Source organism: Saccostrea echinata, unplaced genomic scaffold (genome assembly GCF_033153115.1).
Source record: "Saccostrea echinata isolate AGI-Se365-2 ecotype Australia unplaced genomic scaffold, CSIRO_AGI_Sech_v1 ptg000005l, whole genome shotgun sequence".
Lineage (NCBI taxonomy): Eukaryota > Metazoa > Mollusca > Bivalvia > Ostreida > Ostreidae > Saccostrea > Saccostrea echinata.
In genome coordinates, this window is record NW_026889754.1 from 12,169,288 (window position 1) to 12,241,376 (window position 72,089).

Consider the following 72,089-nt stretch of genomic DNA (forward strand, 5'->3'; position numbering starts at 1 on the left):
CCTACAAAAGCTGGATAACGGCTAGACTCAAAATTGCTAATAGTGTCCAATACTGGCCGAAATGGCACATCACCTGAACCAGATACAGGAGTAGAGGTAGTTGGCCTTAAGTTATGGCCTCCCAGTGTGCCTGAGGTTCTCGGTTGATATGTTTGGTCTGGTCGTGGCAGTCTGGGGCTGTCCCCTCGACTGCACGTCAGTCCCGACATGAGATTTTGACTATGTATTGGCGCCTGCCTGGGGCTGTCCCCTCGGCACATTGAGCGCTCTAGAAGCTGTGTGCAAATCTCGGTCATTTCGGAGAACAGTCGTACCTGGTCTCGCATCATTTCAGATTGCTTTTCCATTGCTTCATCTTGCCTTCGTAATAAGGCATTGGTCTTTCTCTGACATGAATTGAGAGAACCCCTAATTCTGATTCAACCCTCTCTAGCACAGCAATGGTCCTTTCTTCCACTAATGGCGTTTATGAGTTTTGGTCTTCTTGCAATTCTTCCATACCAGTCTTCAGTGTTATTGTATCCTCCTGAATTGACTCGTTTTTTAGCTCACCGGAGCCAAAGGCTCAAGTGAGCTTTTCTGATCAAAATTTGTCCGTTGTCTGTCGTTGTCGTTGGCGTCGTCGTTGTTGTAAACTTTTCACATTTTCATCTTCTTCTCCAGAACTACTGGGCCAATTTCAACCAAACTTGCCACAAAGTATCCTTGGGTAAAGGGGATTCAAGTTTGTTCAAATGAAGGGCTACGCCTTCTTCCAAGGGGAGATAAATAAGAATTCGTGAAAAATTAATGGCATCATTAAAAAATCTTCTTCTCAAGAACCACTGTGCTTGAAAATATGAAACTTATGTGGAAGCATCCTCAGGTAGCGTAGATTCAAGTTTGTTCAAATCATGACCCCTGGGGGTCGGGTGGGGCCACAATGGGCGATCAAAGTTTTACATAGGAATATATAGAAAAATCTTTAAAAATCTTCTTCTCAAGAACAGCAAAGCCATGATTGGTCATATTTATATGGTAGCATCCTCAGATAGTATAGATTCAAGTTTGTTCAAATCATGACCCCCGGGGGTCGGGTGGGGCCACAATGGGCGATCAAAGTTTAACATAGGAATATATAGGAATAATCTTTAAAAATCTTCTTCTCAAGAACAGCAAAGCCATGATTAGTCATATTTATATGGTAGCATCCTCAGATAGTGTAAATTCAAGTTTGTTCAAATCATGACCCCCGGGGGTCGGGTGGGGCCACAATGGGCGATCAAAGTTTTACATAGGAATATATAGGAAAAATCTTTTAAAATCTTCTTCTCAAGAACAGCAAAGCCATGATTGGTCATATTTACATGGAAGCATCCTCAGGTAGTGTAGATTCAAGTTTGTTCAAATCATGACCCCCGGGGGTCGGGTGGGGCCACAATGGGCGATCAAAGTTTTACATAGGAATACATAGGTTAAATCTTTAAAAATCTTCTTCTCAAGAACAGCAAAGCCATGATTGGACATATTTATATGGTAGCATCCTCAGATAGTGTAGATTCAAGTTTGTTCAAATCATGACCCCCGGGGGTCGGGTGGGGCCACAATGGGCGATCAAAGATTTACATAGGAATATATAGGAACAATCTTTTAAAATCTTCTTCTCAAGAACAGCAAAGCCATGATTGGTCATATTTACATGGAAGCATCCTCAGGTAGTGTAGATTCAAGTTTGTTCAAATCATGACCCCCGGGGGTCGGGTGGGGCCACAATGGGCGATCAAAGTTTAACATAGGAATATAAAGGAAAAATCTTTAAAAAATCTTCTTCTCAAGAACAGCAAAGCCATGATTGGTCATAATTATATGGTAGCATCCTCAGATAGTGTAAATTCAAGTTTGTTCAAATCATGACCCCCGTGGGTCGGGTGGGGCCACAATGGGCGATCAAAGTTTTACATAGGAATATAAAAGAAAAATCTTTAAAAAATCTTCTCAAGAACAGCAAAGCCATGATTGGTCATATTTATATGGTAGCATCCTCAGATAGTGTAGATTCAAGTTTGTTCAAATCATGACCCCCGTGGGTCGGGTGGGGCCACAATGGGCGATCAAAGTTTTACATAGGAATACATAGGTTAAATCTTTAAAAATCATCTACTCAAGAACAGCAAAGCCATGATTGGTCATATTTAAATGGAAGCATCCTCAGATAATGTAGATTCAAATTTGTTCAATTCATGACCGCCCCCCCCCCCCCCCCGAACCACTTTTTTATTTAAATTTTTCAACCTTTCAAGACTGAACTGATTTCTGCTTTTTCCTAGCCATAGTGCTCGATGTGGCCCCCGGGCCTCTTGTTGACATTTCTACAAGTTGAGCAACTCCTGTGGGTCGACAGAAATTGTTAACACGTCAGGGTCACTCCAACACTCTTTGACAATGTCTAATTCTAGTCGTCGTATCCACTTTCTTGATAATAAATGATCTGGATGTATACCGTCCTTCAAAAGATGGAAATTAATAGATTGTCTACCTTTGCACCTGACCTTCACAATATCCAAGTGAAATTGCAGGGTATTTCTGCCTAATGTGTCATTCAGTTCACAGATACTGCGATTGAGGAGCGTTACTTCCTCTTTGATAAGATTATCAGTACTCTGGAAAGATTCGGGTCGCCTATGACCAAGATGGGAGTTGTACACCTGGGCCGAGTACACGGGTATGGTAACAAACTTTAATGATCCTTGTTTCAAAGTTACAAACTTAATCAGTCTTTGAAATTGTTCTAATATGTGAGCAGTTGCTGAACCTACTTTATTGTAACGCAGCTCTATGTGTTTATGCCTGTGTTGTCCAACTTTCTGTGTAATGTCACACACTCCTAATAGTACATAAACAACAAGTGGTCTGGTTTCCTGGAATAATTTTTCTAGTTCCGGAATTGCCTTGTCTATGGCTCTTGCAGTTGTTGCCCCTGGATATGTAAGGAACTGTAGTGGAATTCCTGAAGAATTTCTGTTCCTTCTTAATGTGTCTCCAAGGCTGTCTGAAATGAGTACTGGTAGCTTTTCACAGGAAGTTGAAGGCACCTTAAGTGGATTTTTCTCCAAAAAATTTATTATGTTTTTTGAGCTCATCCAAATGAAGATTATTTATTTATAACACAAAATCTTAAGGTGTAATATATATGTGACTCTAGAATACTGTAATATCAATTTTTTTTTATTCTAACAAGTGAAAAAAAAAAATGAACAGAATGCGGATTCACACAATTCTGATATTTAATAACAATTTATAAATCAGATTGGCCTCACCCAGTACGATACATCCGTGTCCAACAGAGAACGGGTTCACACTTCTCTGTAACGCACGCACGTGGTCTGGCTCAGCACGGAGAAAACAGCGTTTTCTCCTATCAATAAAAGGATACACAAAAATTATGATATTAAATAACAACTTCTGACACCAATGTGGTGCTTTCGCAATGGTGTGGGTCATAGTTGGCACCAAAAACCCGGGAGAGAACAAGAAACACGTCTGTCTACTTCAGAGTTTAATTTTGGAACAAAATTATTGACACACCGAACCCGACGGTAAATACGCAATTACACTACAATACTTCTGTTAAAATATATAGTGAAAGAAAGAAAACATTTACTAATTGTCTAAGAACTTTCACACAATTAACCTCAATGTATAGTTTGTTCCATCCCGTCCCTCATAAAAATTTTCATTCAATTTTTGCTGCCTATTTTGATTTCTTGCTATATAATTGTTGGCAACTTCTCCAACTCGACGAGTTTCACAATAGTTTAAAATACACTTGCGCACTGGCTGAGCGTGGAATGATTTTTTGTCAATAAAACTCACAACGGGAACTATTTCTTGTCCATGCAAGTCCTTCGGAAAAAGTTCCTCTTGTGTGCGTTATGAAATATTTATCCCTCTCATAGGCAGTGTATAAGTGAATAATACAGAACTTGTAGGGTCTTCAAAGTCATCCTCAAAACTGTCTGAGCTCATGTAGTTAATTTTATCTGGCTTCTGCTTTAAGGCCACACCAATTTGTAAAATAGTTCTTCGGATTTTCAAAAATTATATATATATATATATATATATATATATATATATATATATATATATATATATATATATATATCTTTATATTATTTTTCATTTTGGGGTAAAAAAAATTATGAGGCGAGCGAATACAAGTAATATAATTTTTTTAATGAATAAAACATGTTTTCAAAGAGCGGACGCTTAAAAAATAAAGACTTAATATTATTAGATATCATTTATACCATATGAGCTTATGGTTTTTAACTTTTTTTGATATTGTTTTCAATGAATAAAAAGTTTTCAGGTTTCAAAGACTATTTTCATAACAAGTAATGTTTTGCTACATTAAATAAGGTCTTTTTGAAGAATTCCCTCTCCAATTTGTTGCCCATTCTATCAAATCATTTAATAAATTCTGTGGTCTTGTTTGCCTGTAATTTTTCCAGGGAGAGAATAATTTATGGAAGCATTCATAAAACCTGAAAACGCATCAACTTTCTTTTTGTCATGTTTTATGAGGTACGTGTTACATTTAGTTTCATTTCTACAAACGTTATTTTCAGTTCGGGACATGTCCAGTCTTGAAATCTCAATTACATCGCTCTTAGATTTTTTTTTAATTTTGTTAGAGCCAACATCATCAATATTCACCAAACCTTTCGTGGACATTTCGATGGTCTCTTTATAGTAACATCGAACAGCGCTTCAAAAGTTTCCTCGACTTCTAGTTCGATGGCAGTATAAGGGAAAAAATCACATCCACTGTTTTTATCTATATATACAGACTTTAAGAGTAAACTTCACACATCGTTACACAGTATGAGTTACAAAGTACAAACTTTCTCAATTCCGCGCTTCTGTCATTCCTCAACCACGTGTTCCAAAGTCTTTTGTGCGTATGGTGTAAAAAGTCGAAAAAAAATGTACTCAGATATTTTCGGATGCACGGGCAGACATATTATATTGATAATATTATAATTTGGATCTGTTACAAATAAAAGCGGCGAATCCGACGAACTATATTGCAAATTGGTATGGCCTAAATGAAAAATATAATCAGCATAGTATAGTTTTCTGAAGTAAGCAAAATGAATTTATTTACAATAACATCATTAACAAATTCTAAAATATTTCAACACAACAGGAATGCCCCAGTGAATAGAACTTTCCTACATGTATTGCAACATGGAGAGAAATGTGTTGTTTCTTCTGTCTAATTACAAAAAATATGAAAAAAAAGAATTTTTTTTATCCACATTTGTACTCTTGTTGTCTGTTATAAAATCAGATGTGCTGATAATTCATCATTCACTGAACAGCTAAATAAATTATCAATGTTTTCAAATTCATTCTCTTTAACTGTAGCAATTTTATTCAAAATATCATACATGTAGCTGGTATGATTTAAAAAAAATCACAGAGGTTAGGCTGTTTTTGAAACAAGAGGCCCAAGGGCCTTAACGGTCACCTGAGTAAAATGTAACGATCATCCATAGATTATAACAAACTAAGCTGATAAATAAAGCTATGTTGCCCAAAACCAAGAGAAACTGGATAATCAGGGATCAGCAAAATATTAATTTAGTACTCGATAACAAATCTTAAAAGTTGATCGATTTATTTGCCTGTCACCCAATTTGTGACTTTCCTCATGCGGACTAAACAAAACAATGGTTCTAGAGCACTATCAGTTAACTCATTTCCCATTGCATTGCCTCTCTTGCTCTTCAAAGATTATTTATTGTACAAGGATATGGTATTTACATTATTTATAGTGATTAACTATGATAGGTGAATAGCAAAGGTGGATAACTTCTTTCAGTAAAAATTAATAAATTGACCAATGGGTACAGAATTTCAAAATCTGATAAAAACACCCCTGCTTACTACAACTTTACATACTCTATGTGCCTCCTAGATGCCCAGGAGCAGAGAAGAATTTCAAGGAAATAATCCATTTTCACTATAGATTCAATATAACCCCACCCTAATACCAAAGCCCCTGACCCAGGGGCCAATATAAACACAATTTTGAAAGAGTTGCCCTTGCTCATCATAACTTTATAACTTTATACTTGGTTTATATGCTAAATACACAGGGACAGAAAAGTAGATTTCAAAGAAATAATGCATTTTCACTATATAATCAATAGAGCCCCACCCTGCATGGTAACACCAGAACCCCTGACCCTGGGGCCACAAATTTCACAATTTTGGAAGAGACGCCCTTGCTTATCATATCTATATATTTGTTTTATCTACTTAATACCTAGGGGCAGAGATGAAGAAATAATGCACTTTCTCTGTGTAATCAATGGAGCCCCCCCCCCCCCCCAGAAACCCTCACCCGGGGGCCAGAAATTGCACAATTTTGGATGAGGCACCCTTGATCATCATAACCATGCACGTAATTTAACTTCTTTATATACAGGGGAAGAGATGCTTTTTAAAGAATTTATGCATTTTCACTTTATGAATAATACAGCCCCGTCCTAACATCAGAACCCCTGATCCAGGGGCCATGAAATTCACAATTTTGGAATGATATATATGGAGATAACGAACAGTATTCAAGCTCAGAATCCATTTTACAATACAAAACAGGAGCCAAGCAAACACGGACCTCCAAAACATCAGAGGTGGGATCAGGTGCCATGGAGGAGTGAGCATCCCCTGCCGACCGGTCACACCCGCCGTGTTCTCTTTGTCATGATCGGGAAATAATGGAAAAATCCGTCGACAATTCAGTGTGTAAATAATGGACTAACAATTAGTATGAAAAACGTCATTTAGCATTTGACTCAATGATAAATTGTATTTGCTGACAAGGTCATTGTATCGTCCATAGAACTTACGAAATGATGACTTTAAACGAGACTGTTGATATTCTTGTTTCATCAACTTGTTTGTCAATAATTTACCTCGTTTTAGAAATTGTACATACGTAGAGCATGCTCTTGCGTATCGAATCAACTGAGAGATATAAACCCCGTATGCACATGATGAAGGTATATTGCTGCCTAAGGGAAGTTGACGATTGAAAAGTTAAATTCATCACGTTTATTATAAAGTTTGGTTGTTAGATTACCATTAAGATCTTTTTCAAGTAAAATATCCAAATATGAAACAGGTGTGTCAGACTCTGTGGCATCTTTTATCTCAAGCTCACCGGAATATATCGTATCGACATAAGAATGGAAATAACCATTGTTAAGTGACAATACGTCGTCGATATATCTAAATGTCGAGTTGAAGGCCACAGCAAGTGTTTTCTTCTTTTCACGTATAAGATTTTGGACAAATTTTGCTTCATATGAATACAAAAAAAAGGTCTGCTAATAATGGAAGAGGCACCCCTGATCATCATAACCATGCAGCTAGTTTTTCTTCTATATATACAGGGGGAGATAAGAAGATTTTTAAAGAATTTATGTATTTTCACGATATGAATAATAGAGCCCCGCCCTAACATCAGAACCCAGGGACTATGAAATTCACAATTCTGGAAGAGGCACCCTTGATCATCAGAACCATTCACCTACTTTATCTTCTTTATATACAGGGGGAGAGAACACGATTTAAAAAGAATTAATGCATTTTCACTATATAATCATTAGAGCCCCACCCTAAAACCAGAACCATCTGAAACAGGGGCCATAAAATCCACAATTTTGGAAGAGGCAACCTTCCTGATCATAACTATGCATTTAGTTTGCTGGCATAATACCTAGGAGCAGAGGAGAAGATTTTCAAAAAATTAATGCATTTTCACTATATAATCAATAGAGCCCCACCCTAACACCAGATTCCATGGCCAAGGGGCCATGAAATTCACAATTTCGGAAGAGACAACCTTCCTTATCATAAATATGCATTAAGTTTGTTTGCATAATACCCATGAGCAGAGAAGAAGATTTTTAAAGAAATAATGCATTATCACTATATATTCAACAGAGCCCCACCCTAGCACCAGAACCCCTGACCCTGGGGCCATGAATTTCACAATTTTGGCAGAGGGGCTCGATGCTTATTACAATCATGCCAACAGTTTGACTGCTTGATGTCCAGGAGTAAAGAAGATTTTTAAGGATTGCATTAATTTTGGTGGTATTGGCCCCACCCCTCAGGCCCCAGGGGGGCAGGGACCATGAGATTCACAATTTTTGTTCCCCTTCAACCGTAGGTGCTATGTGCCAAAATCGATTGAAATTGGTTGAGCGGTAACAGGAAGAAGCTAAAAATGTTCAAATGTTAACACACATCGCACGACGACGGACAAAAACAGATAGCAATAGCAATCTCCTTTGCAGAGTTGTCGTTCGTTCCTCTCTCAGACACCTCTGCAATGGGCTCGTGTCAAAATTTTTGACATAAAGTAGAAAACATGATATTCCAAGGATTATTTCAAATTTTACTAATAGTTCTCTATCTATTTAGGAAATATCTACCTTAAAAGACAAACATTAGCGCAGGGAATTATTTATAATGAATTAAAACAAACGCACTATTTCTTGTGCTTAACACCGTGATATATGCGAGCCAACGACAGAGGTGAATGGATGAGCCGATGGTAGAGAGTGATAGCAATAGGTCACCTGAGTAAACTCAGGTGACCTAAAAGAGTAATCTGATAAGATGGATGAACATTAAAATGAAATTTAAATAACTTTTCAAATTCAAGGTCATTCATATTAAGGATTTCAATGTATAACAAGGCATTTCCGGTGAAAATGGCGGCATTTGCCGATGCAGGCGTTACTGTAAGTGCCGATGTTAAAGATTAAGTCTTAAGAGTTATCGATCATTATCGAGTTATCGATGATTGTAAACAAGCATGGTGTTCGTTAACACAAACAAGCATGGTGTTCGTTAACACGACTTTATAGACGCTGGAATAATATATGTCATCAGAGCAGAGGAAAATAACAGAACAGAGGATAGATCAAATGTTAAATTGATAGGAAAACATGATACGATGGTTTTCTTAGACTAAATGCTGTGAAAATATTTATTTTTTAAATACATACATGAGATTTCCAAAATTTAAAAATAGCACGCATCTTCCTAATTGTAAAAAATATGAAGTGAGTTTTTTTCGTTAAACTACGTAATTTATTAACATTCATTTTGTTCTCTTGTGATTTCTTGTCGTTTTCATTCAATATAGTAAAGAACAATGTTAAAATTTGCATCTTCAATTCGCTGTAAACTAGATTACAGGTCGGTACTTAATTTCGTTTGCATGAAAAAAAAAGTTTAAAGCAATTCCCTGCAATTCAAAATTTCCCAGGTTTTCTCTGATATACAATTAAAAATTATTTTCTGTGCGAAACCATGGGCAAAACAGATGTTTCTTGTTGTTTGTTTGTTGTTTAACGCGGGCGACTTGTTTCTTGTTGTATAACTATCCTAATATAAGGTTTAGATTCTAAAGTGAAAAAAAATATATCTGGTTTTAAATTTAAGATTCATAACCATAACAGAGAGAAAATAAAAAAAAAGAATAAAAGCTTTAGGATTAAATTAGTTCTACTATTATTTTTATAACAGGAACATTAATCGACCAATCAAACCTCATAGTGAGGAACTTTACTTGGGCTAATTTTTCTCCCATTTTGTCTCTTTTCACCTCAGCTAGTGAATCCAGAAACTTTTCACAACTTTTGTACTGCTTTCTGAAGAGTTTTAACAATTCTATAAATGCTTTCCTTGCCGGTTTTTATGGGTGGTATAAAAGTACTTTTTTTTAGAACGTCGCGGATTCGAATCACAATGTGGGACGTGGGAACCGGTCCTTCAGATGATACCGTATACACCGAGGTCCCATGGCGCTGTAGATGCTGGCATAAAAAAAGGATCCCTCACTGCTCAACTAACAGCAAGGTCATACGTTTGTGCACAGATGAGTCCTTAGCAGAGAGTTTTTGTTAGCAAGGTGTACATTAGGTCACTTGCTCCCCGTATTAGTGTTAGCCTGGTTACACAACCTCCATTATATCTATCGCAAATCTTTAAACAAATAATGAACCCAGGCGCGGATCCAGGAATATTTTCGGGGGGGGGGGGGTCTACCCCAGCCAAAAAAAAAAATCCGACCAGAACCAGACATTTCTTGACAGCTAGGCAAAACAAACCCCTAAATTCCTATCGCAAACGTGAAAAACCTTTTTCGGGGGGGGGGGGGGGTACTTCTTCGTACCTACGACTTTTCAGGCAAACTAAACACACAGATCCACGTTTACAAAGGGAGTCCAAGGTCACTCTTAGTGATTTATTATATAAAATTAATAACTTTGCAAATTCCAGGGGGTCCGGACAATAAAAACAATACAAATACATGTAAGTGGAAAAAGACGGTGCCCCTGGAAATTCCAGAGGTGGGATCAGGTTGACCAGGAGGAGTGAGCATTCTCTGTTGACTGGTCATCTCCTGCGTAAGTCCTATGTATTGGGCAACAAGACAATGTTGATGTCGACCTATTGTTTATACCTTTCAGAGTGCGCTCAATTTCCTTTCCAACATTTTGTTGTTCGTCATACTGTACAAATATGTTGTTCATTCTCTTCACTAACTGCATTCAGGTTTTCTTTCCAAATTTCATCTATGGCAGGGACCAGATATGTTCTTTGAATCCTTGTGAAGGATGACTGGCTTGGGAAATTAAGTTTCATGAACTTTGCCTTCATTGGGAATCATTGCAACCTTACTGAAGTTGTTCCCTGATGACTGTATGGCAGCAGACATAATAAGGTCACCACTATGGAGCGTCAAGGATCGCAATCCCCCTAGGACGCAAAAGATTCTTTTCTATGGTTTTCGAAAAAGAGCAAGCTCACTGGGGGCCGCTAGAAAAACTAAAACTTTTCAAAGCCGATCATATAGATTGTACCACTGAAATATGGTTGAAATATTGCCGACTTGGAATTAACTAATCAATCATTTTTTCCCGTAATTTGAAAATTATTACCTTGATTTAGTTGGAAAACAAGGTTGTCGGTATCTTGCTCTTCTTTCTCTTGACACATTTATTGTCTATAACCACGTGGGTTGGGAAAAGACTTTCTAGATTCCTAAGAAAGCCCGTCAGGACTTTGCCGATGAAAAAATAGCTATGCATGCAGCTTCTGCTAAAAAAAAAAATTATTGCATTTAATAATTTGTATTAAACTCTCTTTAGTGCAAATTATTTATTGGACTAAGGTAAATTTTAAGACCAATTTACTCAAGAACAGTAATTTCATAATTAATTCTATCGTGTTTCTACTTACAGTTAAAGCCTAATCATTTTATCTAAAACTCGTTTTACATACCATCTCTACAATTTATGGGAGTTATCTCCCTTTCGTAGAAATCTTTAAATGTTTGGTAGAAATAACATTTGCTAATGCAGGCCTCAAGTTGGGTCAAAAATTCTCCGTGCTACTTTTCAACTTTATGCAATGTTTTATGCAGTACCAGCAAAGAAAACAATCTTTTAGTTTGCACGAATGTGATAAAAGACTTTTGTTCATCTTGCTGGATTACATGCATTAAAAAATACCAGGGAAGAATGTGCAGTTCTTTGATTGTCCAGAGGCCTTTCTTTTTCGGTGGCATATTCACAATAGATCCCCAGTCTTTAGATTTAAAAATGTGTCAAAACATAGAGAAATCACTGGCACCAGATAGATTAGAAAAGGAGGGGGCATACAAAAAGTAGACTCAGGGGACTATACAGACATTCGTGTATATGATCCAGCAAAATTTCCTCTTTTAAAAGTGGATGAAAGGGTAATACTGACCGATTTCATGAAGAAAGCGGATGGGGAAGCATTTCTGCTTGCTTTAGCATCATATAACTTTAAACAAGAATTCTGAAAATAAAGTCCATTTCTATCAGAAAAAGCATTCATATAAATTTTCATTCTTGGCATCAGAACACACATTTCATAACATGAAATGCCTTTCAATACATAAAAACGTCAGTTTATCTTTCATTTCTTCGTAACTTGCCATTGTTGCTTGTAGAAGCCTGGTCATCACACAAGTGCCAAATGTATTTGCAACAAATGCCAGCATTAAAACCGTTCCACTTGAAAAGAAGGAGGCTGCATATAAAAAGACAGATTGCATATCTATCCCCACAGCTGCAACATCTCCATTGAAAACAACTGTCTCCGTTTAAGGCAAAGTTGTCTTAGTAAGTAATGGTAATATTTACTACAGCTATGTTCTTCTACAAAGGAAGTTCTTGTACTAGTTTCCTTAAAAATTTCTTGTATAATTAACATACGGTTTAAATGTGTTATTAATTTAGGCAGCAAAATCTACCACACAGGGGTTGAGATTATAATTAAGAGGAGAGAAAGTGACATTCAAAAGATTGATTGTTAAGGACACTTCTGGAGATATGGTGCCTTGTGGAGAGATTTTGCTGATAGTCCCGTTGAAGAAGGGAGCTATGTAATTTTAACAACACTGACATTTGACTAGAAAACCCAGCTTCAAAAACCAGTCCATCAAAGTCTGCTGTAGAGGTACTTTTCAAATATAATGCAATTTATTATTTTCTGTAAGTTAATACCAATAATTTCATGCATGACAATTAATAACATTCCTTATTGCAGCCTATAAAACTTTACCAGAGAAGAGGCGAAATTGTGTTATAAAATCGGACGTAGAAGAGTCCATGTTGAGGGAGCTAATGAAAGGTTTAAAAATTATGAACTCTGTAACCATATTCCATCATATAACAGGCATTTGACAACAAATAAATTTCAATTGTGCTGCTTTTATTTAATCTTCAGAATCCTCTTCTCGACGTGGATTTCCGTTAAGACCAGCTAAAAGGGAAAAATAATATTGCAATTAAAATGAAAAACACTGCGTTTATTCGATTCAACCCAATCTTCTTGTAAAACGCAGTAATATTGCGTATAAAAGCACATATATTTATAATACGAATTTGTACGGAAGCCGGTACGTACCAGTGACACAAATAAAATAAGGGATTCAATGACATCTTATTGAAAGACAATTTAAAAACTGAAGTCAATGTTTAATGCAAGGATACTCTGATATATACTATAAATGATTTACACATATTTTACCTAGTGGTTTTCTCGTGCTCCTCTATTTCTACATCGTTAAGAATAAGAACCTCTCTCTGAGGGCGGTTCACTGGACAGTTATGATTTTGACAATCATAAAAAACTAAAATAAAAAAAAATGACCTTACAGCCCGTGCATTGGAATAACGTCTCCTTACAATATTTTGCCATTGCTGGATGTATCTGAAGCAGACGATTATGATATACGACAATGGGACCACTTATTATACCCCCCCCCGCAAACGAAGTTTAGGGGGGTATTTTGGAATCACCCTGCCCTCTGTAGACGAGATTTTTTCCGGACCGTTTCTCGGAAAGTATTGCAAGGATTTGTCTAAAAATTTGTACACTCGGTATTCATCATATGAAGGGTATTTTCATTATGATTGGATGATTTTTCTGCATTTTACATGTTTTTTTTCTTCATTTTTATTATGTGGTTTGTCTGGACCTGTTCTCAAAGGCTATTACATAGATGTGTATGAAAATTTGTACACTTATTATTTACCTTATGAAGATGTGCAACTTGTATTTTCAACATTATTTGGTAATATTTCTGCATTTTACAGGTGATTTTTTTTTCATTTTTATTGACTTAGTCATTTTGAGTTTGTCTAAGGTTTGAGACAGAATCTGGAACATCTATACAAAATGTGAACTACAGCTAAAAACTACTCATTAAAAATAAAAAAAAAAACATCAAGTAGTAAAAAGAGTTTTTACATTTCACAGAAGATAGAGTAAATCCATTTGTCCCTTGGGAGTAATGAGTGGACATGCATCCAGTTAAAATTAATGAGTTTGGTGTTGGAAGTTGTTAGGGCATCACTGATCAGGCATGTGTTATCTATATCTCCTGGGAATTTGGCAAAGAATGAAAGATCTCTAATTCTCTTAATTGTAATTTATTGTCTGTTAAAGCACTTAGTTACTGGATGACTAGCCCTTTATTTTTAAAATGAATTTGATATAAAGTTATCAAGACTAATTTGATTTTGTATAATATGATTTTTTTCAACAATCAATTTGCAGTGTCATGTCTCACAAAGATGACAGATAGTTGCAATTTATTTTTTCAATGTAATAAAAACAATGTAATTACAATGTATTAGTACTGATATTTTATTATGTTGCACTTTAGTTTCATTAATTAAAAAAAAAATTAATGAGCAATTATATTTTCACTCTACATGTTTGTAAGAAAATTGTGAACACCTCTTAGATCCATAAAATATTCGTGATTTGGCACTTTGTCTGAAAGGCCCAGCGGGGGGTATTTGTCCCTTTTGGACATGCCCTAACAAAATCAAAGTACTGAAAGACGGGCTTTAATATGTTCGGGTGTATTGTCTAATCCTAAAATAATACATATTTGAAAATCTTTCTTTCTGACCATTGATATTTAACAGGTAGAGTTTGTATGATTATGATTAACAATAACCCATCTTGATCTGATGATCCGCACCTGTCAACGAGACGTGATACGGCTCTTCGGATCAAGTTACTGTTATAATGATAAATTTATTATATACCCCCTTACAACTATAGCAAGATATAGTTTTGAAAACTTCTGAGATCAATTATTTAATATTTTTCCATGTAACAAAGCATTCTGTCAAGGGACTTTTTGATGCGCAAGAAAAATAACGTCATGTTTCTGTGTACTACGTCATCAATTTCAGAGGGGGGTGATATGGATTCAGAAAACCACAGTGTGGTGATCCGGAAAGTCGGATCACACCGTCACGTGATTGTACAAAATCTACAGTAAAATTGAGTGATACACTGCTTGGTATATAATAATACTGTTTATACATGCATCACGGACGTAAATAAATATGGGTCAGACTAATTATGCTAAAATATCAGTAAACGAACAAAAAATGTCATACATTTTTTTTTAAATTCTACCAATAACATATGGCTAGTGAGGGGATATATAAGTCATTTGTTTTATTTAATGTCACTAATTTAAACAATAAAGGTCACTAATTTTAACTTTTAAGAAAACAATTAATTTTTTACAAAAAATATTTGTCTGTCAATTGCCAAACTTTTTTTTTTTAAAAGAATGTTGAACCAGATGTTTGCTGATTTTTCTTCAGATAGATTTGAATTAGAATTTAATTTAAAAAATAAGTTCATATTGGTTTAATAATTTATGTAATTCATAGTTAAAGAAATACACATATTTTTAGAGATATTCTTAAAGTTTCAAACAAACAGTACTTTTATCGCCGACTAGATACACCAGACACACCATGTACAATTGTCAGGCGAATTAATTCAGGCATTACGCAAAGTAATTAATTCTTCAAACTCCAATTTAGTTATCTATTTATTTGCTGAAAGAAAAAACAGAATATTACCACTCACATAACATCGACGAAAACGATATGAAATTCTTTAACAATTCAATATAGGCAACCTGTCGAAAAGCCTGCGCATATTGAAAATAGCAATATTACAATATGCATTCAGTAGCGTATGTGCACAAATTGTTATATCACGATTACCCTAATAAAGTAAATATCTAATTCCTCTTTGAATTTAATTCTCAAACAAAAATATTGATCAATTAACATTTCCGTAGATTGAGATGTTAAAAATATTTGTTTAAGTATGGTCTTTCAATGTCACTATTTTGTTTATCGGAAGCGTCTGCTTTGACGCTGTTAGGCTTTTTGTTTACTTTTCTGAACATGTGCTATTTATAGTAAGGCAGTCGATCACGATGCCTACAGCCAGGACTTTGCTTTCAGCAAAGCCCGGCTAAAAATACTATAGTAAACTATAGTTTACTATAGTTAACTACAGTAAATCAAAGTTCCAAAGTTTTCACTATAGTAAATCAAAGTTCCAAAGTTTTCACTATAGTAAATCAAAGTTCCAAAGTTTTTACTTTAGTAAATCAAAGTTCCAAAGTTTTTACTTTAGGAAATCAAAGTTCCAAAGTTTTCATTATAGTAAATCAAAGTTCCAAAGTTTTTACTATAGTAAATCAAAGTTCCAAAGTTTTCACTATAGTAAATCAAAGTTCCAAAGTTTTCACTATAGTAAATCAAAGTTCCAAAGTTTTTACTTTAGTAAATCAAAGTTCCAAAGTTTTTACTTTAGGAAATCAAAGTTCCAAAGTTTTCATTATAGTAAATCTTTACTATAGCAAATCAAAGTTGCAAAGTTTTCACTATAGTAAGTCAAAGTTCCAAAGTTTTCACAAAGTAAATCTTTACTATAGCAAATCAAAGTTGCAAAGTTTTCACTATAGTAAATCAAAGTTCCAAAGTTTTTACTATAGTAAATCAAAGTTCCAAAGTTTTTACTATAGTTAATTAAAGTTTCAAAGTTTTCCCTATATTTAATCATTTTTTCAAAGTTTTTTCATTAGTTTAACAACTTATGTATTTTTATTATTTTTCTTTATTATTATTATTTAGCCGTTTTGGGTGAGGGGTTATTTATGGGGTTGGTTGGGGCTGGTTTTTGTTGTACATCTTTATTAAAATATACAAAGTAGTTAATTCAAATGCAATATTTACATTCATAAATTTAAAAAAAAAAATACATGTTGACTGAAGTTGATAAAGCAGATATTTTAATTCTAAATGACACAATTTTTTTTTATTATATAATATTTTTTCTCCATAAATAAGACTTACGTTTCATCTGCATAACATTAAAATTAAATACAATTGAAATAAATATTGCTTATTTATCGACACAAGCGACAACTTTTACATTAAAATTCATATCTTGTACATTATTCTTTTAGGGGAGGGATCGGGTTTTCAAACTGTTCTCTAAAGCTTTCATGAATCTTAAACTTGAAATATCACAAGATGTAAAGAATGGGAATCAAAAACATAATTCCACGGGATTTATCGTACTTAATCAAAGTTTCAACTAAAGTAAATCAAAGTTCCAAAGTTTTTACTATAGTAAATCAAAGTTCCAGAGTTTTCACTATAGTAAATCAAAGTTCCAGAGTTTTTTTCTATAGTAAATCAAAGTTCCAAAGTTTTCACTATAGTAAATCAAAGTTCCAAAGTTTTCACTTTAGTAAATCATACTTCCAAAGTTTTAACTATAGTAAATCAAAGTTCCAAAGTTTTTACTATAGTAAATCAAAGTTCCAAAGTTTTCACCATAGTTAATCAAAGTTCCAAAGTTTTTACGATAGTAAATCAAAGTTCCAAAGTTTTCACTATAGTAAATCAAAGTTCCAAAGTTTTAACTAAAGTAAATCAAAGTTCCAAAGTTTTCACAATAGTAAATCAAAGTTCCAAAGTTTTCACTATAGTAAATCAAAGTTTCAAAGTTTTTACTATAGTAAATCAAAGTTCCAAAGTTTTCACCATAGTAAGTCAAAGTTCCAAAGTTTTCATTATAGTAAATCAAGTTCCAAAGTTTTCACTATAGTAAATCAAAGTGCCAAAGTTTTCACTACAGTAAGTCAAAGTTCCAAAGTTTTCACTATAGTAAGTCAAAGTTCCAAAGTTTTTACTTTGGTACTATAGTTAACTGTAGTAAACTATAGTTAACTATAGTTTACTGTAGTATTTTTTTGTTTGTTAGGGCAGTTGTATTTTGTTACTCTGTATTTATTTTCAAACTTATAGAGACAAAAAAGTCCCGATTGTCGTAGTCTTTTTCTATCTCGTACTTGCAACCTTTTCCTGTCATCTTTGATGTTAGTCAATTTTCGGTTTGTCGTAATGGTAAAAAGGCATCTAAAATTTAAATCTCCTTCGATCGTGCATCCCGGGAGTAAGGGCGTAGCGATTAATCTTTAAAAAAATCAACAATTTTAGAATCATTATTGATTTTCAGCGTAAACGTCCGCCATATTGGATATAAACGAGCGCTCGCGTCCGTTCAGCAGACAGGTTCTCCTCGGGAGCGATAGTACCCGCGAGCGCTCGCTATGCTGAACACACCCCAGAAGAACCTCGAAAAACTCCTTCGCAGGGTGATGTGTACATACTATTGTTAGTGATGAATCTAATCTAAATATCACTTATTATTAAAGTATATGATAGAAGAATATTTTTACTTTTCGACACACTTTGTCAAGCTACTTCTTCACGGTTAATTCACTCATTATGAAATGAATAGGAATATTACACTTTCCAAAGAGCGTCTTTATTTATATATTATGTATGCAAAAAAGAAAAAAAAATCAACAACAGCAACACACACCTGTTACTGTCTGATGCTTCTGATGTTTTGTCATTGTCAATTAAATCCAAGAACTCAGGATATAGACCTAAACTTAATTTCTTATACACACATAAACTTTCTTTCAAAGTTATACATGTGATTTTAATATATGTCAAGCTTTTTTCTGATCATAAACATTCATATTTTCTTATACCGATATCTGTATCCATATTCAATTCAATGACGTCAGTAGTTGGAAAATTTAGTACGAAAGGAAAGTATAAAATTCTTTGAAATTCTTATTGGAAGTACACACCTCTTAAGATCTTAGTTGGTTGTCAATGCAATTTATCAAATTAATGAACCTCAAAATATGTATATACTATATACCGTCAACGTCAGAAACTAAGACTGGTATCGACAATGTTCTCGGGTTCTTAGAGGACGATATTTTCTTGACGAAAGAAGGGCAGAACAGAAAATTAATAAGTGTTTGAGTATTCATTTTTTTTATTTGACAGGCCCGTAGGAAGCAATTTCACTTTGAGGGGACACAACCATACATTTTCAGTTAGGAGTGGGCACTATCTAGACAAGCAAAAAAAGGTCACCCGACGTTATTATTGAGGGGGCACAAACACGTGAAAGTACTGTAAGAAATTTACTTGATAAATACAACACGGAGCTCAAATCTCCAAAACGTAAACTTGATTTTTCAGACGGCGAGAACTGTGAAATTTCTGAATTGAATCCGTGCAAGCGGGGTAAAAAAAGTTTTACTCGGTAACGAACTGGATTCCGACGTGCAAACTTGCATTCGTTCATTAAGGAAATCGGGGGCTGTTATTAACACAGCAATCTGCATTGCCGTTGCGGAGGGCATTGTCCGTGCCCATGACGAGCAGCTACTATCTTGTAATGGCGGACCGATTACGTTGAAAAAAAGCTGGGCCCAGTCAGTGTTGTTTAGGATGAATATGGTTAAGCGAAGGGGCAGTTGCACGGCAAAAATTCAGTTCACAGATGACAAATTTTCTGAAATTAAAGACGAGTTTTTACAAAGAATAAACAGTGTGGTGAAAAAACATGACATTCCTCCCGAGTTAATATACAACTGGGACCATACCGGTATCAATTATGTACCTGTCAGCTCATGGACAATGGAGGTGGAGGGCACCCAGCGAGTCCCCATAATTGGTCTTGATGACAAAAGACAAGTCACCGTTGTTTTCGCAGGTAATGTAGATAATTATCAATCTTATTTTGCTTGTAGTATCAAGGAAAAAAACAGAACAAAATTAACTGTACTGATATCTTCTAATTCATTTTTTAATCATTTTAGTCACATTGAGTGGGGATTTTCTAGCTCCACAAGTCATATACCAGGGGAAAACTTCTGCTTGTCATCCTGAGTATGATTTTCCACTGGCTTGGAACATAACTCACAGTCCTAATCATTGGGCCAATACAGACACACAGATGGAATACACATCGCGAGTTCTAGTACCTCACATGGATAAAACCAAGAAAAAGCTTGGGCCACCTAACACTCAAAAGTCACTGTGTATTTTCGATGTTTTCCGAGCGCAGATGTCGAGAGAGTTCGTGGATGATTTGAAAACAAAGAATATTGAAATTGTGTATATACCACCAAGCACGACGGACAAGTTACAGCCCATGGATCTTTCCATTCAAAAAGTCGTGAAAGACAAAATGAAACAGCGCTTTCAGCGATGGTATGCATCCTGTATTTCAAAGCAACTTGACAAAGGTGTCGACATAGAAACACTGAAACCTGTTGACCTCCGTCTATCTATTCTAAAACCGCTTGGTGCTAAATGGCTGGTAGAAACTTACAAAGACATAAGAAGCCAACCAGAGATGGTAATTAAGGGGTTCGAAAAAGCAGGCATTGCTGAAGTGTGCAGAAAATCTTAATTCAAAAGCTGCTCTCTAACAGATTGTGAATGTGATTTAACACTGTGATTGTGTTATAGTTTTAATGTGTTTAATGTATTTTAATGGAAATATTTTAATGAAATTTTTCTGAAATGTATTTTAATATTTTTAACCATTTTTAAAAAACTGTAATGTGTTTTATGTATTTTAATATGAATATTTTTATGACATGTAATATTTTAAATTGCTTTGGTTTGTTCAATAAAAACTAAAAATAGACTTTATTGTTTAAATGTCTAGTAATAAAATTCAATAAAAATAGACTTTATTGTCAAAGTGAAATCGCCAAAAATAAATATACCTATTTCAGGATCAAATCGCAAAAATTTGCACCCGCATTAAAAACCAGTTATACGGTAGTACACAGCAAACTGTGCCACGTACATGTCACGTACGTTAAACGTATGTGATACGTACTTGACTTCACGTACGTATCACATGAAAAAATCACCACGTATGTTAAACGTACGTTTTCACACATATGAATATCATGCGTGACACGTACGTTTAACATACGTATTGACTACCATACGTTACACACGTGTTGCACACATACGTTATTCATATGGTTCACGTATGAATAACGTACATGCAACGTGTGTGTAACGTATGTTTTTAGAAACATGCGTTTAACATGTTTGTTAAATGCACCGCTCATATGATAAATGTATAAGTACCATACATGTGCCAAACCATGGTTAAACATATGTTTTGACCACCGAACATTCTTTTTCACATATATATTGTAAACATACGTGAAACAAAAATGATGTGCAATTAAAATATTCATTTCATGCATTTGACATAATTTTCTTCAGGGGCTTATTTTCTTTTCATCTGTTGAATGATCCACATTTTGAAGGCACATATCTGGATATCCTTCACCTCAAATTTCCTGATCCTAATTGCTCTTTAGGCAATCACAACAAAAGACATATTCAAATTTAAGCCAAATTTAATGTTGAGATGTTGAGATGTTAACATCAATTCATTCTTCTGCAATTCCCTTTCATCTGTAAAGAAAAAGAAAATATTAAATGAATTTGCATATGGAAAAACACATAGTTTTTTTTTCAGAACATTATTATTTTCTACATATAACTCCTGGTTGATTCCCTTTAGAACTTAAACTAAACTAGAACTGTCCAATATGGACAAATACCCTCCAATGGGTTTTTCAGAGAAGATGCCAAGTCACTAATACTAGTATTTTAGGATCTAAAAGATGTTCAAAAATTGTTAATACATTTAGAGAGAAAATTTCCCGGTAATTGCTTATTATATTTTTTTAATGAATGAAACTTTGGGATAGCCTAGTAAAACAGCAATACTAATAATAATATTGTTTTTTATTACATTGAAAAATTAATAACAATTTTTCAAGTATTTCTCTGTTGGAAAGTGTGGATGCATCATTTATCCATTTTTTCTACAGTATGTGACTATAGGTCAGGATCACGACACACCCTCAGGTCATAAACAATCTTTGTGTGAAGTGGATACTCCCAACATCCAAAATTATTCTCCATAGGAAAGATACGGATCGAACACGAATTATGAACTTTTTCTGTCAGTGACCTTGAATTTGTCCAAATGACCTTGGGTCAAGGTCATGACACACCTTCAGGTCATAAGCAATCTTTGTTTAAACACGAATTATGATTTTTTTTCTGTCAGAGACCTTGAACTTGCCCAAATGACCTTAGGTCAAGGTGATGACACAACCGCGGCCATAAGAAATATTAATATAACATATGGTTTTGTTGTTCTTGAGCAGAAATTTTTAAAAAATTTTCCCTACATGTGCCTTTGTAAAAACTTGATCCCCAATTGTGGCCTCTCCCTACCCCAGGGTTCATGATTTGAACAAAATTGAATCTACACTACCTGATGATGCTTTCATATAAACATGACTAATCATGGCTTTTCTGTTCTTGAGAAGATTTTTTTCCTATATATTCTTATGTAAAACTTTGATCTCCCATTATGGTCCAATCCTATCCCCAGAGGATCACGATTTAAACAAACTTGAATCTACACAGCCTGAGGATGCTTCCATTTCAAAATGACTATTCATGGCTTTGCTATTCCTGAGAAGAAGAATTTTAAAGTTTTTTTTTAAAATATTGATCCCCCACTGTGGCCCCTCCCTACCCCTGGGGGGTCATGATTTGAACAAACTTGAATCTTCACTACTTGATGATGCTTCCTTATCAATATGACTAAACAAGGCTTTGCTGTTCTTGAGAAGAAGATATTTTAAGATTTTTTCTTATATATTCCTATGTAAAACTTTGATCCCCCATTGTGGCCCCAACCTACCCCCGGGGCTCATGATTTAATCAAATTTGAATTTACACGTTGACATACAAGGTTTCCTATAAGTTTCAACTTTTTTGGCCCAGTGGTTCTTGAGAAGAAGATTTTAAAACATCCCACTAAATTTTCACTATTTCTTATCTCCCTTTTATTGAGTGTGTGGCCTTTATTTGAACAAACTTGAATCCCCTTCACCCAAGGATGGTTTGTGGCAAGTTTGGTTGAAATAGGCCAGTGGTTCTGGAGAAGAAGTCAAAAATGTGAAAGTTTACAGACAGACAGACAGACTACAGACAAAATGTTATCAGCAAAATCTCACTTGAGCTTTCAGCTCAGGTGAGCTAAAAACAGATAGCAATAGGTCATGATTGACTCAGTTTATCTAATTAGTTAAACATTTTTTTGTGATTACATTTAAGTCAGCTCAGGTGCAAAATATTGCTTATCACTGATATAAATACAACAGTAAAATTTTAGACATAACCCTATGTCTGACAATTAAATTCTATATAATAATAGAACTTACCCTCAGCATAAATCTTTCATAGCTTGGCATGGACCTATATGTTTTTGTGTCTGTTCGAAGTGTATATATACTTTTTGTCCTTGGGTAAAAAAAGAAAATATATGTTAAAGAAAAATTGCATTTCAGACTTGTACAGCAAAACAAACAATATGAAAAATTACTTATTTTACTGATAACATTTAACATTTTCTCCTCTTGTGATAGAAATGTAATGCACATCATTACATGATATTATATGTATTAAATTGCAAGTATAAAAGCAATGGGATCAGAAAATCTGATTTCTTTTTTAAGAGTATTACCATAATGCTGATTAAACTTTCAGAATCTGTTTTTGAAGTCCAGACTTGGCATTTAGGTGTTTACATAGGAGATGAGCTTCAGCCACCATCCTGGAGTGTACATTTAAAATCACATAAAAAAATCACAATCTCAAAATACATTATTTATATTCATAAGGACTGTATGAAAAAGACATCTGAAAAATAAGTGTTACACCCTTATTGCCCTAAAAGATAATTTATATTTCCTCCACATGTTTTGTAAAGAAATACATTGGGTGGATGGAACTTTTTCCATCAAGGGTTTTATTGCATCTTATTGGTAGGCTAAAAAAATCTTGCAATAAATATTTTTTATAACAGTATGTTTTATACCTCACCTTAATTTTGATATAATGTGCCAGTGTTGATTCACACCTGGGCTGGGGTGCTGACCAAGACAGTTGACTGCGTCAATATTTTCTTACTTATTTGGTAAACTAAGTTTACATTATGTTATACACTAAAATAAAAGAAACACACCCGTTAGTTTACATGCAACACAGTCTGAAATATAAAGTAAATAAATAACTGTTGATGTTATGTATATTCCTCACCGTTATTCCTAGCCTTACTCCAGACACTGTCTTGCAGACGTCAGACTTCTTACCAGTGACGTCACCCGTTAACGTAAAAAATAATCGAGGTGAAAATTCCGGAACGTACATTTTGTTATACGGACGCTACCAACTGTATAATTATGTAATATCTATCTAGGTGAATTCCATTTGAGTTCTGTTGTGAAATTATCGTGATTTTCTTTTTTTTTTTCAAATTCAGCTTTTGCTCCTGAATTCGGAATGATTATATCTACCGATGATCGAGTCCAATTTTATGTGCCTCTACCGATATCCGATATACACATTACGAGATTGGTGAACTTGTATGTAGACTATGTTACTGCTCTGAGAGTAAATTATTCACCAATGCCAAATGATTACTCCATGTCAGACATGCAAGTGGACGTAAGGTAAACAATGTGAAATAAATTGGAACATTAAAGACGCAAAACACGCACAAGTCAACAATGCACACACCTGCAGAGCTCCAGATAATTTCTTACCTCAAAGTGTATTTACTCCCTGATTTTCAAATCAATGCAGATCATGATTAAAGATTATTTTGTTAATATATAATGTTTTGATTTTGAGCTTGTTATCGAAATATAAGTGTTTAAGAAGAGGAAAGGAAAAAAAACTACAAAGGACAGTTCCGGCATTCATTTGAATAAATTTTAAAAATACCCATTAGACTTTTTGCTAAAACTGAGAAATGTTTTTTTTCTGAGAAGGAAGATCATACAGTAGGTAAAGTAACCATAGGCACATAAAACTTTTCCTTTATTTAAGATGATATCGTAACAAGAGTAAACCGAGAGAAAAAAAAATCTTCATTAATATGGCAAGTTGAGAGAAATCAGATGAACCCATCATAAAAAACGTTGTGTACAAACCGTCCTACTAACCAGAAAACTCTAGAGAATCTAAGGGAACTCTTGATCGGTAAATTCAAATACATGTTATGCGTAATGTCCCTCTACAGCAATTTATTTATTTAATTGGTCTTGAAATTAAGTAGAGCTCGTTTTTTCGATATGGTTTTAATATGGTCTTCATTGGGGGTTTTCCCCTTACACATCATGTCCTCTTTGATAACATTGCAGTACAAACATTTTTTCTCCAGCTAAGACTTTTTCCCTCCAACTATCGTTTGTTTTCTAGGTAACATTGTTTTCTTTACTTATGTATTACACTTGTTATACATGTTAATAACATCTTGCATAGACGACACAAGCTTTTGTGTGCTTAAAAGTAATGTAACTATGCCTAGTGCATAGTCTTTCTATTTAAAGATTTTAATCTAAATCTTTGATTCTTTCTCCAAAAATGGAAATCGACGTCGCCATTACTTGAATATTCCTGATTAATATAACGCTTTTACATCAGTATTTCGTTTTGAGAAAAATCAAACACTGAGTTAACCTCAATTCATATCGTTAGCTAAGTCGTACTTTTATTATTCAAACCGTCGCACGCAGTACTTTTGTGGTGTAATGCTTATCTACGATTGCTAATGCGTAACTGTACGCCCAGTTTTAATTTTCAATGCGTATTTTGTAAAATTCAATGCGTATTTCTGCAAATACGCACCTTATCTGGAGCTCTGCACCTGTGAGCTTTCAGAGGTGATTGGATTTTAATCATCATCATAGATCATCATATGATATTATTTTTTTGAAAAAAAAATAGTTAAATCTTTAAAATATATTGCAGTATAATGATTAAAATCCACGCAACTTATGATCTAGGGTCCCGTTTTAAGAGGGATTTTATACTTGGCCCAAGTTGGTCGCAATACTCTGTTTCATGAATTACAGGTTATTGATCAGGTCCGGCACAATCTCTTGATTAAGCTATATAGCTTGATTTAGCTATATAGCTTTATTAAGCTATTCGGAAGAGCTTGATTTAGCTATTTTATCCCACTTTTTTCTCAAATAGTTATTTTCCAAGTATGTACAAAAAGTCGCACCTAGGTGCAGTGATGATATTCAACCTTGAACTCTTATGAAAATAATGCATGTAAAATCACTCATCAAACTGCGTCTCCTTAAGAGACTTTGTACTCAAAGTTCTAAAAGTTTTGGGGGCTATATAAAGCAATTGATACAGTTACCTCTTCAATGAAATTATAAAGGAGGCCAATTATGGTCAACAAGATAATTGATTGGTAATAATTCAGTACAATGAGAAGCAATCATACTTATCCATGCCTCAACTCACACAAGGTAGTGTGCAGTTACCTTAACAATGGAAATTCATCTTTTGCTTAAGAGTATTCAAATGCTGCAATGTTAGAACTATCTCTGATTTGGGTTGTTGATTTGATAACCCATATTACATATATGAATAGTCAAATACTTGCGACTTTTTGTCTATTTTGTACAAATAACATTTTTGTGAAAACCTGCATATAAATAGCTTTATCAAGCTATTTTGAATAGCTTAAGAAAGCTAGATAGCTATTTTAAGCTTTATGTTGATTGTTTAAGATTATATTGATTAGTTCTCCAAATTCACTCTGAACTATTAAGTAAAAAAAAAAAGTATTTGGTCTGAGGTGTACTTTTGTACAAAAAGTTCCTGTTACAGTATTTGAAAATGTCACCAATTTAAGAATAAAATATAGTCCCAGCAACAATAAAACTTTTAGGGATTTTTTTCACTTATTAACAAAACTTAAATAATAATTGTAGTTATTAATTAAACGACATTGAAATAAACAAAAATATAAAGGATTGAATTCAATTATAGTTGACCTACATTTATCGTACATGTATGTAAAAGTACCATTAATATAGAAAATATACAGCCTTTTCAAACACAGCCAGCTTTTCACACACATGTAAAACAATTTTTATTAACCTACATGTAACATAGCTGATAACACTCATACTTGTCATTAACGTACATGTAATGTGTGGTTTTTAATGCATGTAGACCATGCATATATTAACGTATGTGTAACGTGTGGTTGATAATAAATGTAAACCCTATGTGTGAAATATGTGTAATGTGTGGTTTATAATACACATGTAAACCGTACGTTTATTAACGTATGTGTAACGTATGGTTGACAATACATATGTAAACCACGTGTTCATTAACGTATGTGTAACGTGTGGTTGACAATACACATGTAAACCATGCGTTTATAAACGTACGTGTAACGTGTGGTAGCACATACCATATGTAACACGTACGTGAAACGTACGTAACACGTACGTGTATTCCAACCGTACGTTTCACGTACGTTATGTGAAACGTATGATGTCACACGCATGTTATCCATACGTTATACCACGTACGTGTAACGTGCGGTTGGAATATACGTATGTGTTACGTATGTTTCACATATGTGTAACATATGGTATGTGCTACCATACGTTACACATACGTGGCACAATTAGCTGTGTAGCCATATTTTCTATAGTATACTATAAATCGGCAAAATTATTGGGGAGGCCCCCCCCCCCCCGGTTCCTACGGCAATGTTTGAGTCAAAATTATGGTAAACAAAAAACAATGACTTTTTAAAAAAGAAACGAAATTCGCGTTTTGTGCTTTTGTAAACACAAGTAACATAAACAAAATATTACATAAAAATTATAAATATTTATTAATTTTATTTTGATAGTCTACAGTTGTAATTTATGACAGAACTCGTTATTTTGCCAACCTCGTTATAATGCCAAAAATTGCCTTGGACAAAAGTTGGCAATATACGGAGGTAGCACTGTGCTCGTCCCCACGATCATTTAAAATAAACGCAAATCACGAAAATTGTTTCCCACGAGTTAAATGATTCGACAGCATTGGTTTAGGGCCATCTAATTATAGTGTATTGGTTTGGACGTGGATATCGGCCTGGATAGCTCAGTCGGTAGAGCACCTGACTAGTGATGCAGAGGTCCCGGGTTCGATTCCCAGTCCAGCCACACATTTTCTCATTTCCTGTTACAGATCTGGTGCCGTTGACCATCTCTGGAATTGCAGGTGAAAGTCCTGCCAGGGGCTAATAAGAACTTGAATGTGCAGTGCAGTAGTGATGTAGTGCAGGCATTTTTATAAATTTCACGGGTCAAAACAATGCTTATGATGTTTCTTTGTTTCAGATAGATACAACAACTGCTAGCTGAAACCTTACTAGTACCTTCCCAAGTAACTGCAAGCCCTATCAGACTAAAATTGCATAAATGTTGCATCTAGGGATGCACACAACTAGATTATTAGCTTCGTGTGGGACTTTGCCTTACTTAAAGACAACATTCGTTGAAGTGAGCTCAATAATCTCTGATTACTTATGTTTACTAGCTTAGGGACTCCTCCGTGCAGAAAAACCACTAGCCCGACGCTAAAAAAATAATAGCCCCTGGCGTCGGGTAATGCCAATTAAACATCCCTGCAAAAATTGAGGAATTAACGTCCTCTAATAATGTAAAAAGATAAACCAGTTTTTATTTTTAAAAAATAATATTTTGAAGAAAAAAAACAATTAGCGACTATCGATTTTAAAGGTTTCTATTGATTGACGCTGACGTGCTGCCTTAAGCGACGATTTTTGCGACTATCGTAACAATACTAGACTAAGTCCCTTTATTATATAAAGATAAGACTGAGTGATACGCACGGGTGAAATCTAACAATACATATTTTATAGGTATCATCGCACCTCTACTTTGTGGCAGAATTAAATGCAAGATATAGACGTTTATTTATCAATTAAGCTTAAAAAATACCAAAACCTATGTGTTAGTGATTGATCCCTATACCCGCGTAATTACGAAGACGGTCAACATCTCCGCTATATTAATTACTGCTTTTATGTTTGCAAGGACACAGAAAGAGTTACCAAATCTAGTCAAAGGTACCTGTAATATATCAACTAAATTGAGATATCAGTAATATTTCAATTTATCCTTATCAATTTTTGAAGAATTATTCACTCTTATGTTGAATTCGTAATATATTAATAGAAGCTCTTCACCAGTATATGTTGAGTCTCTATATGAGTGAAAAATTCTCGAATGGAACGTAAAACAACATACAATCAATCAATCAATCAAAAATTGCATAAATTTGTCGTGTTTTCTTTTTTCGCTTTATTTTTAAAATTATTAAATGAAAGTTTCAATGCTTGTGAGATTGTAGATAATTGTAGAATTTTAAGTAATGTAAACATTTTTTTGGAAATTAAATATTACTGAAGATTATCATGCTTCAGATTTAGTTTCTTATTTTTAAATTATTGCTTAAATATTTCACAGCTCACGAAGCATACAGAGATTTGAATGTCCTTATATGCAAGAAGTTTTGAACTTTTTGAATTATACTGTGTATTTAAAAATGTACTGTGCCATTCATTACGTGTTGCATTGTCAAGTTTGGGGAAGCGTGGGGTATGTGAGCTTGCTCACTTTTTCTTTTATTGAAAGATAATTTATAATTTATTTTTCACATATATGTTAAGGTATGTGAAAAGGAAAAAAAGCTTCCCACATGATTCCAACTCTCTCCAAACCCCACGGTTAGGCGTAAGACTGAACGCGTTCTTCTCTTTAAATTATATCTATCTTCATAATTAAACTTGAATGAACTGTTATCTTTCTGTGATTATCTTTCTCCTCTGCGTGGCGCAAAAGATTTTCCGTCCTCGCGATCAAGGAGACGAACTCCGACTTCCACCGGAGGAAATTCAAGAACAATTCACCAACTCCGTAGATCTAGCAGAATTAGAAGAAGACCAAACCGCCTGTCATTTTAAGATGTACATGTATAAAAGCGTTTATAAGACAAACAGAAGCTCTAGATTTTTTAAATGTGGTGTATGTGAATTTTTAATCTGCGAAATTCACAGTGTACCATTTGAAAGAAAAAAAAAAGAAGTCTTAAAAAATAAGTATAAATGTTTTCTTTTTTCCTTTCTCGATGCTAATTACTAACAGACATACCCTCTTGAGTTCGCACCATAGGGGAAATGTCACGCAAACATTTGTATTTTTATGAAGTAATAAATCCGTCGAGGAATTGTTCTTTTCATTGTTTACACCATGAATCAAACTGGAGGGGGAAAAGAAACCAAATATTGTTGTCAGTCTTGAAGCATATTAAGACCTTACGCATAACAGATACTAATGAGCAAAGTGGTGGCAAGTTTTAAAATAGACTTAAAATAAAGTTCTCATATCCATAGAGACAAGTTCTGTAAAAATTAAGAACTTTGTATATAATCTCAGGAGTTTATCAAATAAGACATTCATTGTCTTGAATTTACCTACTATGGCTGTTACACTCTATAAAAGCGAACATGGAGAGGGAAGAGTGGCGCGAGTTCTCAGAGGCGAAAATGAATTTCAAGTACGGTAGACCTAAGAATTTTCTGCGATGACGACGAACCAAATGAAAAAGGACAATGTCCATCTCTGAGCAGATGGAAAAATCTGCTAAATGATATTGGAGAGATTGAAGAAGTGATCGAAAAAATGAAGGATCAGAAGAAAATCAGCTTCCATTTCCATTTAGGAGGAATGTCTATGTAAGCATAGGCAGCCCATACTCCTGCGTAAACATCAGAAAGTTCAAGAATGGTACTATTCCAACTCTTGATGGACTTTCAGTAAATCCCTGCAATGGGAACACCTAGTGACAATCCTTGATGAGGTAAACTTTCGCATTCCCACAGGAAACAGTCATTCCTTGTCAATTATCTGAGGACCACCAAAACCAGCTAGGGATGCTAAGGTGCAAGGAATGCAACCCATACTAGTGGGAGAAGTACTGCTGATTTCGAACGATTCATAGACGCTTTAAAGAGAGAAAAAACCAAGAAAAGACTTATTTTGGTGAAAACAAAGTGCGTATTGTATATCTACAAACAGGGAGTATTTTTTATAGATGTCTTTATTTGAATGTGCATGCATGTGGTTATAATAAAAGAAGATACAGATGTACGATTTCATTCACTTTTTAAGCGCTAAGCGCATGCGCAAGCGCTTGTTAGGGGGAGTCTTCATATACAGGAAGTCTTCCAATCAACTACCCCTATCGGCATTATGATCTTCTATTCATGGCATCTCAAATTCCGATAGGGTGCATTTTCTACGCAGTACAGTTAAGGCAACATTTTCTATAAAAAGGCACCAAAAACGAGACACTTAAAGTTCAACCGTCTTATTTTTTAGCATGAAACTCTATCTAAAATATCTTAATGGCTTTATGAAGAGTTTGTCCATCGCTTTTCATATCGGTATTTTTTGTCATCATGTGAGCCTCTAAAGTCACGTGAGCTCCGATTTCAGGTCAGAGTATGAAATGTCAAATTTAACCAAAAAGTGCAAGGGCAAGGCAAACAATATTTGAACTGCACAAGGTTTCATTGTGTCCCTTGGTATCTATCCTATCGAAAAACTGATGCTCATTCAGTCAGATTTCTGAGATATTTAAGTTATCCATTGAAAACAAACACCAGTATTCAAAAATAGGGTATTTTTCATCATTTAATCGGAAATTTTAAATTGCTTAATGAATTACAAAGAAATGAGCATCACTTTTTAAAAACTATACAGTAAAATAAAGAATTTAAAATAAAAACCTACTTCTTGGGTTGTCGCCTTGCCCTTGCACTTTTTGATTAAAAATTGAAATCTTAACACATTCATTCTAAATATAGTTTTCAAACGCATCATTGACCCAGCATGGGAGATAACTCTGTGGTACTTAGTAGAGTTTGTGTACCTCGCAAATTTTAAACAAAGACCTACGGACTGCGCTGGGCTTTATTTCACTAAATCAAAACGGTATGCATAAAAAAATCTTTGACTTTACTTTGTTTTGTATATCTTCGTTCTTTTATACGCTACACAAGACGTATTTAACACCTACCGCATTTCCTCCGTTCGCCTACAATTTGCCGCAACATCATGCAAATAAATTGGAAAATACCCATGGTTAAAAATATTGAAAGATTCAGTCACTTGTAATAAAAATAAAAAATAGACAGCCCCTATCAATGATTAAACATTTATTCTTCCTCAGTAGACACACAGAAAAAATATCTCCAACAGAACTTAGTAGTTTTGTTTTGTTTTTTTTCATATGTGATTATTTTAGTTATCAAACCTTCAACTGTTTATGGATTCTAGACTACGTTAAAAGTTTTAAGAACAGAAGGAAGGGATTGGGGTGCTTACATGTACTCCTGTATTTAATAAACCTGTTTTCCTTTCTATAGATCTAAACCCCCCCCCCCCCTACCAGTTTGCCTCTGGCTCCTTTGATACCATATACTTACTGGCATGTTAAAAATAAATTATTAAACAGTGTTTACATCAGGTTTTACTTATTTGGGTATTGTAGCACAAATCATATCGGCGTGGGGGGGGGGGGGGGGGGGGCTTTAGTCTCACGTTTTTGAGTAATTATCAATCAACGCGCAAACAAGATAATCATAGTAAAAACTTTGTAATACAGAAACGGATACTCTGTTAAAGAACAGGTGAACACAATATACATGCTGAAATTTAGATCTTGTTGTACCCCAAAACACAGACAGGCGCACACCAGAATGGAAGTGAAATGTACGCAGAGAACGGCTGGGGTCCGCTTTGAGACCCCCAGTGGGTCCAGATGAGGGCCCAGGGGCGAAGTCCATGGAAGCTCATGGTTTTTACCAAATATTTCATTCAAAATCATGCCATTTCGATTTTCTTTAGAAAATTCAAGACATTGTAATATTGTTTTTAACACAAAGTTAAATACTTCATGGTAAAATAGAATTTGAATTTGAATCGAAACAGTATGAGATAAAATAATTTGAAACAGAAATATTTGCTGGATGGTATTGATATTTTTTCTCTTCTAACAAATCTCTCCCTCCCCCCCCCCTTTTTTTAAATTTGTAAACGATGTGTATTTGCGTATAAGCAGCTACTGTACGCGCCTGTCAGAATACATGCAAGTAAAGATACTCAAATCTTAACAGCCTTCAAACTTTCACACCATTGTACTGTTAAAAATTCAAAGTATTAGTTGTCTAGAAAATTTATTTAATTAAAAACAGCCTTTCAAATTCAAAGACAAGCTGTGAAGGGATTTCTGAGCAGGTGCAAATATTTTAAACAGTCCGCAGTTCAAACAGTTCTGGATGAAATCAATTCTGAAAACAAAATGAAATACCATTATGGAAGATTCATTGGTGTTTTTAAAAAGTGATACTCAAAACAATGCATTGAGTAACATGGAAAGCATATACATGACTCTACTGTTTTTATTATCAAAACATTACAATAATCTTGCTAGGAATATGTATGGTTTAGAGCTTATATGGAGCATACCTTTTTATTTTATTGGTGGAAACACTTGCTGCCTGAATGAATTGTTCAAATTGTTTGGGAGTAGCTACAACACAATATATATGTAATGAGTGAAAAACATAATGATTACTATTGTAGAATGAAATGACATTGCATTGTACAAAACAACCCATGCTATACTATATTTTCTGAAATTCATAAAATAAATGGAAACAAACTTTTGATACAAAACTTTTCTGGGAAATTGAAACCTATGACATTTGCAAAAGTAGATTTGGTAGCTATACTTAATTTAAGTAAAAAAAAAATCAATATACTAGAGATAACATTTAATTCTTTCACCTATACAACATTTAAAAAAAAATATTTAACACTGGCATACTATAAAATTAATGTGAAATGCTTTAGTGTGATCATACCCAGTGGAGAAATTGATGCATCTCTTTTGATAGTTCTAGCTGATGTAAATGCTAGTTTTAACCAGTTCTGTGACAGCTACAATGACAAAAGAATTATACATATAAACAGTACATAAATACATGTATATACATATCAGACTGACTTAATGTACATGTAGTCAGACAAATGAAAATTCAAACATTTTATCTTCATTAATGTAGAAATTCTACAAATTTACAGCCTAGTGATATAGATAGTAAAAGTTCTATGATGAATTTAAAAATATGAAGCACTGGTAAAAACTGAAATCTTAAAATTCACATATTTTTGATTGCCAGAGGTAAAAATTAAAATTTATAGGGTCTTATACTCTTGTATGTACAGTGCACATACATTGTACACTGTGCAGTTTGACTTCACAAATACACTGTAAGTGTGACTGCATCTAAATTATACTATTTGATATCATGACGTGCTGTGCTTATATTATGTTACATGTTTGTACATGTATGCCAAAGGACAACATCATTGCATATTTAAAAGTGTGCAACTTTCATAATGTGTGTGTTTTTGTGTATGTGTGTGTGGGGGGGGGGGGTACACACAAGGCACTGCATTGCAGTTTGTGAAGGACTGTAACAATACATCTTATTGTACATGTTCAAGGTTATTTTACATCGATGTAAAGAATAGTATGTCTACATGTTAATGCCTATGCAGATACACACCTTAATGAACAGAAAGGGACCTAGGGAGGTAGTGCGGATCGTCTCAGTTTTCCATGATTTCCCGAAATAACGTCATCATCTTCTCATCAAAAAGATAAACAAGGCCCAGGTCTCTTATTTTATCCCTATTCTCTCTAAAGATTGCCTGATTGTTGCATTTATCCACTGCATACCTCAGCTGCTGTCGCCACGTTTTTAGATGTAAACAACATTCCGTGTCACCGAGTGCAAGCGCTTGGCTGAAGCCGAATGCAGCCAAACGACACAATAAAAAGAGAATTATTTCGAAGATGCATTGTTACTATATAAGAGAAAATCACTAATGTTTATTTATTTAAACCTGAAAATACAGACATTCATTACAAATTCTCGCAATCATCATTAAATAGCTTTTTTAAGCTCTATTTCCTTATATGGATCTATCAAGGCGGAGCAACTGTCATGACGTCAAACCTCATTATGACCTCATTACCATATTATCTTCATGTGTAGCCTTAACTGTACTGCGTAAAAATAGCACCGCTGAAGTGATCAAGCTCAGGGCTAGATCACCGCTTAATTTTATGAAGGATCTAGCGGCGAAGACAAGTAAACTCGCTCGCACTTCTTCTTTTAACAATGTTTACCATTATATCACAATGTTGGGTATTCTTTTACTGGAATTCCCAAGGACTAGTTACCTAAGGCTAAGCAGATATATTTACTATGTATAGTATGACAGAAAACACTCTTTTATTTCCGAAGAGTAAAACTGATTAGATTTCTTGCCATTATAGATTCGTGTAACAGTGTATGGATGAAATTTAATTCGAAACAAATAACTAGAGGTTAATATGTGTATTATTATTTATTCAAAAAGCCTTTGAATATTTCAGAAAAGAGAAGGATAGGTCGAGGTTGATCAAATTTCAATATTTTATTTACCAGTATTATATGTACTATGTCGTAAAAACTGTATTTAAGGAAAACATGATATATGTTTATATATATATATATATATATATATATATATATATATATATATATATATATATATATATATTGGAATGGTTTAACTTAGGCTCATTTTTGTCGGAAAACTATAGACGCACGCTTCTGTGCTTCATGCAAAACATTAATAAATTACACGTTGTCTAACCGTTGCCTGCTGCATGTTGTACTTAATGCTTAACGAAGAAAGTACTTGCAAAAACATGATATAATAGAAGTTGTACATGTAAAACAAAGAGTTAAAATCTTGATTGACATGTGTTCCTCTTCATCATGTGCATGTAGGTATAAAAAAAAATCCCCACCCTTTCAATCTCAATCCAGTACTTGATTAAAATGAAAGTGATAAAAATATGTACGCAACTATGTTAAGCTTCATTAATTGACGATTTAAAATACATACCGGTAATTAAAAAAAATTGCATGGCTGGTTGCCCAAACTTTTGTTTTTATCGACAAGAAGAGCCTCCCACCATAAAATAGGCTTTCCGATTTTTTCTTTTCTTTAAATTTTGTTTGATTGTTTTGGCTTTGACATTTATTTTTCCGGCTGCGATTGACGCGACTTTGCAAGAACGCACAGGGAACGAAGAAGTTAATTTTCGGGAACAATATTAGGTATTTATTTGGATGATTTTTTCAAATGACGTAAAGAACTTTAAAAAGTGTACGTATTACCAGTATCTTGCTCATCACTGTACATTGATGTCATCAAAAAAAAAGAATACCGGTATGACAAAGCAATACGCCAGTCTGAACGTTATAATGTACATTCATGTTGTACAAGTATTTATTTTTACCATCACTTCTACGTAACGTATTCGATGATAGGCCACGTCGATTGAAATATGATTTAGCGCGATAGAAACAAATTACTTACGTAGTTTGCATATTCATGCTCCAGTAATCGTAATCAATCTGATCAAAGTCTGATTATGAAAATAACTCAGCAGTCGAGCGTGTTTCTAAAGTAATTAAATTAAGCCCATGTCAAACGTTAACAAAATTAATATTTTGAGACATCTTGGATCAATATTAGATTCCGAAAAAGTTTATGTAAGTAGAACTTTGACAATTTTTGAAAGAGGGCGTACTTATCATTTTTATCAAGATTGTATTCATCAGAATTCTATCAACTAACTTTGCTTAGCGCTTTTCAGTACTGTCAGTACTTTGATTAAATCATGTGTGAACAAGTTTCCCTTCAACAGTCATACAACCATATCTATATCTGGTTGTACAGGTTCTGATAAAACTACTTGAGTACGAAAATTAATAAAATACGCTCAAAGAATGTTCGAGGGACCAAGTCCTTCTAAATTGTTATATTGGTACAGTATTTATCAGAGTGCATTTGACGAAATGGAGAAAGAGTCACAGAATTTAATATTTTACAAGGTTTGCATTCAGAGTCGGATATTAACGTCTCCTGTCGAAATGGAGAACATAACATGGTTATCATTGACGATTTAATGCATAAAGTGATTAAAAATGGAGAAATGGAGAGGTCATTTACTTAAGGGACCCATCATCGGTAATTGACAATTGTCTATTTAAATCAAAATATGTACTGTCAAGGTAAGCACTCAAATATTAATCTTACACACTACATGGTTTTACTAAAGAATCCAAGGGACATTACTCAGATAAGCTTTTTATGTAGACAAGTATTCGGTGGAAAATCCAAAGCTTTGATTGAAGCGTATAATGACTGTTTATCTACTCCCTATTGTTACCTCGTTTTAGATCTCGTACCTCATACGCAGGAAAAAATAGAAGATACGCTGTATAAGTTTAAATATATATAAAATTTCCATTTTCCTGAAATTATTTTTAAATGAACAGACGCCTAAAGAGCAAAAATTTGGTTTATTATATACACTGAGTCCAACACAATTTGCTCCAGGTTCTTCAACTTTTAGCGAAAAATTAACAAAGCTCATTTAAAAAAGAAGAAAGCTGATTTTAAAGTTAAGTAATCCAGAACGTCCGATAAAAACAAAGCTTAGAGCTTTAAGTACCAGTCCATATAAAAATCAGACAAAATCAGAAAAAGTGATACATGACCAATCAAGAAATTAGAGTTTGGACAGAAAAATTAAAAGATCATGGTAAATAAAATATGACCCTGTAAATGTCACTTAAATTTGTGCACTAATAAAAGCAGAGTCCTGTCTTAATATTGCATCATCTACCCCTGAAAGCCTGTAGACAACGTGTTAAAATTGTTGTCTGTTTTTGTATAATTAAAATTTGCATCTAAAAAATCATTTGTCATTGACTGTTTTTTTATAACAATCTATTAGCTATATTCTTCTTTTCTCATTTATGAATTACATGGGGTTTTTAAACATTGACAAGAATAAGCTATTTAAATCACGTATAGGTAGGTAGTTTTATTATCTCTCCCTTTGTGGAACTCTTGAGAAATGGAAACAAGAAATGGTGTGTTAATCTGTCAAAATGGCAGATGATAGCAGTTGTCAGACAGAACAGCTTTGTAGCTTTTCATCTTTTCTTAACTATATTTGTGCTCATTCAGTTTATTTTCCAACAGGGACTGGTCTAATTTCCATTTCAAAGTGTGACAAACTATTGACAAAATCATTTAGATTCAATTTATTTAAATAATTCCCAAATACCCACAGAGGGCCATTTAATCTGCTACTGAGTCGGCATATTTTCATGCCACTCAATGTTTCAATTAACTGTATGTCCAGAAATTCGGGCACAGCTAGGTGTGATGTGGATAAGAGGTACTACGAAATGCACATGTCCAAGTCATATTGGTAAAGCAAAAGCAGACTGCTCGGTATCTCCAGTGATGTCTTATTATTTGCTTGTGCACAAAGGGGTCCTTGTGCCAGTTGGATCTGGTTAGTAAAATGGATACTCTTCTTTATGTTATATGAATGATAAACGAGTTACTTATGTTAAACATGTACTGTATTTGATTAAGAATGCCGTGAATGTTTCACCTTGAAGTCACGTACAGTTTAAATTATACAACACCCCTAGTAGATAGTATTACATGTAGTAGGAATCTCCAAGTATGGCATGTCAAATGTTGCAATATTTGATCTTTTCCATTTGTATTGTATAATTTTCTATTTGTATTGTATAATTTTCCATTTGTATTGTAAAAGTTTCCATTTGTATTGTATAATTTTCCATTTGTATTGTAAAAGTTTCCATTTGTATTCTATAATTTTTCATTTGTATTCTAAAATTTTTCATTTGTATTCTATAATTTTTCATTTGCATTGTAAAATTTTTATTTGTATTCTATATTTTTCATTTGTATTCAATAATTCTTCATTTGTATTGTATAATTTTTTATTTGTATTGTATAATTTTTTATTTGCATTGTATAATCTTTATTTGTATTGCATAATTTTCAATTTGTATTCTTTAATTTTTCCTTTGTATTGTATAATTTTCCATTTGTATTGTATAATTTCTCATTTGTATTGTAAAATTATAGAATACAAATGGAAATTTATAGAATACAAATGGAAAAGTATACAATACAAATGGAAAATTATAGAATACAAATAAAAATTATACAATACAAATGAAAAATTATACAACATAAATGAAAAATTATTGAATACAAATGGAAAATTATACAATGCAAATAAAAATTATACAATACAAATGAAAAAAATATACAATACAAATGAAATATTATAGAATACAAATAAAAATTTTATAATACAAATGAAAAATTATAGAATACAAATGGAAAATTAAAGAATACAAATAAACATTATACAATACAAATGGAAAATTATAGAATATAAATGGAGAATTATAGAATATAAATGGAAAATTATACAATACAAATGGAAAAGATCAAATATTGCAACGTTTGACATGCCATATCCAAGTGTTAACCTGTATTTAATTCCTAATTAAATAAATTATTTGATTTGAGAGAGAGAGAGAGATATTTCAATCCTTTTTATATACAATCATGCAAGTTCATTTTTATGAACGTTTTCCTTTGATTTTTTACAGGCATTTGCCGTAAATGTCGAGGAGAACTGTATGAAGCCGTGAAAGCTGAAAATATGTTGAACATAAAGCTTGGTCGAAATAATGTGATTTTCTGTATGAAAGAACTCAATATGCATTGAACTTTTAAAGTGGTGCTTTCCAAAACTATTTTTATGAGATGTATGTATTGTTTGCATGTAGATAATTGCATGAAAGAAGACTGATTGTCATTTAAGGTAGTCCGATCCTCAGGTCTGAAAATCAGCTTTTAAATAATTGAAAATTCTCACAAAAATGTCTCTGATTTCACATAGTAACGTGAATTTGCCCACGGAATTTCTTCAAAGTTCATCATTATAATTAATCATGTTATATAGGTAAAATTATCAAATCTCAAATATATTTTCAGGAAATGCGAATAAAGACACCTACTATGCATTTTCTAATTGGAAATTGATCAACAAAAACATTTTAGGATAAAAAAAAAAATTATAGGTATCCAGGCATTTAAAAAAAAAATTGCATGATTTTTATACTTATACAGTACGTCATTTTCTTCTGTGTGCTTCAATTATTTTATAATTCTTAATTTATAAAGTGTGTCATATTATTGAAAAACAGCATAAAACATATTGTAATGTCATATGCTAATAAGAATTAGTACGTATAGCTTAATTAAAGGAAAAGTAAACTTCTTTAAATCTGGACTGGCGTCCGAGGGTAATCGCGGGTTACGCATCTTTGGTTTCTGGGTAGGTTAACCTCATCGTCAATCTCATCCTCTTCGTCATCCACAGGTGTAGGGGGTAAATTAATAATAGGGATGTCAGACTCTTGACGGATGGTGCAGATTGTTCCCCCAAAGTTGTTTAGTAACAATAACGACTGTGCCTTCCCGGGCCCCAGGGATCATCTCTAGAGACTGATTTTTATCTAAGACAGAACCTGCCTCCCAGTTAATTCTATTTCTTCTTTTCCTAGCAGCTTCATGGGGTTACCCACCGCTGGCTGAGAACACTAATATGAACCAGAAGTCTCTGATGAGACTGTAGCTCTAGTGGTCTGTACATATACATGTAACAAAGAAAACATAGCACTTGGGTTTGAAACTTTGCAACATGCAGCAATAAATAGAATTATGTATCATAATATAGTCTACTTGTGTGCCAAGTTAAATTGAAATCAGATCAAAACTGTAGGAGGAGTAGCATTTTAAAAGAAATTCACAGAAATTTCTATTTTTAGTAACCATGGCAACATCGTTCATCCAAATCAAAAACTGATGCTCTGAATTATGTATCTTAGTGTAGTCTACTTGTGTGACAAGTTATATTGAAATCAGATCAAAACTGTAGGAGGAGTAGTGTTTTAAAGGAATTTCACAGAAATTTCTATTTTTAGTAACCATAGCAACACTGCTCATCGAAATCAAAAACAGATGCACTAAATTATGTATCTTAGTGTAGTCTACTTGTATGCCAAAACATATTGAAATCAGACCATAATTGTGGGAGGAGTAGCAATTTAAAGGAATTTCACAGAAATTTCTATTTTTAGTAACCATGGCAACATCGTTCATGGAAGTCAAAAACTGATGCACTAAATTATGTATCTTAGTGTAGTCTACTTGTGTGCCAAGCTGTACTGAAATCAGACCAAAACAGTAGGAGGAGTAGCGTTTTGAAGGAATTTCACAGAAATTTCTATTTTTAATAACCATGGCAACACCGCTCATCCAAATCAAAAACCGATGCACTAAATTATGTATCTTAGTGTAGTCTACTTGTGTGCCAAGTTATATTGAAATCAGACCAAAACTGTAGGAGGAGTTGCGTTTTAAAGGAATTTCACAGAAATTTCTATTTTTAGTAACCATGGCAACTCCGCTCATCCAAATCAAAAACCGATGCACTAAATTATGTATCTTAGTGTAGTCTACTTGTGTGCCAAGTTATATTGTAATCAGACCAAAACTGTAGGAGGAGTAGCATTTTAAAGGAATTTCACAGAAATTTCTATTTTTAGTAACTATGGCAACACCGTTCATCGAAATCAAACACCGATGCACTAAATTATGTATCTTAGCGTAGTCTACTTGTGTGCCAAGTTAGATTGAAATCAGACCAAACCTGTAGGAGGAGTAGCATTTTGAAAAATTGTTTACAGACAGACGGACGGACGCCGGACACCTTACTATCGCATAAGCTCTTCTGGTCTCTGACCAGTAGAGCTAAAAAAACACACACATTATGGAAGTGTAATTAAGTTAAATTGGAATTTACTGTATAACCTTTTACTTCCTCCAAGAATAGTCTACACCAACCAAGAACCACATTCTGGACCTTTCTTTGGCTGGACCCTTTTTCTGAGAGCTTGTATTCAAAGAAGTTTTGAAAGACGTCCATTGATATTTATGAAGAGCTTATGTAAAAATTCCAGGAGAAACCTTTAAGCACTTATGGCATCCTTATTTCCATACCTGACACCATTTCTTTCAGAAACAGTCACAAATTTTATACAGAGTTTGACAAGATGAACAAACAGGCATATCGTTGAAAGTCATCCCTATCTAATTTCACTTATTTCCTAGTAAGTTGCAGACTTGGCGGAAAATCGATAAAAACTCTTGGTTGCGATCGACGACAAAATGCGGCTGGATTTTGAGGATCATGAGACTTGATTAATTACTGTAGTCAGAATGGTGTTCGTTTAAAAATCGAAGTAGTTCGCGCACTGTAATTCTAGTTCAGTAACATGCTTTTTTTTATATCACCATGTTAACTTGTAAGTTCTTTTTTTTACATGTTTTCTTTGCCGTTTCATCTACATCTCATCCTCTTCGTCATCCGCAGGTGTAGGGGGTAAATCAATAATAGGGATGTCAGACTACTGGCGGATCACATGACGACGGCGATATAGGACGTACAAAATACCCACAATAAGGGAGGTGATGAGGGTGCTGATGACGATAGATACAACTAACAAAAAAGAAAAGACAGACATAAACAAAGGATATAAAGCAAAAATGGATAATAAAAGCGTGCACAATAAAAGTTTTATGCAATTGTAACATTTAAACGACTACATTGTCTAATTTAAAATTGATATTGGTTCTTCGTATTGATTTGAAATGGGTGTGCCAACTGAAAAAGTATCAGTTGAAGATTCATTTATATCATCTTTATTTTGATATATCTGAAGTATTGTATGTGTAAACTGACAACGCTGGTACACGTTTATATGTGTATTCAGTATTAAATCATACAAGACTTACAACAGTATAAATGTGCAATCTTTACTGCACGGTCTCACACAACTGCACACTACCGTTCACCACTCAAACCAGACGACAACTAACTCGCATATGCGCATCACACACGGACGGTGCCAGGTTAAGTCGTACCTGCACACACTCATACCACACTACACTCCCTTCCCTTTTGAAAAAAATGGGCAGATACTCCTGTACCTTATTACAACATATGTAAGTCTTGTTAAATTCATTATTCTGAAATGTGACTAGATTTGAATATGACAACTGGATTGAAAAATATTATGCAAATAATAATACTATAATGTATGAAATGGGCATAAAGAAGAATTTTTGCAAGCAACATCACATGTAACATGATAACAACCTGAAAACTGAGTACATTATGAATACATGCCACATCATCATGAACTCTATATAAGTAATATCCTTTTTTGGCCTATGTGGAAGAAAAAAATTACAGCAGAAAATACTTTCCAATCTCTCACTATAACTCTCACTCATACACAATGCCAAGGAAAAAAAAACACTGTATGATACATGTTAAACAATACATGTAAAATGAATGGAAACATGTACAAATTAATGGTATGATTAATATTAAACAGTACATGTGCAATGAAGAGAGAGAGAGAAAAAAACAAATTCTATCATACTGTTCATAAAGTAAACGCTACCCTGCATTCCATGCAAAGAAAATATTTAAATTAAATTGGTACTTTAAACATCTTTCCATGACCTGGAACAATATAGTCTGCCATCTTGAGAATTTTGGTCCTGCTTATCTCTTGACGGTCTGGATTGAGGCTGCATTTCCTCCACAAAGCTGGTTCCACAAGGTCCTCTTGGCATTGGAAAAGATCGCCAACTATCGCTACAGTTCCTAACTCAGTGTCTTTAACCAGTACTGACACATCTGTACATGAGGATCCTGGAGTGGATATAACCTTGACATGCTTGTCGACAGGAAAGGGTTGACCCGATTCAAAGTCATGTCTGTGATGTAAATCTCCCAGGCACATGTCAAATGAGGCAATGTAGACTGCGTCCGGGAAAAGATTAAGGTTTCCCACATAGTCCATATTGCCATTTGTGCAGATACAACACTCCACATCATCAACGGATACCTTATTCTTCTGGAGGCCCTCCAGAATGTGATCTTTGTCCTTGGGGTGACCAGTGTTCACGATAATTGTCATAGGGTCCTTCAGGAGCGTAATGGTCCCCCCAGTCTTTACTTTGTCCTGCTCCTCGACTGGTATTGCATAGCCCTCTTTTAGAATGACGACTTCATATGACTCGGGCTCACTCCCACATTCATCCACCACTGTCCATTCATCTTCTTCTTCCAGGGCCTCACCTTCGTCCTGCACAATGGACTCCTGTTCTACACCCTGCCAACTTGTCCTCCTTGACTTTACCTGATTTTCTAACTCTGCCAGATCTTCTTTCCCCCATGCTCTAAACTCTGACCTCTTCCCTGGGGACATTGTGCACACTATTGCCATAAGGATCGTGTATGAGTACTGCTGGTGTGTTTACTGGCACCATCTTGAAGTTGTCTGTCAGAGGCCACCTCATCGTATGGGTCAACTGACCCATCTGATGCAGTGTCCTCTGCATGATAAGATACTCCCGTGGCAAGGATATCTTCTGGTTGACATGGTCCACCAAGTCCTGAACTGTTGCTGCCGGACCTAAAAGGTATTGGGCCAGTGCAAGAAGACAGGAGGCTCTCAGACTGTGATAGTCTGATGAAGCATTGAGCTCATTCCAAGGTCGGTCCCAAAAAACTCTGGGAATGTGGTATTCCAAAACATGGTGCTTTAAGTGCTTGGACCGCCCATGGCACCCGTCCACTGGACAGGAAGATCTCTTATCCCCCGAATTACTGCTTCTTACTGGGATGTCTTCAGGCTCATGTGCAGGCACAATACTTGTATGTCGTCTTCTATGCTTAAATGGTGGAAGCCTCTCTTCCCCATTTGATGAATCCTCATCCGTTTCGTCCGTTTCATGGACTAGCACCGCATCAGCTTCGTCTGCTGTGACGTAATCTTCAAGCTCTGCGTCTCTCTCCATGATACCTATAATATATTAAGAAACAAAAAAAAAACATAATTTAGTTACAGTGTATAAAATATGCCTTTATACTTGACACCTAGGTCAAACATACGTCTTCAAGGTATCTGCTACCTCTTGAGTGATTGCGACACATGCTCCATGATACCAATTATCACATGTGTCACACTGTATCATAAGACGTCCGTCATCAGGTTTGTCAAATATACAAAAGGTGTCAGTAGATTCCGACTCAAGAACATTTTCTCCATTTCGCAGACGATGCCGACATTGATTAAGCCATGCAGGGACTTTTCTGTCATGACACTTTTTCAATCTGTCATGATTGGTAACAAAGACTGTATTCTGAAGTTTAAACTTATAGAGGTATGCGGATATCTTCTGAACCACAATGCCTGGTCCCTTCCAGGGTGGGTCTAGTTTTTTAGACCGTCCCTTAGTCTTGGCGCTATCCAAAACGTAGATAAGATCACCAACTGCATAATCTTTTGTATGAATCTTTACGTCATAATCTCTTTTCATATGGACTTGATGTGTCTTCAATACATCTCTGGCCACTTCATGAGCTATTCGTATAGACTCTTGTAGTCTCGACACATAATCCTCATGATCAATAGATGCATTGGTTTCGGGCGGTCGAAAAACTAGATCAGCAGGTACGCTCACTTCTCGGCCTAACATAAGTTTGTTTGGTGTGAAACCAGAGTGTCTGTTTACAGAAGATCTAATGGCACCAGCAAGCTGAGGCAAATGTTCATCCCAATTATTTTGTGACTTGTCCACAAAACAGCGTACTGCATCCATAAGTGTTCTATTAAATCTCTCGACCTGCCCATTTGCTGAAGGGCGATACGGCGTTGTGCGACTCATGAATCTGAAGTATGTCACAAATAGACTTGAAGAGTTTGCTTTCAAAGTTTCTCCCCTGATCAGTAAATATGTTGAAGGGAAAACCCAATCTAGCAAAAAAAACATTTACAGCAGCTCTAGCTGTGACTTCAGCTGTTTGTGATGGTAATGGGACACATTCAACCCATTTGGTGAATTGATCCACCATGACTAAAATGTTGGAGTTCCCTGATGTAGATTCGGGTAAAGGACCCAAGGAATCAAGGTGAACCCTCTCCATTGGTACTCCAGCCTGGTACTTTGTCATAGGACACTTTGCTTTTCTGTTGGTCTTTCTGTGTTTGCTGCAAACGTCACATGTTCGAACAAAGTCTCTAGTTGACTGATTCATGTTGTACCAATAAAATTTCTCTTTCACTTAAATATGTTCTTGACACACCTTGATGTCCCATAACTGCTAAGTCATGGCATAGTCCAAGTACCTCATCAACCAAAGTTTTTGGCACCACCAGTCTTGGTTTTCCACCATTCTTTGGGTTGTTGCGCAGTACTCCTTCAGCATCAATGAAAAACATCTCTTTATTAACCCAGTATTTCTTTGCTGCCTTGCTGCCTGTAAAGATGTCATTCTCAGAAGGGACTTTATTTGACACCAGATAGGGCAGTATCAATCCAAGATCCGAATCCTTTTTCTGGAACTCTTTCATTTCTTCAGGTGAATATTCGATGCCCGCAAACCCACTAGTACGGGAAGCTGTGCATATTTGATTACACTGTTGTTCCTCCACACTAATGAGAATGGATATATCTGAGTCCGCAAAGGAAATTTCCAACGATGTATGATGCAAGTCTGAGCTTGACTCCTGAAAAACCAATTCCTTGTCATTGGATTCCTTCTCGTTAAACAACCAGGATAAAGCTGCATGCACTTCAGTTGCTTCCACTGTTTTACCCAGAGGAACTACATCATCCACATCTTCAGTGAATTTTGCCCAGTTCTTATGTGCTCTGGTACAATACTTGCATCCTCCACAAGGAAGTTGGGTTGGGTCTACCGTCACCTTCCTTTCTGGACAAGGCCTCACACCAGGTGCTCGGAAAAGTGCATCTGCGTTCCCATGTTTCTTTCCTGGTCTATGTATCACAGTCATGTTATACTGGCTCAATACTTCGAGCCATCTTGCTAACTGACCCTGTGGATTCTTGAAGTTAAGAAGCCAAGTTAAGCTGCTATGGTCAGTCCTGACTGTAAACTGTCTTCCCAGCAAGTAGTGGTTAAACTGCTTAGTGAAACGAACTATTGCTAACAATTCTTTTCTTGTAGTGCAGTAGCGCTGTTGTTCTGGTGTAAGGCTGAAACTACCATATGCAATGACTCGTTCTTTTCCGTATTGTAGCTGCACAAGTTCTGCACCAATAGCAAAGTCGGACGCATCGGTATCCAGAATGAACAAATTCTTTGAGGTTGGTAGGGTTAATACAGGAGTTGTGGTTAACGCTTCAACTAAATTGTTAAAAGCCTCTTGTTGTTCATATCCCCATATAAATGGGTTTTTTTCCCTGTTAACCTATTCAAAGGCCCTGATTTTTTTAGCATAATCCTTTATGAATACTCTGTGGTAGTTGGCAAATCCCAAAAAAATTTCAACCTCCTTTGTTGTCTTTGGGGTTTGCCACTTTTTGACCGCTTCTACATACTCGTCTCCAATGGCCATTCCTGTCTTTTTGACTTTCCGTCTTAAAAATTCAACTTCCATTTGAAACATCAAGCACTTTGCAGGCTTCAGCTTCAGACCATATTGACGAAATCTGTCAAAGACTAATTGTAGATTCTGCAGGTGATCCTCAAATGATTTTCCCATCACCAGAATGTCATCTAGGAATGCTAACACTATATTCCATGTTAGTCCTCTCAAGACAAGGTTCATAACTCTGGTACAAGTTGATGGAGCATTACAAAGTCCAAAGCTCATGCGAGTAAATTGGAAAAGGCCATACCTTGTAATAAAGGCTGTTTTCTCTTTATCAGAGCCCTTTACTTTTATTTGATAGTATGCTGAATTGGCATCCAGTTTTGAAAACCATTCATTACCGGACAAGGTGTCTATACATTCTTCGATAAGTGGTAAGGGATAGACATCCTTCTTGGTGACTGAGTGAAGTGAAGTTTCCGGTAATCTATGCACCATCTTACTTTTCCATCTCGTTTACGGATAAGTACGGGCGGGGATGCCCATTCTGAGGTTGATGGTTCAATAATCCCTGCATTTAACATGGTTTGTAGGTGAGATTCCTCTTCGTGCACAAAATCTAAGGGAGTGCGTCTCATTCTCTGCTTAATTGGAATTGCCGTACCAGTATCTATAGCATGTTTGATCTCTTCAAAGTTTCCGAAATCAAAATCATTTTCCGCAAACACATCTTGGTACTCTGCTACCAGGTTTTCAAACTGTTCTTGTTGACTTGCCCTCAAATTTGTGACGGACTTCTGTAACAGTGGCTTTAGGTTGTCTGGAATCTTTGACAACCGTGTAACAGGCTTTGTCTCAACTGCCAACTCGACTGGGAGAACTTCAACTGCTTCCCCGACTACAACTGCTTCCCCGACTACAGTTCCTTTACTAATGGTAAAGTATCTATCACTGGCATTGACTAAACAAAGTCTTGGAGTTGTCTGATCAGAGTACATACACCTAGGCATTAAGACTGGAATGTCATTTTGTGGTTCAATCACATAATTCTGATCCAGCTTTTCTGTAAGCTCGCCATTGATGTGAACTGCTGAGTTTGGTGGCAACACCGTTTTACTTGGCAAAATAACTTTTGCCACTCTAGGTTGATCTTTGCTTTTACCATAGGACATCTGTAATGTGTCAGAGTTGATGGTAATCTGTTGTTTACAGCAGTCGAGTACTACATTGTTTTTCAGTATAAAATCTAATCCTAGAAGCATGTCATCATCCATCTCATTCAGGAGCTACATATATTTCAGATGGGTATGTTTTGGTTCCTATTTTGATGTCATCTGGACCAATGATGAATGTGTTCATTTTCATATTACGCCCTGCACCATGCATGACAGTGCGCTTCTTAATAGGCGGCTTCGTCTGCATCATTTCATACACCCGATCTGAGATGATAGTGACTTCTGCTCCTGTATCTATTACTGCAACAATATCTGTAGAGTTCACTTTTACATTTAATCTCAGCATAGAAGCGGATCCCAACTGTAAAATTGTCATCGTTTTGTCTATATCTGCACTTTTATCTTCAGAATAGGAAGTATACTGATTTCTATTTGATGGTTTCTGTCTAGGTCTTCTACGTTTCCTGTGTTTTCTTGATGCATGCCTTATTGATTTTGGGCTCGTTTCTTCTGAAGCACAATTTTTCCCAAGGCGCTTTGCAGTATTACGGGTCGGATTTACGCCTGTTGACCCGGCCCATTCTCGTTTAAAGGTCTCGTCTCCGACTGTGAACTCCTGTTTGCATTCTGACTTATACTTTGATTCTGTGCCCTAAACTTCTTAGGCTTCCTGCAATCTATTGCGAGATGTCCTGGTCTGTCACAATTAAAGCATATACGGGTCTCCATATTTTGTGGGTTTTTTTCTGTTTATTCTCCATGCTGCTCAATTTTGTTTGAAGCATCTGCATGTTGTCCAACAGAATCTTTATCTGTGCCTCCATAAACTTAAGCTGATCTGATTGATATGCTGGTGGAGAATGTGTCTACTTGGTGCAGGGAAAAGCAGATAATGAGTGGAAATCAAGAACCCTTAAAACTTGCGAAGAACAGCGCAAAAAGTAGAAGGAACAAAAAAGAATACAAAGAGCGCACATGAGCCGTCAAAAGAAAACAGCCATAAATGCTAAACGAAGAAAAGCTTATAAAGGAAAGAAGCGTGGGACATCATCAGTATCCCCTACATCAGTGTCAGCAATGGAGTCTGAGATACAGTCAGGAGAAAAATCCAGCACATTTAGGGTGGCCAAATCTAGGCAGAAACAGAAGATTACATCATGCCTTAGTTCAATGCCGGACAATCCAATGCTAAAAGCAGCAGTTATAGAAGCAGCAATCAATCAGCAATCTCCACGAACAAAAACTTCAATAAACCAAAGACTTGGTGTGGCTAGCCCAAACACAAAGGTCAAAAGAAAACTTGCGATGGAGGTTTCAGATTCATTTAGAGAAGCACTCAGTAGGTTGAAAAGTAAAAGAAAGATGAGAGATATAAGATAAAAACGTCTAATCGCCATGGCTTTAAAAACTAAAGGAAAGGCTATTCTGACATCACTTGGGATACCGAAAAAACTCCAGAAGCTAGTAAATGAAGAGAGTGAAAAGGAGGGTTGGGAAGATGCAAGAAAGAAAAGGAAAGATGTTTTGTCACATGAAGAAAAAAATAAAATTTTAAATGTCTATGACAGTGCAAGTCGGGACATCCCAGATACAAGAGGAGCTGTCAAAGTGAATGGACATGTGCAGGGGCGCAAAATAATGGAAAATTCTTTGCGCGCAAGTTATGATAAGTATGCAAAAGAAGTAGACCATCCAGTGAGCTATGGAACCTTTGTGCGTTAAAAGCCCAAGAATGTGCTTCCTTTTACAAATCACAGGTTTAGAGAATGCTTGTGTGAATACTGTCTCAATGTAGACTTGATACTGAAGTCAATCAACTCATTGTGTGCATCTGCTGGTAAAGATTGCCAAATAGCAGATAAATATGCTGCTTCCCAGTTAACACTCTGTCCAGAGGCAGATGGAGAGTACAAAAAGGCATGTCTGGATCGTTACTGTGAAACTTGCGGGATACAGAGAGTTTCTGAACATCTTCAACCCATTCTTACAGCTCCTCACATACACTTCCATTAAGTGGTGGCAGTGGGAGAAAGGGGAAAGTCGTAAACTTACAAAAGTGAAGAAGGAAGGTCTTGTTGAGGACTTGGTAGAAACATTCAAAGTTAAGATGGAAACATTTTCAAAGCACCTCTTTAATGCCAGGTGGCAATATCATCAGTACAAAGTAGTATCAGGAAATCATCCTCCTGGCACTGCTGTTTTCTGCATGGATTATGCAGAAAATTTCATCTGCAGAGCACAAGACGCACCTCAAGGGTTTCACTTGAATAATACACAGGTTACAATCCACTCTATAAATGCCGTAAGTGTCCCGAGAACCCCAAGACTGTGACAGGCTCAATGGTATTTATTAGTGATGACCTCACACATGACCACCATGGTGTGCAGCATTTTGTCAAAATTGGAATAAAAAAGCTACTGGAGGAAAGTGAGGGTAATATAACGCATGTTTTTCAGTTTTCTGATGGTGCCCCAACCCAATAAAAGAACAAAATAAATTTTGCCAACTGTTCCTTTTCAAAATAGGACTTCGGTGTGAAGACAGAAAAACATTTTTTCGGCAGTAGGCATGTGACCGTGAAATTGGTGTACTGAAGAAGTGTGCGAAAAATGCAGTTGCTGCAGGATGTCAGGATATACTTGAACTCATGCAATTCTTTCAATACTGTACAGAAAATTTGGGTCTGCCAAAAGGTGGAGCTGACCAAGACCATACACATACAAAAAGACAGTTTTTTTTATGTGAAAAAGACTGATGTTAATAGAAACTTGCCAGAAAGAACAAATGTGAAACAACTGAAGGACACTAGAAATTACCACTGTATCAGATCATGACAGCCATTTGTTATCTCAGTGAGGGAGAGGAGTTGTTTCTGTGGGGGTTGCTTAGGTGAGGGCCCTTGTTTAAATGAAGACATCACTGGTCCGTGGACTGTTGTAAATCTAAAAAAAAAAAGGGAATTGACAGCACCATGAAGGTATACAAGAAGAGGGTAGACGTGGTAGAGGTCGTGGAGTTGGACAGGGTGAGGGTAGACGTGGTCGAGGTCGTGGAGTTCAACAGGGTGAGAGTAGACGTGGTCGAGGAGTTCAACAGGGTGAGGGTAGACGTGGTCGAGGTCGTGGAGTTCAACAGGGTGAGGAGAGACGTGGTCGAGGTCGTGGCGTTCAACAGGGTGAGGGGAGACGTGGTCGAGGTCGTGGCAGAAACAGGCATAGCTCTTCAAGTAAACAGGCTTTGTAAAAATTATGTATTTTCTTGGTTGACAAATGTAAACAAATTATTATTTAAGAAAAATCATTCAGTGTTTAACATTGTTTTTCAATGACAAGCAGGCTCTTCCTCTATGGAGTCCTGTGTAACAAGTGATGATGATAATGATGAAGGAGGTGATTTTGATGATTCTAATGGCTCCAAATCAGATGATTAGACCTCTCTACCTACTGGTGCTGTTGCAGGAAATGAAATTCATGTGCACAACGAGTAAGTTATTGTCATACAGATGAAATTTATCAAATTTCAGATGACAGTACAACCAAAGATAAAGTTTGAAATTGTGCCTGTGTGTTTTACACTTCAAGGATGAGGGTAGACATATGCAATTGTTTATCAATATTATTTTTCATCAGTGATTGTGTAGAAGACAGTGAAGATGATACTTTGAAAGATATTTCAGGCCTGACCGCAATTATTGCAGAATTAGAAACAGTAAGATGGCGCATTGTTTTACCAAAGAAATTTCTCAAAATTATTGATATTTTAAAAATTATTTTACATTAATTCTCTTTACCAAAATAAAAACCTGTGTAAGTATCAGATATTAATAATAGTGTAAATAAATCATCCTTATCATTTGTTTTAGGATGAGGCAGACAGTTTATCACCTGTTTATCACCTGTTTGATAAGAGATCATTTTCAGGGATACATTTTCACCAGAAGTGACAAAAATACTGGAAACCTACCAAGTTTTTTGATTTTTTCAATGAAAATTGATAAATGATTTTTATGAATTTTGCTTAAATAATTAAAATGTTGCAAATCAAACGATTCTTGAAATGAATATTTTTTAGGCATTGAAATTATTGTTAAAAGGAGACCGTGATTAATCTTTTTTTTTTAAATTTTGTTCGGTAAAAAAGAAATTGAAGAGTTCTTGGAGACAAATTGCATCAAATCACTGAAAGATCTTGACCAAAAAACACAAACTTTAAAAATTAAACAAAAATATTTAACGAGAGAAAAAAAGAGCAGAGAAAGGGCCACTAGAAGGCTACAAGACTTAAAATCCGGAAATTGATTGATAGACCAGTAGACGGCCTGAAACAGTCATCGTTTATGCAATTAAGTAATTTTTTTTATATTTTGTAGATTGCATGCATTTAACATGTGAAAAGTGTCATGCTTTTTGTTTGAAAGCATACCTTAGTAACTTAGACAATGTAAATCACTGTTCATTATACACTCACTTTGAAGGAAGAGGGAGATAGACTGTTTTACCCTTGTGTGTCTGTCTATGTGGTTTATGTTTGTCTATCTGGAACAAATTTTTATTGCAGTTTTTTCATTATCTGATCTTCACAGATGCTTAAAATTTTAGCACACTGTTTTGACTAGTCCGAAATATCTGACATTTTCCAGGCTTTTTTTCACGATTTTGATATTCTCGGGTTGATTTTCGACACTTGCGAACCGAATTAAATGCTGAATTCACAACTTATTAATAATACAATGCCTTTAGTACTAACCAACATCGTTTTTATGGGTTTGTTTATGAAATATACAATCTGGTGAAAACATTTTATCAGACGGTCGAGTTTTCTTTTCATTCCGTGCATTTTAAAATCTTGCAAGACCTATATCGAAATGTGGAGTGATATTTTCTTTTCATCGATATTGGTGAGTACTAGAAGCATTGAGCTACTGGTAAATTGTAAGTTCGGCATTTAATTCAGTTCGCAAGTATCGAAAATCAGCTCCGATTGGAGATGGTGACATTTCCAATTTTCGTAATGGGGCCGGTTCTGACGTTTTCCTGGCACGTAAAATATCAAAATCGTGAAAAAAGCCTGGAAAACGTCAGATATTTCGGACTTTGTTTTGACATGCCATTTTTTGAGTTCATTTTTGTACAAATCCGATGTGAACTTCCTGTTTTTCTGTGCGTTTGTAACAAATTTTAGTTAACGTTTTCTCAGCAACTACTCATAGCAGTTACTTGAAATTGTTTTGGCATGCCATATAGATGGATTCATTTTTTTTAAGAATCTGATGTCAGCTTCCTTTTTATCTGTGCGTCTGTCTGACTGTCTATACCAAATTTCTGTGACAGTTTTCTCAGGAACTACTCATTGCAGATGCTTGAAATTTTAGAACATTCTGTTTATGCAACTGAACTTGTGTATATTTACTTGAGAGCATATTTTTCACATCAATGCGGGGGTATTACCGGGGTTACTAGTGAGCATTAACAAAAGTTTTCTTGTTTTCATTGATTTTATATAAATATATTCAACTAGACAATTGGATTTGTATATTAACAATGCATATAAACAAGTATATTGTTATTTAGAAGATTTATTGAAACCATCAGTATTTTATTAGTACGATATGATGCATTGTACTTAAAAAAGTAGAAATTAGTAATTGAGCTTTTCATACCTCACTAAAATTGTTGAAAAATGATTTTTTTATCATGGAAGTTAGAAATCACTGAATGTTTAGCTCAAGATACATGATTGCTTTGAATATGCTATATCCCTATGGTCACCATAAGTTTTAGGAGCAAGTTTATTTCCAAGTAACTACATGTATATGCCCTATCTTGACCAAACTTGCATAGGTAAAAATATTCTACTAGATTTGTTTCAGATGCTGGGTTTGACCTATATTTTTTAATTCATGACCAGGATAAGGAGTTTAAAGCATGTTTAATTCCAAAGTAACTCTAAGCTCTATGATGATCAAACTATGATGTTTCATAGGATATACACTACTAGGCTTCAGATGAATGATCTGATCTACTTTTTCTGGATGGGTGTTCAGTTAATTTTTTTTTTTGAAAAAGGTTTATTCCCAGGTAACTACGCCATACATAGACCAATGATACATTTTGTTATGCACACAAGAGCTTTCTTTCTGATGCTGGATCTAACTTACATTTTCAGAGTTATTAAACTGTTCAAGTTTTTTTGGAAAAGTACATTTTTAAGTAACTTTAAATTTTCCCTGTCCAACCTTGCATAAATCTTGCATCCAGGGATGCACAATACTACACGTAGAACATTTGTTTGATGGTACACTTTGCCTTACTTTGTAAATAAAATGTGTAGGGGTAAATTTTATCTTCAATAACCCAGCTATTAAATATATTATTATATATTTTAGTGTTGTTAAACCAAATGCAAAAATATGTAGATGAAAATGATTTACATACACTGTATCTGGGTGGGTTTTTCTGGACGTTTTTCTTATGTATTATCAAAATATAATGCTTGAGTGACTGTAACTTACCTTTTTTTGCAAATTAAAAAAATATTAAACATTTGAATTGTTCTGATGTATGGTCTATGCATCTATATGTTGCAATACTGGATGGAAGATATTACTTTTACCGAGTCCTAATCACAACCTCTGAAGAAAGAGGGGTATACAAGGCAAGGACAATCACCTGCTCTGAGACAATATTTTTCTCAATTTTTATAATTCTTAAAAAAGTCCATTCTATTGTCAGTGAGATTATCATCATAAATATTCTTAGTATGGGAATTAATGTTGCAGCTGTTACAGAATTGTTGGTTTAAAATAGCTGCAACGTTAATTCCTGAAAAACAGAGAAGAATATTTTATCTTTAATATATTTATATCTGTTAAGGGATCATTTAAAGTAGGATTACGTAGATATATATTTATAAATGGTATCGGAAACACGTGGTGTTGTTTGTTTACGTGTTTAGGAAGTATTTATAGTATCTAAGATTTGATTGGGTTTTAACGATTGATATGAGTTCAAATGAAATCGTGCTTAACAGGTAGTTTACCTGTGTCCAGGTATTAAGAATTAGAGGTTATTCGAGGTTTCGCTGCGCTTAGTGCAACAAGTAAAAAGTCGAATAGATGTCTCGGCAAAAAACAGATTTCTTGGCCCAATACCGGGAGGAAGATGAGTCTCTAGACGACACTCTACAAGAAACCGCTGGTGAACAGAAAACCACTCGCAAGACGGCAAATTCTGCGGAGACCTCTGGACACTCTAGCCCCCGTGTAAGTGCGGACTTGGCCGATACCTTCAACCTGTTCAAGTCATACCTGGACAACAAACTAGATACTCTCAAGGAGGAACTCTCTACGGGTAACGACATCGAAAATTTAACAAAAACCATTAAAAAAGAGGTCCCTGTAAAATTCAAGAGTGAAGGGAACAAAATTCAGTTTAACTTTAATACTGAAATATTGGGTGATTTGAATAAACTTAAAAAGCGCATTTCAGATTCTTCCACTTTGAGCATCGTTAGAGAGCTCATTTCCAAGGTTACTAAGCGTAACAAGCTCATCAGGATTGCCGATAAATCTTCGGCCGGATGGTCGACAGTCCGTGAGTATGAAAGTGATGATTTGGCGTCCGACTCTGAGGACGAAAAACGTCTACGTCAAGCTGAAAACCGAGCATTACGAGCTATCAAGGAAAAACGCCGTTTTCAGCCATACTCCAAGTCTGGTTCTGCAACAACTTCGCTACCTGATGGTAGGTCTGGTGGTTCTGGCCGTAATTTTCGTCCCTACAAGCGTAAGGAGGCCTCTCCATACGACGTGTGCTACAACTGCCATAAGCTCGGCCATTGGAAATCCGCACGCACTGCCCCAGCCAGAACCAACAACCCAAGCACAAGCTCGTCAACCCAGTGATTATGAGAATCAGTTTGTATATTTCGTTGATGAATCTATTTTTACTGATCAGTTTGAATCATTTGTACAGCAAGTAAATTATTTTGAAAATTTACCTGATATTGGTAAAGGGGTGAAAGGCAGTTTACGCAAACATTTTGAGTTTTGGAAGTCCATAAGCACTAATGAGTTCATATTAGATACTATCAAAAATGGTTATGTTATTCCTTTGTTACAGTACCACCACGCATGAGACTGAATAATAACAAATCTGCAATGAAAAACCAACAATTTGTTGATCAGTCTGTTTCAGATCTTCTTGAGAGCGGCTGCGTACAAGAGGTTCCCTTTCAGCCACATGTGGTCAGTCCACTAAATGTTGCAGAAAAAATAAGGGTCTGGTAAAAAGAGACTTATTCTGGATTTGAGTCAATTGAATTATTTTGTAGACAAAAGAAAAGTAAAGTTTGAAGACTGGCGTATTGCTTTGAATTTTTTCAATAAAGATTGTTTTCTGTTTAAATTTGATCTAAAGTCAGGCTATCACCACATAGATATTTGTAAAAGTCAGATTACTTTCCTTTCATTCAGTTGGAAAGATAAGTTTTATTGTTTCAATGTTTTACCTTTTGGTCTAACGTCTGCGCCTTATATTTTTACCAAGTGTCTAAGACCCATCGTGAAGTACTGGAGAAGCTGCGGAATTGACATTGTTTTGTATCTGGACGACGGTCTTGGTTTTGGTAAAGATTTACAAACGTGTGTTAAAGCATCAAATTTAGTTCAAGAGACTTTAGGAAAAGCATGTTTGCTAATTAATATTGAAAAGTCTAATTTTCAGCCTGTCCAGTGTTTGGAGTGGTTAGGGTTGGTATGGGATACCAGTGTATTTTCTCTACGTATACCTGAAAGACGACTTTCTGATGCTCAGAACTCGATAGAATTTCTTATTGATAGATTTCCCAACTTTACAGCTCGAGATCTCGCAAAAGCGGCTGGGAAAGTTATTTCCATGTCACCAGTTGTTGGTAATGTAACAAGTTTGATGACCAGACACATTTATATAGCTATAGAGAGCAGAAGTCATTGGGATTGTTTAATCAGTTTTTTATTTCCAGAAGCAGTAAAATCAGAGTTGCAGTTCTGGAAGGAAAATCTTGATAAGTTGAATCAGAAACTGTTAGTTAAAGACTCGTTACCAATAACGCTTGTGTTTTCAGATGCCAGTGACGTTGCAGCTGGTGCATATACTGTAGAAGCTGACGAAAAGGTTTTTCATAAAACTTGGTCATTGAATGAATCTGTTATGAGCTCCACGTGGAGAGAACTTAAAGCTATACAGTTAGCTTAAGAGTCATTTGCCAGTTCATTTATTGGAAAGAGTTTACTTTGGCATACTGACAATCAAAATTGTGTTAAAATTGTACAACGAGGTAGCACTATATTACATTTACAAGATTTAGCTTTAGACATTTTTTCTAAATGTGTTGAAAATTCTATTTCGTTGAAAATTTGTTGGATACCTTGATACAAAAACACAAAAGCAGATTATTTGTCTAATTTAGTCGATTATGAAGATTGGCAAACAACTCAAGAGTTTTTTAGTTTTGTTGACCAAATGTGGGGTCCTCATACTATTGATAGATTTGCAAGTGTGTATAACACAAAGTTAACGAGGTTTAACTCCCTTTTTTGGTACCCGGAGACTGAAGCAGTTGATGCTTTTACCCAAAACTGGTGTTTTGAAAATAATTGGTTAGTACCACCTATTTGTCTTGTGAGTAAAGCTATAAAACATGTAATAGCGTGTAAATGTGTGGGTACATTAATTGTTCCAAAAGGGCCGTCTGCAGCATTTTGGACGTTACTGTTTGATGAAAATATGAAGTATATAGTGTAGTTGATGTTTTGGAATTTTCTCCATATCAGAATATTTTTATGCATGGCAAAAATTTGTACAGCCTGTTTGGCTCTGACAGCTTTAATTCCAGAGTATTAGCTGTAAGACTCAGTGGAGTCTGATAGACATGGCCTTAGAAGGCATGGTCTGTGTACATATTAATGTTTGAATTTATTTTGTGTTTATTATGACAAGGCCAAGTTTATGGCAAGGTCAAGTTTTATTATTAGATTGACATGGCCCTTAATTAGAATGCATTTCTTTTTAAGCTGGCACGGTCAGGAATGGAAAGACAAGGTCGTGCTTATCGACAAGGTCTACTGCGACAAGGCTTGGGTTTCCAAGCATGGTCGGTAATACGACTTTTATTTTAGTTTTGCAGATGTTTTCAAAACTGGGAATTGGATTTCGTTATGGATTACCTCTCATCCCTCCTTACAATCGCTGGCAAAGAAACTTCCGGATTTAATCATGAATTCCAAGGCTGAAAACACAAGAAAAACGTACGGATATGCTTTCAATAAATTTCGTGAGTGGTGTTTTACACATAATATTTCATATCTTCCTGCAACGGATTTCCATGTATCGTTATACTTAACAAGTCTCAGTAATACATGTAGCAGTGCAGGGACAATTGACGAGGCTTTTTTATGCAATTAGCTGGGCGCATAAATTGGCAGGATTTCCTTATCCCTGTTCATCCGAACTTACTATTTCAGCCAGAGAGGGATGCCATAGAACTATCGGGAAACAGTTGATAAATAAAAAAGAACCTATTACCTCCAATATACTGAAACAATTGTGTGCTCTTTACGGAGGTGAATCGTGTTCTTTGTTAGATATTAGAATATGTTGTATGTGCTTATTAAGTTATGCTGGGTTTTTTTAAGATTTTCAGAACTTGTTCATTTGAAGAGATCAGATATATGTTTTTATGACAATTATATGACTCTTACTATTCAGAAAAGCAAAACAGATCGTTATAAAGAGGGGAGCAATGTAGTTGTGTCATGTACGAATGAAATTACATGTCCTGTGAGAATGACCAGAAGATATCTCATTCTAGCAAACATTAACGACCAATCTAATGAATATTTGTTTAGATCTATCACTTATTGTACAAGTTCTAACACATACAAATTAAGAGGAGAAAAGTGCTTGTCATATACTAGGGCTAGAGAGATTCTTCTGGACGCGCTCGCATCATTGGGTTTAGATGGAACTAAGTTTGGTCTGCATAGTCTTCGCGCTGGCGGGGCTACTGCAGCGGCCAACCATGGTGTTTGTGATAGACTATTTAAAAAACATGGCCGGTGGAAATCTGATACTGCTAAAGACGGATATGTGTCAGAAAATCTTAGACAGCAACTGTCAGTTACGAAAAATTTGGGTATATAAAGTGTGAGTTTTTGCTTCTGTCTTTATTGGTCGAGGTCTGTTGCACAGACGCAGGCGATGCCGTTCCTAAACATGTGTTGGAGTTTTGAATATATAAATAATTTATGTTCGGTTGAACTGGTGAATTAGAACATAAATATATTTATAAATGGTATCGGAAACACGTGGTGTTGTTTGTTTACGTGTTTAGGAAGTATTTATAGTATCTAAAATTTGATTGGGTTTTAACGATTGATATGAGTTCAAATGAAATCGTGCGGAACAGGTAGTTTACCTGTGTCCAGGTATTAAGAATTAGAGGTTATTCGAGGTTTCGCTGCGCTTAGTGCAACAAGTCCCCGCCCACCCGCCCTGTGTACTTCTAATGTATATATCTGATATGATTTAATATTTTCGTTTTTTATTTTGTAGAATGTTGTTTCAAAGAGGAATATTTAAAATATTGTAACATTTATGTGTAATAAATGTCTGTTGCACAGACGCAGGCGATGCCGTTCCTAAACATGTGTTGGAGTTTTGAATTTATAAATAATTTATGTTCGGTTGAACTGGTGAATTAGAACATAATTAAATTTAATGTCCATATTTCCCTCAATTTCGGGTCCTTAGAAAATAAATATATACTCATGTCTTGTCCCAATTTATTGGTACAGTTAAAAGCGCACACGGCAACATCTCGCCAACAATAATGTTCCAAGCCCGGCAATATAAAGTTTGTACTTTCTATTTCTCGTTGTGTCTCTTATGACGTCACGCAACAAGGGAGAGAAGCGATTTACATGTTAAACGACGATAAGTGATGTAATTGGTGGCAAAAAATTAAACAGACTATATAATGTTATTCATATTGTTCCAAAGGCTGATAATCATAAATAATTTTGGATTTTCAAAAAAAAACATTATACTTGACCTTTAACAAAAATGATGACAGTAAATATGAAATAAATGTAGTTAAAAATGGTTTTAATTTTGTTTATGTAAAACACTTCAGCATTGGTAGTATATTTATTTCTATAACAATTGTGTGTTTATAGTCTCTTCCAGATGATCCAGAAATAAAGCTACATGTTAATGATGAGGAACCAGCTAAGTAGGATCCAGATTTTGCTGACGACGACCTTGGTGGGACAGAAAAAGAAATCACTTTCACAGACTTTAGTTATGTAGTCATATACCAGTGTTGCGATAAAGAAGGTATGAATATCTTGTTTGCATTTTCCCATGAATTCAAATTAGCACAAATTTTGCACTTGATGACCTTTGACCTTTATATTAATGATAATTATTGCTTAAAACCTAATAAAATATGTCTGAGGAATATCTTTTGAAATAATTTGGTTTATACTGAGCATTATGATTTGTAATTATGTTGATATTGTACTGTATGGAGGCAGAAATATGAATTTTAGTTAGCAACCAGAAATATTCATTTATCAATTGAATTGATTAATGTGATAATAATGATTTAGTTGTATCGTAGTAGGCTCATCAGCACATATAATTAGAATTTCCTATTTTGCACTCGAACCTAGTGATAAAAGTCTTAGTATTTATATTCAGGAGAAAAAAGATTGAAAAAAATCTGCACTTATTTGACCTTTGACCCCATATACCTCAAAAAGGTCAAGACATACCTGATATAAACTTTTGGAAAATTTGTTCTTTATCAAATTCCAAACAAAATGATGTGCCATATACCTTCTCTTAAACGGGGTCATATACTTTAAATTCATTGTAAAACAAGATGTGTTTGTGAAACACTATGCCCCCGATGGTAACACAATTCTGGAGTGGAACATAGACTACAGTGCAATAGTTATGGCCAATGTTAATTTTTTTCAAATGTAGGTCAAAGGTCACAGTTGAGGTCACATGATCAAAAGTTTCTGTACTAATGGAAAGGTCTTGTCATAATGAACACTCATGTTCATTACTTACCTTTGACAGCGCAATAGTTATGGGCTAGGTTAAAATTGACAACAGACAGACAGACAGACAGGACAAAAACAATATATCCCCGGGATCTTTCGATCCCGGGGAATAAAAATTTCTGTACCAATGGAAAGGTCTTGTCATAATGAACACTCAAGTCAAATATTAAAGCCTTACCCTTGACAGCGCAATAGTTACGGGCTAGGTTAAAGTTGACAACAGACAGACAACAGGCAAACACACAGACAGACAGGACAAAAACAATATGCCCCCGGGATCTTTCGATGCGGGCCATAAAACGTTCTGTACCAATGGGAGGGTCTTGTCATAATGAACATCATACCAAAACTGTAGGAGGAGTAGCATTTTGAATGTATTTCACAGTAATTTCAGTCATAGTTATATTGAAATCAGACCAAAACTGTAGGAGGAGTAGCATTTTTGAAAAATTCTTTACAGACGGACGGACGACGGAAACCTTACTATCGCATAAGCTCTTCTGGTCTCTGACCAGTAAAGCTAAAAAGTGGCGGTAGAGAAAGGGTTCAATTTAGCAAGTTAATTTATATTTAATTTATGATAAAGGATGCGTAAAGGTAGTTTAATTAAGTTTGGACATTAAGTCACCATTAAGCTGCAGCTTAAAGGTGGCTTAATGGTAGCTTAGTGAAGTTTGGACATTAAGCATCTAGAAGCTGCAGCTAAATGGTGGCTTAAAGGAATTAACTTCTATAAGCCTCCATTAACCCTTTCTCTACCGGCGCATTTTACGTGATTTTGGAGACCTTTTGACAGAGCATTATCAAATTATTTCTAACTTTTTAATCAAAGGAGAAAGCTAGGCATAATGCATACCGTTTTGTAGGGAATGTTTTAGAGATGATTTTTCATGACTATTCACATACCCAACGACTGACCTTATTAGTGGAAATGGAGATCAACAGGTCAATTAAGTGCAAAATTTTATCAAAATTTTTTATACTTTTTAATCTACAAGCTAAAAATTTACAATGATGTATGTTGAAATAGGAAATTTGGAATATACTCACAAAAGAGCATTATACTGTACTACATGAATCACATAAACTTTTTTTTTCAATTCTGTATATAATGACTGAAAAGGGGTTGCTTAGCAACATAATATTTTTTAATTTTCGGACAGCAATTTTCGTTTTTTTACTCATCCTAGACACATTCGTGCATTCCAGCACACATTAAAGTCAGATGTGAGGTCATAAAATTAAAAGGGATATACAGAAGATAAATTGTCTTAAAGTTTGACCTCATTAGAACTATTTTTAGGAGGTCAAAGGTCAAATAAGTGCAAAAATTTCATCAACTTTTTCAACACTTTTCAATATTCTTGCTAAAATTTTACACAATGGATGCTGAAAGAGAAAATTCTGAAAACACTCTCTAGAAGGCATTATGCTGAACTGCAATATCCATACACCATTTAAGTTTAAATTTGTGCTTAATGACTTTTAAGTGGTTGCTTAGCAACTACAACATTTTTTTTATTTTTCGGCTGTATATGTTTGTTTTCACTCAATCTTGACACTTTTGTGCACTCCATGATATTGTTAAGTAAGATATGGAGCCAAAATAATGTAAAGGATATACAAGAGATTCTAATTATATGTGCTGATGAGCCTACTAAGATACAACTAAAACACCATTATCACATTAATCAATTTAATTGATAAATGAATATTTTTGGTTGCTAAGTAACAATACCCATAGTACAATTTTAACTAAAATTCACATTTCTGCCTCCATACAGTATAATATCAATATACTTACAAAGCATAATGTTTAGCATATACTAAATTATTTGAAAAGATATTCCTCAGACATATTTTATTAGGTTTTTAGCAATAATTAACCTTAATATTTTTGAGGCAATAAAGGTCAAAGGTCACTAAGTGCAAAATTTGTGCTTCAGATTTTTGTCTCTTTTTTCAAACTTTTCCTTCCACTATGAGAAAATAAATTAAAAATTACAACAAGGAAATAGAGGCCTTTTACACTACTGTTTATTTAAAATAATTCAATTTGATTTTTAATAAATATTTTTGGCTGCTAAGCAACAACACCGAGGGAAATATTATACAAAAATACTTGAGGTACTATCCATTTGACACTGTAATGTTTCACTCCTCTTCCTTTAGAAAACAGTTCAAATTAATTATCTAAAACATTATTGAAATGAAATATGTCTTTTATAATGAATTTCACATTCATTTTACAAAGATCTCCAAATTTGATAAAAATTTAATAAAAATTCTGACAAACTAGCATGATTGCTTACATATCAACAAATGTATGGCAAATTACACCTATATGTAAATTTAATATAATCGATCAAGAAGTTGAACATAATTGTTGAGAAACTTTTATGCAATGTCCTCAAGTCTCATAGCAGTTTAATATTTATATATGTACATATATTAGAATTCACTGGACATCAGAGATATGTACTTTAAAAATTCATGATGTTTTTCATAGCTTTCTCTTTTTACATGACAAATCTGCACTCTTTCGAACATCTTCTCCTTCTTTACTATGCCATTTCTTAAAACAATTTCTGTCACTTGATAAACAAAGAGGAACTTGGCATGATGGACAAAATACAAGTGTCTTATAACTAGGAGACTTCTTCTTTAAAATTATTGCCTCGGCATTACAAAATGTACAATCTTTTCTCTTATCTAAAAATTCAGGTATACATTTAACAACACTTTCTTTTGATACACACATTTCATTCAAACCCATCAGTGACAAAGCAAGTGATTCACGGAATTCAAGTTGTCCAAACCCTGAAGAACAATTTGTAATCTTACTTTCATGCGATTTTCTAAATTCTTGAAAAAGAATGTAAGAATTCACAACCATTATATCTAATAAATGAAAAAAACAGAACTTTCCACCAATGGTATTGTGTTCTTATATAAGATGGATATTTGTTTGTAAACTGGTTTGAAAGATCAACAGCTCCCATACATTTATTATAATCAGTTGCTACTACAGGTTGTACTAGTTCTTTTTTGTTCCAAGTTAATCTAGATTTCATAGTGCGTTCACAAACAGTCGTAGCTGAACCCTGATGTAAAGGTGACATAAAAGTGACTACTTTACAGTCTTTCCACTGAACAAATACAAATTCATCAACTCGGTGCCATCTAAAGTCACCACGTGTTGCTACTCTTTCCCAAATGTTTACATCTCTAAGTTCATCAGGTATAGATAAACTGTTTGATTTCAGTACCCCAACAAGGTAAAGTTTCATTGCAAACAATTCTTTGCCAAGAGCTAAAGATGTATAAAAACAATCAGTAAAAAGCCTATACCCTTGATCAAAAAGGGATTCACATAATCTAAGTGTTACATTGTATCCAATACCTTTTGCACGATCAGTAAATATGGTGTTCTTTTTACCAAGGTAAACAAAAAAGTCATATGTGTACCCAGACATGTTACAAGCTACAACCCAAAGCTTTATACCAAAGCGAATAGGCTTGTCTTTAATAAATTCACGAATACCAGAAAACTTATGTTTTGATGAAACCATTCTCTCATCTACAGCTATTTCCCTGTGTGGCTGGTATAATTCCTTTGACTTTTCTTTCACATGGTCAACCAATGACTGTACACGCATCAACTTCTCAGCTGTTAAAAATAAGATTGAAAGCAATGTAAACTGTACTTCACTGACCCTATTTGTAGTTTTCTGTAGAAATGCTACATTTAAAGATAAATTGCAAAAAGTATTAATGTACTGGGATACCCTTTTAGAAAAAAATGCTGTAATTCAGTCATTTACTTTTGTTCAAGAACTGCAATGCAAGCATTAATTTCTTGACTTATTAGCTTCAGAGACTGAGTTAACATTTATGTTACATACATGTAAATGCAACTGTGACATATTTACAAGCTAATTGAAGGGTATAAATGTCACAAATCTTCCTCAAGTACAAAGACATAATACATAAAAACAGTAAGAGAAACCTTTGTTGATATCAGCTGGAGGTGTTACTTGTATGAAGGATAAGATGGCCTGAAATCTAGTTCTCGACATAACTCCTGGTACTGGGTTGTTCCAATAGAGAGCCTGCGTTGACCAATACCTTTCTAGCGTCTGGAACTTTACCACAGACATGTATAAAATAATTCCGAGAAATCTGAAACAAAAGTACATGTATTTCTTTTAAATGGTTATGGTTCAAGTTATGCTGACCTTAGATAATAAGGAATCTAAGTTAGCATTAGTTTCATGTATGAATTGAGTTGTAAGATATTTCATATTTAGTGATTTGATGATGTAAATTAGTTGAATCTGATACATGAAGAAACATTTGTTTAAAAAAAACTATTACCCTCTGAATAATGAAGCCACGCCCTCAAGCATAGCAACTATCAACATTGCTTGACGCCATTTAATATTAAAAATATTATATTGAATGTGCAGAATTTATGCACACAGGGTTCATTGTTCACTGTAATATTTGTATAAAAAATTCAGTATAATATAATAAATATTGCATGTTACTTTGTAGTTGAGTGAAACATTGAAAATTTTCATCCCTTGAAAACCATTGTCAATCTCAGCTGCACCTTGGTTGACAATAGTTTTCTTGGGGTGAAATTTTCCATGTTACATGCAACTACATGCAGTACATACTTATATAATATGTTATTGCAGTATACAGCATGTATGGTAAATGCAAATGACTCATAGGTAATACAAAAATAGCCTGAGTTGGTAAAGGTGATATTGAGGAAATTCACTTTATAATCTAAATTACATTAATTTAGAATGAGTAATACCTGTACAATTCCTCTACAGTGAGAGGAGTCCAAATCCCTTAACTTGCATAGGATGACCTTTCCCCTCTAGATATAAGTATTTAGGCATGATGATTGGTGGCCACACAGATCGAAAAAACCAAAGCCTCCGTCAAAAACAGTCTAAAAAAATCAACTGGTTCTCTGAACTGCCTAGCGCCATATCTGAAAGAAAACTGGGCATATAAGACTTAAAGTATTTCTCATAACCCTGCTTATGAATTTGGGAGCACATTCATAAAGAGAGTGAATAATTTTTCATGTTTTGTTTTCTCTAAACTATGCATGTCTATGGTATATATTAAATTGTATGAGTTTTTTGCTATATTTAACCTTAAGAGCCGTCCCAACTGAATGCTAGGCTGTCTTTCTGGATGAAATGCGACAGTTCTCGGATCTGGTGCCCCTGTGTCCACTACATTAGCATCTCTCCAGTGCATATCTGGGTTTGCGAGTGGATCATCACTGGCAGAAATCTGTGAACTCCCCACTGAAGATTGGGATACCAATTCCCTTTTAAAATTAAATATATTTTTAAAATAACAAACACACTGCAATACATTTGTCCTCTACTGACCCTATAATTTTTCATAGTACACCACACCCCAATCACAATATTAATATAACATTAGTTGGGAATAGAAGTATTTGAAATGACGGTTAAAATATTTTAGATGTAAGTCCATGTCTTTTTGTTGAAATTTTAAATTCTTTTTAAATTGCTATGCTTTTGTTCAAAGTTCCAAATGACTTTCGGGTTGTGGTGGTGGTGGGATGGGGGTAGGGGGGCTGCAGTTCTCAACTGGCATGAAAATAATTTGTCTTGTTTGGTGCTACATGTACCCCCCCCCCCCCATGAAATTAGAATTGTGGAGTTTGGACAAGTTATATATCTTGAACATTTATATATTTTTTTTGGCTTGACAAACTTATAAGAAAGTAAACTGTCTCAGATCATATTGGAAAGAAATAATCTGTCTACTAGCATTGAAATAAAAAAAGACTTTGCCCCTAACCCCCCCCCCCCCCCCAAAAAAAAAAAAAAAAAAAAATAGTCGCTTCCCTTAGAGAACCGAACCACATTCTGGTCAGTCAATTATTACTTGACTCCCGTCCTCATAATCACTGAACTAGGCCGAGGATATTACTTTATATGTATCATTTGTATACCCCGTTCGAAATGCAAATATCAGCAACGCGCAACATGCCGCGTTCCTGACCTTGACTGGACCTTAAAAATATATCACTATGTCTCAACGCTAAATAATTTTTTGTAAATTGTTAAATTTTTCCCCCTCATTAGTAAGTTTCAATACTTTTATAAATATAGGTACTTTCTTTCATGAAATTGCAAATACACATCAAATTGATAATTTTCCTGATCAAAATTCTGACCAGTGTGTAAAAACAGTAGATCTAGACTTACATGTCATCAATATTAAACACAGGATCGCTTGGGTCATCATCAAGTGCATCCTGTAACAAGAGATCTAGGGCATCCTCTTCATCTGACGATATCAGGTCGTTTTCCATGGTCAAGCAGAATAAGTAGACTGTAGTTTAAAGATAAATTCTTCCGAGCGTCTGCTGTGTTGTTTTCAGTAGAAACGGAAACACGTGGTGTCCATGCATCTGCACATGTGATGCGGGTACGGAAGGACAATAATATGCGGAATTATGTTCCGAAAAAAAAGAAGATAAAACCTTCATAATAAATATTTCATGTCTTCCGATGCAGCATCTTAATAATTAACAAAATCCTTCTACAATGTTTGATGTAGGTTATAATTTTTAAATAATCACTCAATTAAGCCTACGTGTACATGAATAGCATATTTAATACTGGTATGTTGACGAAACCTCTAACATTTCTGCGTTGAAATAGATCCTAATCAGAATAAATAAATAAATAAATAAAGTAAATAAATAAATAAATAACTATTCAGTATTGTTTTAAATTCCATGCATATACTATACTTCTATTTTTTAGAGGTACATCTATACCATGTATATGTAATAAATCGTGTCACAACTCAAATCTTTCACATTACGTTGTATCACTTTTTTATTAAAATTAACAATTTTTCGTCCGAGAATGCAAAACTTAAACTATTGTAGAAAGGCGAATACGTATCAGATTTTGATGAAATAAAAACTAATGAATAGGAAATTTTCCGTACTATTACCATCTAGATTTAGTTTTGCCTATTTCCATACCGAAATATGAGTAAAAACTCCTTTTATTTAAACTTGGCCAAAATTTCCCTTGAAAAACGGAAAAGTGATCAAATTTTATAAATTTTCACCAAAAAAAAAAAGGAAAGAATTAAAAAAATATTTATATACTCTGGAAGCTTAGGACACTGTCTTTTTGACAGTATTTGACAAAATTTATTTTACGCTGAATTTAAAATTTCACCAGTCGTACAAAAAAGCAATGTTGCATATCAAAATAACGTCATTTTGCAAAACTATACTCTAACATAAAAAATTGATATACTTGTTTCAAGTAAAAAATTCAATTGTGAATTTTATATAGAAAGAAAGTACATAAAATTTCCTAAACATTCATACTAAACATTATAATATTGTTTGTAAATTAAGCTCAACAGCGATGTGTGAAAAACACGCATGCCTCATTTTTTGCGCCACCGGTCAAATTGACCGATACGGAAGTGAACGCTACCATTAAGCCACCATTAACGATTGCTTAAAGATGGTCTTTCGTCCAGTGGTAGCAACTGTTCCTTCGTCAAACGTAGATTTTTTTTCATGAACAGATCAATGGTCCAGACTTCATCTGGAAAAGAAAAGACCATTCATGGAGACTTAAAGCTGCACTTGAAGAGAAAAAGGACCAAGTACATGTAGTACAGGGCGAGGAGATCCATATACTTTCCCCTCTCATGATGAACATAGGAATCATGTTACTGGACAAGTATTTAAAAAAAGAACAAATAATAAATATGTTAATGTAATATGCTTTGAAAATTTGAATTCTAAGTATATTGGCTTCATTATTTCTTCAAACTATTCAATGTTTTTTTAATTCTGAAGCTTGCATGGATTTGTACGCCTGTTGACAAAGTGATTAAGAAGAAGATTCAATGTTTAATGGATGAAGGTGTCACCAGAGTGGCTGAAATGAAGAGTCACACAGAAAAGATGCTTCTATTCATTAGATAAGGACCCCTGAAATGTGATATTAAACAAGGCGGGTCATGTAATCTAGATGTCAATACAATTCTCTAAATTGATATAATAATCGAACAAAGTCAGGTCATACAATCTAGATGTCAATATAATTCTCTAACTTGATATAATAATCAAACAAGGTCAGGTCATATGATCTAGATGTCAATATAATTCTCTATATTGATATAAAAAAATTAAATGTACATGTACTTTTAATGAAATATATTCTAAAATGATTTGCATATTTAAAAGCCAGGAAGAAAAGTAGGAGAAAATGATATGCATGTTTTAATTGTCATTGTAGATTTTCCAAGGTCGAGAAAGAAAATTTTGACTTGATGTTGCAAGAATACAAGTCTATGAATGATAAAGACAGCTTCCATCTCAATACCTGAATATATGCAGGGTTTTATTTTTATTAATTCGTTAGTATTTCATTATCTAGTAAATTAGTATTTAAAAATTTGCAGAAAATTCTACTTGGAAACCTATATTTGCTAATTCAGACATTCGTCTAACTTTCTTGTGTACATTTAAAGACTGATGTAACATGTTAAATCGCTACACCTTTTTATGCCCCGGGATCGAAAGATCCCTGGGGTATTGTCTGTCAACTTTAACCTAGCCCATAACTACTGCGTCCTTTACAGCAATGCATGACGACCACTTTCTGATAGGAGAGCATCGCTATAACTTTCAGCAGATGAGCACATATGATAAAGGAAAGCTAAAATGGTAATTTTTCCTCAGAAAGGCTTACTGTTACTTTCGTCGTCATGTTCAGAATAAATGTGAAAGTCAGATCATAATCAGCATATTAATTTTTCAATAAGATTAATAACTAGATGCGATCTCGTTGCGAGCAACGAGTGGGTCTTCCGTCCGATTTTTGATAAGATGAGATCAGAATTTGGCTTAGATTTTTGTTCAAATATAATGATAAAAATAAATTGTTAAGACGAAAATTTTGCTTCAGTAGTGTGTATTAAAATATTGATCATTAAAGAGTTATAGATTAAAGACTTTCGGCCCGTCCTGGCCCCTATTTTGAGGGGCCAGTCCTTTTCTCTTGGTATCTTCTTATAGCTCTCATGATTTTGAACATTTTTGTTCAACAACTATTCTGAAATTCTTTTTCGCTTCCGAGATATATGCAAAAGAAATATTTAGGGGCTGGCCCTTCAACTCCTTAATGGGGGCGTTTAGCAAAAATGAAAAGGTTACATATTGTTTAAAAACTTATTTTGAACATCTTTTATTCAACACTGCTTATCAAAATATTTCCCAATTTCGAGATATAGAGTGCCAAAGATTTGTCATTCTGGCCCCTTGTGGCCCCTAATTATATAACATATGATGTGAATATTATGTAATATATAGTTGTAAATTGTAGAGATAAACATTTTTGCTTCAGTAATGAATTACAAAATATTGAGCATTAAAGAGTTATTCATCAAAGACTCTCGGCCCCTATTCTGAGGGGCCAGTCCCTTTTTCTTCATATCACTTTAAAGCTCTTATGATTTTGAACATTTTTTGTTCAACAACTATTCAGAAATTCTTTTTCGTTTCCCAGATATTTGCAAAAGAAACATTTAGGGGCCGGCCCTTTAACTCCTTACTGGGGACGTTAAGCAAAAAATAAAAGGTTGCATATTGTTTAGAACATTATTTTGAACATCTTTTGTTCAGTATTGCTTATCAAAATATTTCTCACTTTTGAGATATATAGCGTTAAAGATTTTGCATTTTGGCCCCTTATGTCCCCTAATTATGTAACATATAATGTGATTATCATAATATGTAGTTGTAAATCGTTAATATTAACATTTTTGCTTCAGTAATGCATTACAAAATATTGATCGTTAATGAGTTATTGATAAATGACTTTCGGTCCCTCTCGGCCCTTATTTTGAGGGGCCAGCCCCTTTTTCTTCATACCACTTTAAAGCTCTTATGATTTTGAACACTTTTCGTTCAACAACTATTCAGAAATTCTTTTTCGTTTCCGAGATATTAGCAAAAGAAGTATTTAGGGGCCGGCCCTTTAACTCCTTAATGGGGACGTTTAGAGAAAAATGAAACGTTGCATATTGTTTAAAACCTTATTTTGCACATCTTTTGTTCAATATTGCTTATCAAAATATTTCCCACTTTTGAAATATAAAGCATCAAAGATTTTGCATTCTGGCCCCTAATGGCCCCTAATTATGTAACATCTGATGTAAATATTATAATATATAGTTGTAAATTGTTGAGTTAAACATTTTTGCTTCAATAATGCATTACAAAATTTTGATCGTTAAAGAGCTATAGACTAAAGACTTTCGGCCCCTCTCGGCCCCTAATGTGATGAGTCAGCCCTTTTTCTTTGATATCATATTAAAGATCTTGTAATTCTACACAATTTCTATTCAATATGTTTTTAGAAAATCTCTATAGTTTTAGAGATATGATAAAAAA

At 34.7% G+C, this 72,089-nt stretch overlaps 3 protein-coding genes, 1 long non-coding RNA gene and 1 pseudogene across 5 annotated transcripts; 2 read left to right on the forward strand and 3 right to left on the reverse strand.

Annotated features, from left to right (window-relative positions):
* Positions 1–19,271: 19,271 nt before the first annotated feature.
* On the forward strand, positions 19,272–20,232 carry LOC133179662 (uncharacterized). The gene is made up of 2 exons (XM_061314362.1): positions 19,272–19,530; positions 19,637–20,232. The coding sequence occupies exons 1-2, from the start codon at positions 19,272–19,274 to the stop codon at positions 20,230–20,232; spliced, it is 855 nt and encodes a 284-aa protein (XP_061170346.1).
* Positions 20,233–21,221: 989 nt separating this feature from the next.
* LOC133180060 (uncharacterized) lies at positions 21,222–23,988 on the reverse strand. Of its 2 annotated transcripts, XR_009720264.1 has the most exons (5): positions 23,976–23,988; positions 23,760–23,881; positions 23,401–23,490; positions 23,099–23,177; positions 21,222–21,266 (listed from the first exon to the last, which is right to left on the reverse strand). It is a non-coding gene; the product is annotated as an uncharacterized LOC133180060 (long non-coding RNA). The 2 variants fall into 2 exon arrangements; XR_009720263.1 differs by lacking the exon at positions 23,976–23,988 and having other exon boundaries at positions 23,760–23,954.
* A 23,723-nt stretch (positions 23,989–47,711) lies between these two features.
* Positions 47,712–48,572, reverse strand: LOC133179663 (uncharacterized). Its single transcript, XM_061314363.1, has one exon. It carries the CDS (start codon positions 48,570–48,572, stop codon positions 47,712–47,714), a length of 861 nt encoding a protein of 286 aa, XP_061170347.1.
* Positions 48,573–55,374: 6,802 nt separating this feature from the next.
* LOC133180061 (uncharacterized) lies at positions 55,375–56,735 on the forward strand. The gene is made up of 2 exons (XM_061314659.1): positions 55,375–56,389; positions 56,595–56,735. The coding sequence occupies exon 1, from the start codon at positions 55,589–55,591 to the stop codon at positions 56,375–56,377; it is 789 nt and encodes a 262-aa protein (XP_061170643.1). The 5' UTR covers positions 55,375–55,588; the 3' UTR covers positions 56,378–56,389; positions 56,595–56,735.
* A 7,625-nt stretch (positions 56,736–64,360) lies between these two features.
* Positions 64,361–67,964, reverse strand: LOC133179664 (piggyBac transposable element-derived protein 4-like; annotated as a pseudogene).
* Between the last annotated feature and the right edge of the window lie 4,125 nt (positions 67,965–72,089).

Coding starts and splice junctions, on each gene's coding strand:
- LOC133179662 (XM_061314362.1), top strand. CDS start 19,272: ATGGTTAAGCGAAGGGGCAGTTGCACGGCAAAAATTCAGTTCACAGAT. Junction 19,531..19,636: donor AGTCACCGTTGTTTTCGCAG/GTAATGTAGATA, acceptor TAATCATTTTAG/TCACATTGAGTGGGGATTTT.
- LOC133179663 (XM_061314363.1), bottom strand. CDS start 48,572: ATGGATGATGACATGCTTCTAGGATTAGATTTTATACTGAAAAACAAT.
- LOC133180061 (XM_061314659.1), top strand. CDS start 55,589: ATGTCTCGGCAAAAAACAGATTTCTTGGCCCAATACCGGGAGGAAGAT.